The 62,972-nt window shown below is 29.8% G+C and overlaps 3 protein-coding genes across 5 annotated transcripts; 2 read left to right on the top strand and 1 right to left on the bottom strand.

The window, feature by feature from the left end:
* Window positions 1–10,989: 10,989 nt before the first annotated feature.
* On the bottom strand, window positions 10,990–15,077 carry LOC105139354 (protein transport protein Sec61 subunit alpha-like). Of its 2 annotated transcripts, none has more exons than XM_011045755.1 (7): window positions 14,973–15,077; window positions 14,161–14,536; window positions 13,416–13,643; window positions 12,916–13,270; window positions 12,711–12,838; window positions 12,421–12,556; window positions 10,990–11,572 (listed from the first exon to the last, which is right to left on the bottom strand). In XM_011045755.1, the coding sequence occupies exons 2-7, from the start codon at window positions 14,502–14,504 to the stop codon at window positions 11,333–11,335; spliced, it is 1,431 nt and encodes a 476-aa protein (XP_011044057.1). In that variant the 5' UTR covers window positions 14,505–14,536; window positions 14,973–15,077; the 3' UTR covers window positions 10,990–11,332. The 2 variants fall into 2 exon arrangements, with proteins under 2 accessions (XP_011044057.1, XP_011044058.1); XM_011045756.1 differs by having other exon boundaries at window positions 14,968–15,063.
* A 2,335-nt stretch (window positions 15,078–17,412) lies between these two features.
* LOC105139353 (uncharacterized) lies at window positions 17,413–21,689 on the top strand. Of its 2 annotated transcripts, none has more exons than XM_011045753.1 (7): window positions 17,413–17,782; window positions 17,909–17,983; window positions 18,076–18,243; window positions 18,704–18,874; window positions 19,387–19,596; window positions 20,588–20,676; window positions 20,852–21,689. In XM_011045753.1, exons 1-7 carry the CDS (start codon window positions 17,692–17,694, stop codon window positions 21,500–21,502), a joined length of 1,455 nt encoding a protein of 484 aa, XP_011044055.1. In that variant the 5' UTR covers window positions 17,413–17,691; the 3' UTR covers window positions 21,503–21,689. The 2 variants fall into 2 exon arrangements, with proteins under 2 accessions (XP_011044055.1, XP_011044054.1); XM_011045752.1 differs by having other exon boundaries at window positions 20,585–20,676.
* A 10,221-nt stretch (window positions 21,690–31,910) lies between these two features.
* Window positions 31,911–36,525, top strand: LOC105139352 (Ubiquitin domain-containing protein). The gene is made up of 4 exons (XM_011045751.1): window positions 31,911–32,192; window positions 33,855–33,977; window positions 35,859–35,978; window positions 36,248–36,525. The coding sequence occupies exons 1-4, from the start codon at window positions 32,156–32,158 to the stop codon at window positions 36,310–36,312; spliced, it is 345 nt and encodes a 114-aa protein (XP_011044053.1). The 5' UTR covers window positions 31,911–32,155; the 3' UTR covers window positions 36,313–36,525.
* The last annotated feature ends 26,447 nt before the right edge of the window (window positions 36,526–62,972 follow it).

The raw sequence follows: 62,972 nt of genomic DNA, 5'->3' as shown, positions 1-62,972 counted from the left end.
ATCTTATTTATGTTCTTATCTTATTTATTTATGTTTCTCTCTTTCATTATGTTTAGTTAAGTTTATTATATTAAGGTGAAAAAGTTACACTAATGGTGTAAGAATAAGTATAGTAGAAACTTAACATGGACTTTAATATTTGATACTAACATGTTTTATATTTGTTATCTTGTTCACTTTTAATATTTTGCTTGTTAAATGTTTAATCTAGATTTATGTTGTATAACACTTAGTACAACAAATACCTGACACTTTCATAGCCCAACCGTATGGTAGAACCTATATCTGTGATATGAAAGGAACTTGATTTGTTGGTAACATAAGTTATAATCATGAATGCCTGACAATATTTATAAGTATTAGCATTATTTAAATAAGATAACTAATGTAATCATGTTAACAATTTATAATCTGATCGGAATCTTCTTTGTATATGGTTTTCATTTGAGTAATAAGAATAAGAGTTTATATTATACTTGTTTGAAATACCCTTAGTGAATCCTCTAACCTTGAAATTTATTGTTATTATTATTTAATCTTTACATTGATCTTCCTTCTCAAAGTTCTTAGCAACTTCTTCTTCTTCTTCTTCTTCTTCTTCTTCTTCTTCTTCTTCTTCTTCTTCTTCTTCTTCTTCTTCTTCTTCTTCTTCTTCTTCTTCTTCTTCTTCTTCTTCTTCTTCTTCTTCTTCTTCTTCTTCTTCTTCTTCTTCTTCTTCTTCTTCTTCTTCTTCTTCTTCTTATTCTTATTATTGTTGTTGTTGTTGTTGCTGCTGCTGTTATTATTTTGTTGTTATTTATAATTTATATAATTAACCTCCTTGTGGTTCAACCCGGTCTTGCCGGGTTATTTATTACTTCAATACTCCTGCACTTGGAAGAAGACATCAATCTTTTGGTCGTGTAAAGTTTTTTATGTCGTTGTCGAGGATGTAAATTTTTGTATAAATTATATTATTTATTTTATTTTCTCTTTTCACTTTTCATGTATCTAACTTTGTTTCTTTTATTTTGTTTTTTTTTTATTTTGTTTTCTTCTTTCTTTTACTTCGACACTATTACACTTGGGAGAAGACATCAATATTTTGGTCATATCAATACTCGTATCCTAAAAGTGAGGATTATGTCCTATTACTGGTTCCAAATCCCAAATCATTTCCATAGATTTTAGTAGTTTCTTACAACAAACATATATATACTAGCTTAGGCTAGCACTTAGCATGTAAGTATAATAGGTACCTTTATCATAAAAAACAAACGCGAAATAGCTTACTTGAAGTAAAATGTATACATGATTGCTATCTTTCCTATTAGAAAATAAACTTTTTATTTAGAATTTTTGAAGACTAACTAGGGTTTTCTATTTACCATACAATTAGGTAGTGACCTTTTTTTTTTATAACCTTTTTACATATAGTTTTCCAAGATGTCCATAAAAATAATTAGCATGATTTAAATAAATTATGAATAATTAAAAAATTAATCTTAAAAAATGCTTAATTAATATTTTTTTTAATCCAAAACTTTTTATTTCATGTCGAGAAAATTAAAAAATTTTGTATAGTTTATTTTACATCAACTGACGCTTATTAGCGGGTTTAGATATGCTTTCGGCATGGAATCAGCTAACATAGCCACTTCGATATTTATAAAAAAAAGGCATAGAATGCCTAATAATTATTATTTTTCATGGTCAAGCATCTCATACACGTTTATAAAACTAAAATAGTTTTTTCTAAGGAAGTTAATATTTTTGCATTTTTTAAAAAAAATTCATCATTTTACCTGTATAGTTCTAACAAAAACAAAAAAAAAAGGTTAAAAAACAAAGCTCTTATATTTTGGATAAGAAAAAATTAGTTGGATCAGTTAAGTCATAACAACAAATGCTTTTGTTGATTTTTTATATCTCCAATATTTACTTGAGAGTGTTGTAAAAAATCAACTCACTTTAAAAATCTTTTGTTCCGTAACAAATCAATTATGCTAGTATTGGTTATCAAGAACACCAAAACAAAGAGCTAAAATTGATACCATCATGGGAAAAAATAATGTATCATTTAAGAAAGAAATTGAAATTGATATCCTTAAGGATAACACACAAAGATGTTTATGTTCATAAATATTCAAAATGCAATGGAGCACAAAGATCAAAGAAAATAAAAGGAGATAGTTAACAAAAAAAAAAAAAAAACTAAGAGGGGGGAGCCATTTCATTATAGTGATGTTTATTATGCCACTTTCATATTTAATTATGGATTAGAGTAGTGATATTTTTTTTTCATCTTGATTTTTTTCTCTTTTTTTTCCTTCAATTGTGACAGTGGTGGCTAATTGTTTTAAACTTTTATGGAATGATGAGATTTAAACAAAAGGGACTAAAGTGAAAAAAGTGAAGAAAATATGTGGCTTTTTGAAAATTGGTGTGAAAAGTTGATTTGAGTCCTTATAATTTTTAACAAAAACATTTTCACTCCTTTTAGTTTTTGAAAGTTAATTTTTTGCTAAAAAATTTATTTTTATTTTTATTTTTTTAATCCCTAAACTTAAGAGAAGAGAGGGTGTGTTGTTGGATTCTGATCAAGAAGAAATAAAATGTTGGTTGGCGTTGATTTCGACTACAAAAATAATCGATTTTGATCTCAACATGTTTCTTTCAATGACAGGAGTTTCAATGATCTGTCATTTAACCTTTATCTTGATTGAAATAGTAGATTTGGGCTTAATTGGATTCAGGTTATTCTTTGTTTATAAACTGATTTATTGTTAATTTGAACTCTTATTTGGGTTTATATAGGTTTCATGGAATTTTGTTATTTGTTTTTGGGTAGAAAAATGATTTAAATAGGTTTTTTAGGCAAGAATGTCGTTGGTTCAAGTTTTTAGCTGTTTGAGGTGGCTCACGATCGAACCAGAGATAATGTGTTGTATGCTAGTATAAATGACACGTCGCTTAACAATTTAAATAAAAGAAAAGTTGGATGGGTGGATGACCCATCCAAGCAAAAAAATGAAAAAAATTAGACAGACACGTGTCAGTTTAGCCATGCAGACATTTCCTTTTTATAACTTGATTTAAATAAAATCAAAGAATTTTTTAAGAGAAAATACACAAATAAAATTATTTTTTATATATTATGCTGAGAATTGTTTTTCTCTTTAACTTAAAAACAAGCTCTCTCTTTTTTTAGTTTTTTTTTCATGTAGTTATGTTAATCTCATAACTTATGTTGTGAGTTCGACGAGTTGACTTAATTTTTTTCTCTTTTTAAAAATATTGGTTTCATTTTTCAATTGCATCCTTTGAGATTAAGAACTAGCCTTATTATTATTATTTCTTTCTATTGAGTAATCTCATTCTCATGAGTTAGGTCGCTGATTTGATATGTTTACCTAGATTTACTCCGTTTGTTTTTTTAGATCTTTTTTTCTTAATTTTTTTCAGTATTTCTGTTTAACATTTGGTTAATTAGAATTGAACTTTCTAATTTGTTTTGATTTTTTTCTATGCATTTATCACAATCTAATGACTCAGGTCATATATTTTTAGGTTAACCAAGGTTAGCATAGGTTGATGTAATATATCATTCTCTCAATATATATAAAAACACACACTACCTCAATATTTTAAAAATATGTTATCCTATATATATTAGATTTTGAATTCATGATTTTTTTTGGTAAAAAAAACATGTTAGCAATATTTTTATATACTTTATGATTAAAAAAATAATTTGACAAATGGTGAATTGCAAGAAAAGGGACCTTTCACACCTAAATGGTAACTAGGTAGCAGACAATGCTATGTAAAAACCTTTTTTTTTTCTAGTTAAAATAGTGGAGCTATTGCCCCTTTTTTAAAACAAAATGGCAACACCTCATAACTGTCCTAAAATTCAATTTTGACCGTGAATTCGAATGGTCATGTAGAAGATAGCAAAATCAGAACTAACTTAAAACATTAAGAACAAATAGTATATTAAATCAACAAGAGACAATGTAGACAAAAAAATTTGTGATCAAATCAACGCTGGAAAACTCGAAGGAAAAAAACCTCGAAGAATATAGGCTTAAAATGATCCTGCAACATTTGCAAGGACCGTGTACATATATGAAAACTATTTTAGGTCATTTCTCAATGTTAGTTTCAAAACCTTTTACACAACTTCTTTCATCTCAAACCAAACTAGTTTTTGCAACATGTTGTTCGAACCTAAATATTTCAACACATTAATTCATATAAAGTGAACAACACAATACAAAGCATAACAAAAAATTCTAGAATTAGATGAACTCAATCAATTATGGAACTTTCATAGTAAAGGAAAGACAACATCTAGTTATTCAAGAGTATAAAAGCAATTAACTCTGTCACAGATGATGCTGACATTCCTTTTCTTTTTGTTCTTGGGGGCTCTCCACCATCCCTTGAAAGAGAAGTATGTTTCTAATCTTTAACTCTTTTTGATAATATGTTGATTGTGTCATCAATATAGACCTAACATGGTTACAAAGGTGTTGAAACCAACAAAAAAAAAAGTATTACTTACTATTGTAGAAAAAATAGCAAGGGAAAACTTATTCTGAAAATCCATACTATATAAAAACAAAAACATATAAAGCACACAACAAATTGGCATTAATTAAAAAGTTAATTTGTAGCCAACAAAAAAAGACCAATCATAGGTTTATAAATAAAAAAATATTAAAAAGAAAGGAATGAAAAATGAAAGGCATATAACTAAATGTTAGCAAATCTTAAACAACAATTGCAATAACACACAAAAGATTAATGAAAATCAACCGTAATAACAACAAAAATGTTCAACATAAATAGACAATGAACATAAACACTAAGCAACCATATAAAGAATGAAATAACAAGGTTGCAATCATCAGCGCGAAACGAGAAGGGGACTTATTTACATGAAAAGGATAATGCCACAATATTGGACATTGCTAGAAAGAACCAAATACAATAGAAATTAAGCCCTAAACAACAAACAACTAAAAAAAGCTACATGAATAATGGTGCAGAAGAAGTTAAAGATAACAACAAACAAAGAAAAGATACAAGAATTTTAATAAGTGAAAGGGACAACAAATATTAACTTTAAGTTCGCAGGTTTTATTTTTCGTCTAATAAATAATTCTTCAAGTGGTTCATAAAGTTTTATATAAACTAGAAACCTTACCTCAACTAGAAAACAAAATAAATACCTGAAATTACAAGGGAAAGAAGTTTGAAATCCAAAAATAACAAGGAAAAACATAAAAACTGCCAAAACCAAGGGCTCGGGGCAAGATTTTCAAAATCTAAAGACCTGATAGTCGACATAGTAATTTTATATAACTCTATATAGAATAGCTTTTAGAAACTCCTGTAATAATTTGAGTATAATCTAATGTTTTAATCAAAAGTTATGGTCCTTTCGAACCATTATTCTTGTTTGGCACGACTAGATCTTTTTTTGGACTCAAACATGTTCTATAAGTTTATAAATATATCTATTAAGCCATCCACGTAATTTATAGAGAAACAAAAGGAAAGACCATAAAGATTGTAAGGTCAGATAAAGGTAGTAAGTATTAAGGTAGGTACACAGAAACATTATAGATGCCAAGTCTATTTGTAAAGTTCCTTGAAGAAGAGGGTGTTATTTCACAATCTACAATGTTTGGCACACCAAAATAAAACGTTGTAGCTAAAAGAAGGAACCGTACACTTACAAACATGGTAAGGAGCATGATTAGTAATTTTGATATACCATTATCCTTATGCAGTGAAACACTAAGACAACTATGTATATTTTAAATAGGGTTCCATTCTAAGTTGTATATAAGACACCATTTGAATTATGAAATGGATGGAAGCCCAAATTAAATTATACATATATATGTGGTTGTCTTATTAAGGTAAGGATTTATAATCATCAACTAAAAAAATTAGATCCAAGAACAACCAGTGGTCATTTTATTGGTCATGTAGTAAACTTTAAAGGATATAGGTTTATTATCCTTATCATACTACAAAAATAGTAGAGGCAAGAAATGATAAATTTATTAAGGGTCTCAATTTCAGTGAGAGTGATTTTTCCAACATGATAGAATTTTAGGATAGGTTTTAATTGATTTGTATGAAAATAAAAGACAATTGGTTATTGTTCAAGAAAATCATTTAGATAATTTGGAATAATAACCAATTTAAAGGCAACTAGTTCAAGAGCAACTAGTTCTTGATGAAGTAAACTTATATAAGGGGATTGAATTAAAGAGAACTTTAAAAACAAGGAGACTAATAATTTCTAATGATTATATTGTATACCTTCAAAAGTCTAACTTTGATGTTAGACTTAAAGATGAACCAAATTCATTTTCACAAGTCATGAATTGAAAAAACTCTACCACGTGGTATAATGTCATGAAGGAAAAAATAAAGGCTATATCTAAAAATCAAGTTCGGTACCTCATCGAATTACCAAAAGCATCTAAATTTGTTAGCTGTAAATAGGTTTATAAAAATAAAAGAGATGCTTATGGTAATATCAAACAATATAAAGCTAAACTTGTAGCTAAGGGTTATACTCAAAAGAAAGGCATAGACTACCATGAAATCTTATCTCCAATTTCTAAGGACTTATTTAGAATAATAATGATATTAATAGTTTATTTTGATTTAGATCTATATTATATGGATGTAAAAACAACATTTCATAATGAAAATTTGGATGATGAGGCATATATGAATCATCATGAAGGTTTTTGTGATGACATAAATAGTCACTTGTTTTGTAAACTAAATAAATCTATATATGAATTAAAACAAGCCTCCTAAAAATGGTATATTAAATTTTACAATGTTATAGTATCATTTGGTTTTATTGATAACATTGTTAATCAATGTATATACTTTAAGGTTAGTAGGAGCAAATATATTTTTCTTATCGTATATATACAAGGCACTCTACTCACAAGCAATGACTTGGGTTTGCTACATGAAACAAAGAAATTTTTTTCTCAAAACTTTAATATGAAGCTTTTGGTGAAATTTTATATGTCATTGGCATAAAGATTCACAAAAATAGATCTTAAAGAACATTATAGCTATCTTAAAAAGCCTATATTGAAAAGGTTTTAGAAAGATTCAGGATGTCAAATTATACATCTTCAGTAGCACTCATTATCAAATGGGATCAATTCAATTAGAATCAACACCCATTAAATACATTGCAAAAATAAAATAAAAAAGCAAATGAGTAACATTTCATATGCATCTATAACTGGCAGTTTGATGATGTATAAGTATGTTCAAGACCTGACTTGACATTTACAATATAAATGTTGGGGAGGTTCTAAAATAATCTAGGAATAGACCATCGGAAAGTTATTAAGAAAGTTATTAAATATCAACAAAGAACTAAGAATTAGAAGCTAATTTTCAGACATTTCTATCACTTTAAGGATATTGGTTATTCAAACTTGGATTTTACTGGTTATGTAGACATAATTTTTTTTTAATTTAGGATACATTTTTCTTCTTCCTAAAAGAGTATCTTAAAGAAGTACTAAGCAAATAATTGTTGTTTTGTCTACTTTGAAAGAAAAATTCATTACATGCTATAAAGCAATGACACATGTGATCTGAATAAGAAATTTTATTTCTGGTTTTAAAGTTATCAATTTCATATCAAGACCAATAAAAATATATTATGATAATTTAGTTGTAGTTTTTTTCTCTAAGAATAATAAAAGTAAAAGTCAAAATAAGCATATCTCCATAAAACATCTAATTGTGATAGAGAAAGTAAAGAAATATAAAATGTTCATTAAACATATTAGTACTATGCTAATAATTGTATATCTCATGACTACTCAACTTATTTTCTCACCTTTTTATACAAATAATTTATTTAATGATTGCATTTCACATTTCACTAAACAAAAGTAATTAATATTTTTATAATGCTATATATCCTTTATTAGCATACAATCAAACACTCTTCCCTGAATTTATAATTATAAACTAGATATAAATAAAATAATATCTATGATTGTCACATCAATTGAGTATGTATTACTATGAGTTTATAATGAGTAATATCATTTATTTATTTTTAAAATTAAAGTAAAATAAAGTATCAAGAAATAGCATCGCATATCTTAAATTATTAGAACTTACAACCCACTAGTTTCTTGGATGAATTATTAACAACTAGTCTCCAACTTTTTTTCTTTGTTTTTAATAGAACTAGTCTCCAACTTAAATAGTGACCATTAGATTTACCCATATCTTTATCCTAACTAAAATAGCTGAAAGATTGAATTGAACACAGCTCATAGGCTATTTAAAAACTTTTACTATATAACTCTATATCCCAGGAAAAAAGAAGAAGAAGAAGGATGCTTCGTAGTTTATCCGACCAATAGAGCGTATTAAAACCCAGTTTATATATATGGTATTTAAGTTACTTAGCAATGCTTTGATTTTTTTTTTTTTAATTTTGATAAATATCAGTTATGAATAGCAGTTTTTTTTTTTTTTATAATTTCGATGAAGAACAGTTCCTTGATAATTCCTCTTTGAGATATTTTTGAAACATCATGCACAACGAAAGCTTCGTCATGGTGTAAAGACCAAGTGTTGGGCAATAGGTAGCCAGCAATAATGGTGGTGTTATTACCAGAGAAGATACTCGGGAGAACATGAAAAGTTTTGAAATTTAACTTACTTTTGCTGATTTACCTGCCCCATATATCTCGTTCTTTATGCGTGCTCTTTCTGAAAGGCCATGTTTAGTATTTTCAAAACCAAACTTCCGAGGCCAATTGCTCAATTGCTCCTCCTGCACTTCTTTAAAACAAAAAAAAAAATTGGCAAGATAATAATATATTTTTTAATATAGTTTAGAATAACATCATTTCATAAATGAAATAATATAGTTTACTCATATCATACTTTAAAAACAGGACATGGTCAAACTCTAATTTTTAACCTTAATCGATCAACTAGTTGAATTTAGTTGTATTAATTAATCAATTATTTTACACAAAATCATAATTTAATAAATTTTTTAAATATATTTTATAAGTCAAAATATTCATATTTATTTAATTTGGAGACTCAAGAATAAACTCCAATTAAAATTTCGAAAAGTTATTATTCACACAATAATTAATGATTCTAAGTAACATAATGTGAGCCTATCATAATTAAATAAGGATATATCATAAATATATTACATGAATGGTTTAACGAATGCATTTAAAGACTAGTGAAACATATTTAGATCCAAAAAGAGGGTTTGATCATATTAAACCAGAATAACAGTTTAAAATGACCATAAATTTTTATTTAACGCTCAAATTTTTACAAAAGTTTTTAGAAATTGTTTTACCTCCAACAATTATTGTATTTCTATATAAACTATTAGATTTTTAGATAATAAAATTTTTATTAAGACCCTAATTTTGATAGTTTTTAAATTTTCTTTTTATTTTTGGAATTGATAGGGTAGTTCCACTACGAATCAATCAACAAATTAAATTAAAAATAGCATGGTATAACCATGCCATACTTCAAAAACACGATAATTAGTAAATGTTATTTTGCTCAGGCACAGCAAATGTCTTGATGTACTTATAAATAGTAATATTTAATAAATATTCTGCTTCTGAAATGCAACACGGCAACAATCTGTGTTATTTCAAAACAAAAAAAAAATTGCGTACATATTAATTCCCTATTTTTTTAAAAAAAAATTATGTGCTAATTACCAAATTTGTGCCTTCTTTTCGCGGCATAATGCCCGTTTTCCGTCGCCGCATGCGCATAAAAGGAGTTTGATTGATACGACAAACTTTAGCCGAAGATACAGTAAATGAATTGCCAGCTTATGATTGCAGCTCTAGACGCACGAATGTCCCATCAAAAGCATGGAATCCTATGGATTTAGGACATTTGTTAGTACTGGGATACCAAGGATGCGTGCCTAAGATTCAATAATCGGACCAAATAGACAACTGTAAATGGCGCATGATCTCCTTGAAATGTTCTTAGATTCATATATCTGCAGCTAACTTTATCGCAGCAGTAGTATTTGCCTGCTTCATTACCCTCGAAGTCATTTGGGGAAGAGAAAAACAAAAGCATCCACCACTAACAGAGTTTAACTGGATGTTTATTAGTTCATATACCACCGGTGATAAGCCCGCCCTGCTGAGGATGCCGGTGCTTATTTCCATGCCTTCGGCAAAGCCCAGTTAGGTTAAAAGCAGAGGAGCAGACTGCAGACCCTATCGTCAAAAAGAATTTTCCTCCTTTTTGTTATTCAAACACAAGTCAATTATTAAGCCACCCCCTTTCTATCCATTTATCATTATCTCAACCGTTATCAATGTTTTTTTTTGTAATATTGGGTACTTTTTTTAAGTGTTTTTATTTTAAAAAAGAATTTAAATAATATTTTTTTAATAATTATTTTTATATTAATAAATCAAAACAATTTAAAAATATAAAATAATAATTTAAAACAAAAAAATTAAGAGAAATAGAATTTAAAAGCCGCTGGCAACAATAACATTTACAAGATATCAGTCCCAGCTGATATAGTTTTCAGACCTAATTTGGTAATCAAATTAGTTTAAAATCCAGATTTCAAGTTTTGATTGAGTTATTCAAGTTAATTATTTAAAAAAAAAATTAAAACATTATTTTATTAAAAAATACAATAAATTATAACCAGGTTTTTTATCGAATTTTACTGAAGTCATCAAGTCCCCACCATATTAACCAGATCATATCAAGTTTTTTATTTTTTTATTTTTTTTAAACTCAATTTTGAAATCTTTTTTAACTTCCAAGTTAATTTTTCACATATATATTATACCATCTCAAAATCTTGGGATTTTAAATTTTAATTTATTTCCAAACAAAAACATTTTTAAAAAATGCAACAGTAGGATTAAATCAGAGCCTTGCAGCGTCAGCATGAAATAACGTTGATGAAGCTTTCATCAAGTCCACAAATCCCAGATCATTACTTTCAATGGTCATTGGCAAGTTTTAACTGGTAAAAAGATTCCCCAGGTTCACAGGGCCTAGAACCAGCAGGTATCCACGGTTACATGAGAGACTCAGTAAAGGGGAAGGGGGAGTGGGATAAAAGAACAAGAATTCAGTTTCAAGGTGATGCATGTCAGTACTCTTTAACTTCGAACCAACTACCCTGATATCTTCTAACGTAAGCTTTTGGTGTCAAAAGGGCCTTATATACATTCTCCGCGCGCACCAAAATTGCAGGGGAGCTCGTTGCTTCCGCCATCCATCACTTAATTTAGAAACCGAAGAAGCCGAGTTCGCTAGCCTTTTCCTTCTCAAAGGTCTCAAAGTACTGATAAATGATCGTAACTGCAAGTAGTATTCCTGTCCCTGATCCGATAGCTCCCATGAAATCTGCCAACACTGTCAGTGCACCAATGCAAATGCCTCCAAAAGCTGCAGCAGTGGGTATGTAACGGTTCAACTCTTTCTGTAAGTTTGACTCGCGATGCCCGGGCATAACCATTTGTTGTTCCTGCATAACCAAGCCATGTTAATGAACATGTGGATCTGATAAAACCAGCAGATTATCTACACCAACTGAATACCCGTGACTCCCTGTAAATTGAACTTTCTTAATTTACGAGAAAACAAAAACATGATGAGATTCGGGTAGTGCTTGAGGGCAGGAGCTAATGGGCTGCTAGAGACAAAACACGACGTTAATCCTGTCAATATATTTGAATGATGCAATATCACTAATCACAGCTAGCAATAAAAGGCATCGTCCAAACAAACAAGGAATTTAATTAATATAGACAAATTTGTTTTATTTGAAAATATCTGCAGATAGCCATCACTATTACTAGCTCGCTTCAGATAAAGAAAAATGCAGAGAAACAGTCAAAAACTTTTATCCAGTGTAACCATGTTAAAGTAGACAAATCAAGCCAGGAAAAACATATACTGCTCAATTTCACGAGAGTTATTACTCATTTTTGTACTTTGCTGTTTTATTTTCTAATTATTTCTTTAATTAATATTTAATTTATTTCATTAAATTAATATTCTTTAATTGATATTTTAATTATAATTAAAAAATTAAAAAACTAAAAAAGGAAAAGAGTATTAGAATAATAAATAAGAGCAGAAATTCTCTTATATCCACTCCCTTGACTGCCCAAATTCACAAAGACTTCAAGAAACTTGTCTCAAAGAATGGACTAAAAACCTAATGATAAGAATGAAGCCTGAATAAAGGGTAAAATTGAAAGATTGGGCACCACAAAAGTCACCACAAAAGCCAAAAATATGTGCTGTGCTAGAAGCATAGTAAATGGTTATGTTCAACATAGAACATATGAAATAAAAATGCCCACATACCTTGAGCTGCTTGGCTACATCTCTAGCAGATGATCCAGATACTTCAATCCAAGTTTTTGAGAAGAGAGCACATGCTGACAACATAAACACAAAATAGAAAAGTGCATGGAAAGGATTTGCCGCCATATCAGCTAAGCTGCAAAAGATTAGTAGGACAAGTTAGCTGGCGATAGCATTGCCAACAGCAAAGGGTTGGGAAGCAATTACACGGCAGAAAAATTCCAATACAAGTGCAGATATACAAAATAATAAGACAAACAATTATGGAATAAAAAAACAATCTTAATCACCTTGAGGGTGCAGTGATATAATACGCAAGGCCACCAACAGGGACAAACTGACCACCTGAATATTCAGATTCCTTCCATTTGCCCAAAAGATTCACAAGGAAGTTTCCACTGTATCTCCTGTACAACAACTGTAAACAAGCAAGTTAACAGAAGAACTTGAAAGCCAAATTTCAAGCAGAACATAAAACCATATAACCCTCAGTACCTGGGAGATGAAGTACAGGTTCGATACAAGAGCAGACTGCAAAATAATGGGCATGTTTGAGGTGTAGAACAACTTGATTGGATATGAACCCTGCTGCCCACGAGCATTCTTTGACCTCACAGGCAAAACCACACGGAACCCTTGGAAGTAGATGACAATGAGAAAGATCAGCACAGTAGCAAGCAGATTTGTCACATTTGGAAGATTCTGCCGGTAAAATGCCTCTCGGAGAGCACGAACTTTGTCTGTTCGGGTTATCAGCAGATGGAATAAAGCAATGACAGCTCCTTCAAATTCAGCACCACGCCCACTATTGATGGTGGTTGGACTAAATGCTTTCCAGATAATGTTTTCACTGAAAATGAATGACTCTTTAAGTATCCAAATTTTGGTAGAGATGTTAAAGATAAACTCCCCAAAGCACTCCACCAATCTCAGAACAATCAACATAGAGAAGGAAATTTCAAATGTGGATCCATAAACTAAAGAATGGAACTCACCAGATATTGGTTGCTATGAAAAGGGAAATTCCAGAGCCTAAACCGTATCCTTTCTGAAGAAGCTCGTCCAAACATATCACGATGATCCCAGCAAAACAAAGCTGAATGATGATAAGAATGGCATTTCCTACCCCAAGTTGGCCAACACTGCCATATATCCCTGAGAGCACATATGCCACCGCTTCACCAACAGCTATCAGGATACCTAGCAACTTCTGCGCACCGTTTCTGGGAGAAGAAAGCACTCGTCATGACAATGTAAAGAGCCCAAGCAAGTTTCCACATAACATAAAAGATAACACCCCTTAGTGTATGTTAGCATTGGAGAGCCCGAAGTAGCACAAGTATTCATATAAATTGAACATGATCATCTTAGAAATTGAGTGAAAATGCAGTTCAATTAACTGCAAAACATCAGCCAACAAAAATTAATAAACTACCATAATTTATACATTTTAAAATATAATATCAAGTAGCTGATATCTCTAAGTGAATTTTAGACATCTTGCAGCTTTTTCCTAGTTCATTGTTCACAGAAAAACCATTAACATAATCTGGGATTGGGAGCCCACTGGTAATAAGCAACGAAACACCAGCAATGTCACGAGGGTGGAGATATGCATATTAAGATAATACATAGAAGAAGACACTCTACAAGGCCCCTATCACAGAATGTACATGGAAGGCAGAGCAGCTTCCACTGTAATAGCAATCCACATGAATTTAGCCACACAAAGATACTTACAATAGTGCACGATCTTCACGGACGTTGTTGTCCACTTCAATGATCTTTGAGCCAGCAAGCAGTTGCATTACTAGCCCAGATGTCACAATTGGAGTGATACCAAGCTCCATGACAGTACCACGGTTGGATGCAAGAATAACACGCATCCAATAGAAAGGGTCCGCACCGGTTGTCGAATGAATGCCATACAATGGGAGTTGACTGCACACCAAGAAAATAAAAAGAGCAATCACGGTGTATATGACCTTCTCACGAAACGGAATTTTTCTGTCGGCACTCTGAACTTCAGGAAGAAATGACAGAAATGGTCTGACAAGATGAAGCACCCTAAATCCACCTCCCATCTTTCTTTCTTTTTGCCCCCTAGCTATTCAGCCTATAACCACATAACAGCAACAGATAGATTTAATTAGCCAATTAATTAATTAAATCAGGATGATAAATATCACATAATCAACATTAAAAATGAAAACAATATTTACTAAAAGGACTAACGATTTCAAAAATCAAGCTTAATATAAAGATCCAATTCAATCTCAAACAGCCCAAACCACAGATCTGTATATCCAATTCAATCTCAAACAGCCCAAACCAACAGATCTGTATATGCATGCATGCATCCATCCATCAAGTAATTTGGTAGCTCTCTCTTTGGATGCCGGGAAAGCAAGATAAAATTTCATGTTCAGATCTCTTAAGAAATGATAATAACAAACGTGTTTCAGATCAAATTTTATCACACGGACTCAATAAGATCGGATCGGAAAAAAAATTATAAGAGTAGATCATGAGATCGGAGAGACTAACCGTACCGTAGAGAAACGGAAACTATGCGGGCAGAGAGAAGAAGGCGAGTTGCGAAAGGTGAAAGGTTGTTTTTTTGGTTTTAACGTTAGGGTTTTGATAGAGAGTGATCACGTGGCGTAGAGGCCACGAGGCCACACGAATAAATGAATGACACGTGTTAAGTTACGTGGATATAACTTATGGGGAGACGGCGTCTTTGACTGACCTGGTCTATCTGGTAAAAATATAGCATATGTGCTCATAAATTTTATTTGTTTAATTAGCGTGCTCGATTGTTTTAGAAATGCAGGAAAAAACATAGAGGTGAAGTTTTTTTTTCATAAAAGAAAATATCTTGTTTGAAAACCAAATAAAAATAGCGCAATACTTTATTAAATAATATATTAAAAAAAAAGCAATACTTTATTAAATAATATATTAAAAATGTTTTTAGTAAATTTTGTTAATGAATTTCAATTAAAATTAAATACTTATCAAATGCACATTCAAAACATATTTTTAATTAATCTATTTCAATTAATTTAAATTTAAATTGAAGAAAAAAATAAAAAATAAAAAATCAGATACACATGCTTAACTTTTCTAAAAAAACTTTTCTAGTCCAAAAAGATGAATGATTATTTTGAAAAAAATGAGATAACACATACAATTTAATTTTTTTATTTATTTCTTTTAAATCTTGAAATAATATCATTTGATTGAATCTAGATTTAATTAACAAAAAAGAAAAATTAAATCATGCACTTGCATTATAGCATACTGAATTATAATAGTATTTTTTAATTTTTTATTTGGGTTATTTAATTTTTTTAATTTAACATTTATATATTATTATAATTAGAGATTGTGTTTGATAATTTGTGTTGATATATTTTTTATAAAATTATTATTGTATAAAAAAATATTTTAATATTGAATTAATACGTAATTTTGTAAAAAGAAAAATAGTTTCTCCATCATCATCTTATGTATGCATCCTTGACGTTTATATGTACTAGCTATCTAATCACATTTACTTTTATGAGTAACCTCCCTTTCGACATGTATATTGAATTAATACGTAATTTTGTAAAAAAAAAAAATAGTTTCTCCATCATCATCTTTTGTATGCATCTCTGACGTTTATATGTACTAGCCATCTAATCACATGTACTTTTATGAGCAACTTCCCTTTCGACATGCTGACTGTTAATCTTTCTCCATGTATTTTTAATGATCACCCAATTAACATACTTATCCTTTTCTTATAATGTTTTTTTATTCATTTTCATTTTATAGTTCTCTGCTTACACAATTATTAACAAGTTTTAATATCATATAATTCATGATAAATTATTAAAAAAAAACTTTTAACCGATACCTACCTCATCGCGTAAGCACCAACTCTGAATATATAACAAGAGTTGTTTGTAGATAATTTTAAAGTAATTTATCATTGTATTATAGGTTATTTTTCATATATTTTTTTTTTTGTAGATATTGTCATGCAAATAAAAGAAAACATTATCACATCAGAAAGTTTAACCTAGGATGGTTTTACTATAAAAGAATATGAAAAAAAAGAATTAATCATGTGATTAAAATTGAATTAGTTTCATATTTATTAAATCTTTTAAAGAAATAAATAGGGTGGGATTTGAGTTCATTACATAAGGATATTTTCCATATTTCTGTTAGGTAACAAAAGGATATTTGAAGATTGATTTTATATTTATGGATAAATTATTATACTTGTAAGAACCGAATAGAGGTTTGGCAAAAATATAAAAACAAGTTCAATTATATATATATATATATATATATATATATATATTTCCATTCATTCATTTTTTCATTTTTTTCAAAATAAGTTCCTATTCTTTTAATTTTGGCATTATAGGTCATGTGGTCTAATAGTCCGTTACATTTATATATTTATTTGTGTAATTTTCAAAATGTTAATGCAACAATGGATTACGTAAAAAATCTATATAATAAATCATTAAATGATTAATCATGTTAAGGATCTAATTGTAAGAAAAAAATCACCATAAAGACTAAATTGCAATTTTTATAAACTTACAATGACAAAATTTAAAGTAAGGATCAATTTGGTTAATAACAATAAAACACAGAGACTAAAATAAATCTCTTGAAAACTACAAGGACTAAAATGAGACTTTACATTATATTAACACGGTGAATCATCTTATTATATTATATTAATTGTCTTTATTGCATTAATGGCATATTTTCTCGAAGAAGATGAACCCAAAAAAAATAATACCACAAAGGTAAATAGGATAACCAATGAATAGTATCCATGGCAGCCATCTACAATCAGACTACATTAATGGTGGAGCCCAGTGTAGAACATCTCAACCATCCCTTTACTGTGTCCTCCTCCTCCTTTCACTTTCTATTTATCTTTTCATGGCCTCTAAAAGAAAATAAAAAAAACAAAAACAAAGCACATGCGAAGAGAAATGGCAGAAAAAAGAAAAGAAAAGAAAAGAAAAGAAAAGCAAGTAAAGGTCCTTTACTACTTACTGTTCGGTGAGCTAGCTAAGTAACAGCTACAACGCAGAGTGTTGCCAAAAACAGTGTCAGTTCCGTTTTTCTTGATAATCTAACCAGTAAACTTTAGTACCAGTGAGAGTACTACTAACGGCAATACTAACCTCTCTCTCTCTCTCTCTCTATATGAGTGTATCTTGAGGTGGCTTTGTTTGGAGAGAGAGAGCTATGAGAAGATCCCATTCCTACTATACTTTAGTACTAGCAGTTCTTTCTTTAGCTTGTACATTTCAGTTCCAAGCTCATGCTGCTCCTCCAGGTTTTTTTTTTATCTTGTTCTTTTGGTTACTTTTGATCTGTTTCATTTAATGGGGTTTGCTTATTTTCTTTGATTCTTCACTCATTTGTTGGTTTTTAAATTTATTTCCGTTATTTGGGTGCTTAGCGCCTTTGGTTAAGCACTTGTCTTCTCTTCTCAAATGGACCACCACAGTGGCATCCTTGAAAACACCCCATTCAGGTTCACTTGAATTACTTGTTTTTCTTTTTTGTGTTTTTGTTATTTCATGATCAAGCTTTATGATAATTTTGCGGCTTGTTGTTTTGCTACAGATGAGAATGTTCTTCAATTTGAGGCTGGATACTTAGTTGAGACTGTTGTAAAAGGAAATGCAATGGGAGTGGTTCCTTACAAAATCCGCTTATCTGAAGATGGTGAACTATATGCTGTCGATGAAGTTAATAGCAACGTTGTTAAGATCACTCCACCTTTGTCCCAATGTATGTATGTTTGGTGCTTTACTTTCTTTTATTTTAGTTTATTGATTTTAAGCAGTGTTTGAATTCTGTGTAAATCTGTCAAGACAGCCAACATATTGCTGAAGTTATGGTTCTTTATAGTTTAATATTCTGGGACCAGAAAATAGCAGATAAGTCATTCAATTAAGCATTATTCTACTTTGCTGCAAACAGACACAGAACTAGATGTGTCAATGGGCCTGCTATTGTTGGCTTTCTCAAAAAGTAAAATGAGATTAAAGAATTCTTGTTTGTGCATTTGCTCCTTTAAGAGCAACTTAGTTTACGTTCTAACTCTGCGAGATCAATATGATACCCGCTTTCCACTGAGTGAGAAAACAGGAATTCTATATGCAATTAATAAATGAAGACTTCGATTTGAGCTATAGAGTTCGATGGATTTTCCTGTTTTGATCTGTAATTTTACTTCTTATTTTTGCAGATAGTAGAGCAAGATTGGTGGCCGGCTCATTTCAGGGTTATACAGGACATATTGACGGAAAACCAAACGAAGCTCGTTTTAATCATCCCAGAGGTCTAACCATGGATGATAAAGGAAACATATACGTTGCTGATACTTTGAATCATGCCATCAGAAAGATTGGAGAAGCAGGTATCAAGAGTTTGCACTAGATCCGAAGTTGTAAATATTAGTGTTCTTCCTTTTTTTGGTGCATGCAAAAATGATGCAATTCAACTACATATATGTTGTGTTTGGCATTGCCTGTGTGAACAAATTTTGAGAAGTAGCTTCTCCAAAACCATAGTTTTGGATGTCTTTGGTTTTCCTACCGATCATACTGCATTTATATGTTATAACCGAACATTTTTGGGTTTCTATCTGTTCCCTGCTTACCGTTATTGGTCACAGCTAAGAGTTCTTTACTTTAAGTCATGGTTTTGGGTTGAAAAGGCCTTTATCGTAGCTCAACTCAATGCCGTAATTACTCACAAGGGGTATACTTCCATACAGAGTTGCAGACATGTGATCAGTTTTGACAATCTGTGACTAGTTATATTGGTATAGTTGAGTGCGCAAAAATTTTAAAAATCTTGATTGTCAAAAGTTGAATATTTGAGTGTATATGGTGGAATAAAGATATCAACTTTGGAAATTATTTGCAGGTGTCACAACCATTGCTGGGGGGAAATCAAACGTTGCAGGTTTTAGAGATGGACCCAGTGAAGATGCCAAATTCTCAAATGATTTTGATGTGGTGTATCTTCACTCTATCTGTTCTTTGTTAGTTGTCGATAGAGGAAATGCTGCTCTTCGGCAAATCTCGCTTAACCAAGAGGATTGTGATTATCAGTCCAGTTCATTTACTATGACAGGTTTGATTCCATATCATTTGTTACCACCTTTTCTTTTTTAAAGATGGTGCAGTGATCAAGTCATATTTTTTGTTTATAGTATTAGCTTGCTTGAACTTTAACCGGAACAGTCCATTTGAATCAAGCCTGGAACTATTAATAGAACACAATTTAAGTTTTGACTTTCAACTTTACCAAACTAGTCTCTAGTTTGACCTTGGCATGGATTAATCAATGATAACAAATGTGTAATATGGTAGTTGATTGTAAGGTAGGTGTTTAGTTTATTGTAGTGAAGAGTGTTACACATCCAACCAATAGAGTGCACACGGGAGACAGCAATTGAAAGCAATAGACTAGCTAACAAAACAAGGTGTTGGAATGTTTTCTTTGATTGTCTATGCCATTGCTGCACTCTGAATTTTTCTTTGCATGATAGAATCTTTAGCTTAGTGTCAAGATATGCTCAATTTTCACATAATTTGCAACTCCCTAGTGCAACACCACCTCGGACACAGGAAGCTAGTAAAAGATAATGAGCTATGGAACCAAAATACCTACTCTGGTGTAGGATTTGGTTGCTTCATGCTGTTCAACCTTTTCAGTTATACAGTCAATGATCCCATTGTCATTAACTCCTGTAGAAAGATTGTGGAATGCATGATTATTTTTCAATTAATATCACTTGGACTTTTTTGGATACAAGTTATCTCCCAGGCATGTGCTAATGATCCTAGAAATGTGAAGAATGATTTGGTTCAGAAACCAAGAAAATGATTGCATTTGGTTTCAACGTTAAATTTCCAAGTCTCATGCTCATTGCCCAAGGCCCCAAGCATCTCTCCCTCTCCCAACCCAGCTTATTTTTATTTTTTTACAGCAGGCATTTTGTTTTGTTGTAATATGACTTTGTGAGATAAATGGAATTATACACCATTTTACATCACTTGGATTTTGAAGCCATTTGGGACTATCCCTTACTGACTGAAGTACTTCATGAATCTTTTGGAAGATGTGCTTATGGTCGTTGGTGCTGTCCTGATTGGATATGCTACGTGCATGCTTCAGCTGGGGTTTGGGTCTTCTTCCTCCTCAAGAATGGTATCATTCTTACTTTTGTTGGATTTCTCGTGATTTGTCTGATTTCCTCGAAATGGTTAAACTGGAAAATTTAAATGTGTACTTATTTCATCCTCACGTGTTTTCAGTTGCTTCATAGTGTTCTTCCTCTTCAATTCATCTTGCCCTGTTAGCTAAATCAAATGTTATAATGCAGCAACAATCTTCAGAGAGTGAATATAAAGAGAAATCAAGTAAGGAGAAACCGATTCCTATCGTGGACAACATGAAAGAGGAGCCCAAGTGGCCATCTTTTGGACAGCTTATCATTGATCTGTCTAAGCTCGCTCTTGAAGCATTGGTTGGTATACTCCTCTCTTTTATTCCTTCTTGGTACAGACCAGGTGGAGCAAGAAAAGGCCTCGCCCCATTGAAAGATTCTCTAATTATGCCTGATGATGAAGTTGAGCCTCCATCAGTTCAAAGGCAGAGTACTCCTGCTCCTGTATCTGAAAATCGCCAGGTCCATACTCCAACAACAAGTGATAAGTACTCGGAAATGAAGCCACTGAAGATCAAGTCTGCCAGTTTTAAGGATCCTTCTCCTTTGAGCAAGCACCGGTCTTCAAAACAACAAGAATACGCAGAATTCTATGGATCAGGTGAGGTTCCTTCTCATGGCAGGTCAAAGAGCCACAAAGAAAAATCAAGACATCGCCAACGAGATAAGAGTGGAGAGGTAGTTTTCGGAGCTGTGCGGGCTGAGCCAAAACCTGCTGAGATGAATCCTGTAGATTACAGTAGTCCAAAATTCAACCATTACACTAACAGAAGCAAGTACGGATCTGACAGTTTGTACCGATTTTGATAGTCTAGTGCTCTCTGTAGCCAACCCTTGCACTCCCTGCCTCAGCTCTGCTTGTTTTTTCGCTCCAACATTTTTGTACCCTTTATGTTATGGTTGTCATTGAGCTAAAATTCTAGTTCAAATGAAAACTTGTAAGCATGTATTTTTACGTTAGACTTGCATAAAATACCTCAGGATATTTCTCAAACTGGCTGCTGCAACATAATCGATCTGCTGCTGATAGGGAGCATTCGACAGGGGAGCTGCTGGTGGTCCGGAAGGAGGGAGCATGCATTCCTCCTTCTGGAAGCATATATCTGATAGGAAAGAAACCGTGCAAGGTTTGAGCATCTTTAGAGTCCATAACTGTAGTTGGATTGCGTAGCTTCTGCTTGGAATCCACCCAATTGTTTTTGTGTTTTCATTAACTGAAAGACAGATTAAAAAAACTTGAAATTAAAAAATAAAGAGTATGGTTTTTTGGTCTCAAATGCATGCACTTAAAGTTGGTAGATGGTGTGGGGTGATGATTGATTTTTAAAGTGTTTTTTATTTAAAAATATTTTAAAATGATATTTTTAAAAAATTTATTTTTGATATTTGTTTATTAAAATCATTTAAAAATATAATTTAAAGTAAAAAACTAAAAATAATAATTTTTTAAAAGCACCTTTAAAGTATGAAAACAACTATATTTTTAAAATTTAATTATTTTTATGTTTTTAAAAAATTTAAAGTTTTTAATTTTTTATTTAGTTTAAATTATTTTTTATATTTTTAAATCATTTTGATATGGTAATATTAAAATTAAATTTTAAAAATTAAAAAAATATAATATTTCAATGTTTTTTAAAAAAAAAACATTTTGAAAACCAAATAATTTAAATAAAAATACTTTATAAAGCCTAAAAGATGAACTCATCTTGCTGAACTGACAGGATTGATGTCTGGACGGTTGCATAAAACAACAAGATCGAAAGAGCTGGTGCAGATGTGAATCGAACCTTTGTCCCAGAGAGATTTCAGCGTAAGCACGTGATGAAGGCCAGGCAAGAACTCTTTTTGCAGGGTTGGTCATTTCTGGCTAGACGGGGCACAGAGGGCAGATACTCTTCACGTGTACCTTGATAGATAACTGTGATGCGCTGGTAGGTTTTCCCGTTGAAAAGACACGGCAACTCAAACTCTCCCGAGGTGAACTCCCCACCATCATTTTTTATTTTAATGATTTTATTTCTCTTTTTTTTTTTTGCATCAGTAAGAAATATTCTTTATTAACTGAAACTAAATTAAAATTAAAATTAAAATAAATTAGAGGGTGCAGTGATTTGTTTTTATTTTCATTTGATATTTTATGGATGCTTTTTCTATTGGATTTGTCATCGTAATTTGTTTTTACTGAATTCCAGCTTGAAAACAAATTGAGTCCCTTTATTTGCTAATATAAATAATTGATTTGCAGGATGATATATTTTTTTTTATTTCTCAATTTTTTTTAATTTGATTCATTTATATTAAATTTATTTGGAATTTGAAATGGTAATTTATTTTAATTATCTTGATACATGGATTTTGTAACATCGAGAAAAATTTTTAGTGCTCGGTTTTGTAAAATAAAATAAAATTTGACTAACTTAAAACTATTAAATTTTAAAAGATAAAAATCAAAACTAAAATAAATATTGGAATTGAATGTATAAACAAGACAAAATAGTTGTACATGCTAATATATAGAAAGTCTTCACTATCTTCAAATGGCAAATAAAGCCTTTTATGGTAGCTAAACATTATCTTTCATGATGATATTAAAAATATTTTGAAATGATCTTCCATAAAGTTAGTCACATATATATGGCAAAGCGATAACTTGTTCCAGTAGATTTTTTTTCTTTTCCTTTTACTTGTCTCTTTTCTCTTTGCATTTTGTGTTGGTCTATCAAAATTTAAAGGTATTTTGATATTTATTTATTATATTTTTATCAAACTTGATAATTATTTTTTTATTACTATTTATTTTTTAATCTTTTTTTATTTGTTTCTTTGTTATCTGGACTCATGTAATTTTTATGATAAATTTAGTTTTTATTTTTTTATTGTTATTTTTTTTATCATTTTCTTAATTGAATTTTATTTTTAGCTTCATCCATCAACATCTGATTTCAGTTTATTTTTATTTTAAATTTGATCATCATCCTTTTAATTGTTATTTATTTTGTTTTAAATCATTTTTGAATTTATTTTTTTTACTTAATTTCATATATCAGGATTTAATTAATTAGAAATTTTGCTACGTAATTTTGTAGGATTTGTCTTTTATAGGGTTAGTCTCAAGGTCGTGACTAGGGTCATGAGTTTTAAAGATTAGCTTGGGTTGATTTTGGTTATTTTTTAGGTTATTTTTATTTTGAATTTTATCCTTTAATATTTAATTGGTTGAAAATTGATCTTCATGCTATATTTTGTAACTTTTCTTTTTATGGGGTTATTTCGATCATATATTTCAAGTCACGAGTTTAATAGGTTAACTTGGATAATTGAGTTTTATATTTTTATTCAATTTTCTTTTGATAAGGTTAGTAGGGTATCATGATTATGTCATAAATTTGATACGCTAACTCAAGTGGACTTGAGTAGGGGTTTTTTGCCATGTTTTAAATTATATATATTAATTTTATTATTCAACTTTTAATTTGCTAGAAATTGAGCTATGAGTTTTTTTTTTCATTTTGTTTTCTATAGAATTATCACATTCTCATGTAATTTTTGCTTCATTATCAAATAAAATCATAGAGACCTTCAAAGAGTATTTGGAGAATATCTTTCTATGGTATTGGTAAACATTTAATTTATAAGTTGATCATTGTCATTTTTTTATTAGTTTATTTATTATTTTTGTATTTTTTTATTGTATTATTAAATTAATTAGCTAAACTTATTAAACTCTATCAAGTAAATGTCCCAAGTTTTATTATTTTTTTCTTTTTTAGGAATGCTTGGGCAGCTTAAGTCTCATATATATATATATTTTTTTAACTTTTTCTTAAGTTGAAACAAATTGACCCCAATCTTGGCATAGCGAAGCCACTTATCTAATTAATGTCTACATATGATCTCATGTACGTATACATCATGCTGGTTTCATATATTTTCATGAATGCTGGACTTATGAACTTAGAAAAGAGGAAAAACAGAAAACCTTTGATGACCAATCCCTTGAAAACAGAAGAAGTGAACAGAAATCCCGGAGTAGATAATGCTAATGCTAATTTCACCACCTAATGAATCTCATAAATTTATTATGTGCAGGGTATCGCTGTGTTTGAGATAGCCTAATTCTAACACAAAATGTTCTTGAGGTTCCGCAGGTTTTAATCATGGGCAAATGAGAAAACTGAGCTATGCTACCAAAAAGCACAGTCGCACAATCAGAGAGAAAAGAAGTCCCAAGGCATGAAATACATGATCTGATATAAGAAAATTCGGTCTCCAAATCCTTGTTGACATTGTATTACTGGATTAAGAGACCTGAGCAGCAGATTTTTTAACTAGCTTTCACTACTTTTTGCCCAGAAATGCTCTATACAAACATTTGAATTACAATTTGGCAGTCAGTTTTAAGATTAAAAAGAAAAAAAAATAGTAAAAAGTAGAAATCATGCCGGGAATATCATGATCAAGAGAAAACGATTCGCACTCCCCGTGCATGCATTCTTCCATTTTCCAACTGATGAAGTTCATCAATAAGAGTAAAATAATGATTACACAAGTTACGATAACTCCCTTTTTGAAGTTGCAGTATCCAATAAAGATGGGGGTTATGGCTAAAGGGATCGGCTAGCAAACTGTATAATGTGTGCAACGGCAGCATGAAGGATTCGCTAGGTCCTTAATTTGCTCCCTCGACCTTCTTAATTGGGTTTTCCAAGATGGTCAATCCGTGAAGTTGTCTCTCTTCAGCCTTTAACTTTCTTGGTCAGGTCAGTGCGGTCTGCTTAGCGAATCCTTTTTTATACTGTGGTAATATATCAGTGTTTTTTAAAAATTTATTAAAATAATATTTTTTTATTTTTTAAATTATTTTTTAAAATTATTATATACATCAAAACAACCTAAAAATAATATATATATATATAATTAAAAAAACATAATTATTTTTACAAAAACTCTTTCCAATCATAAAAACAAATAAGATCTTAAAGTGTATTTGTAAATGTGATATAAGTAAGTGATGAGGTTAGGTATAACTAACCATATACAAATCTCTTTCTTGAAAATTAATTTTTTATTTTTTTATTTACATTTCCAAGCATGCTCTATCTCAAAATACAAATTAATTATTTTTTTAAGGATAGGTATTTGTTGCCAAGTTCATTATTTTTCATTAAAGTTTAAATCCTTCTTAGTTGGGATAAAAATACATCTTATGTATCTATTGGTATATTCATGAAAAGTTCATTTTTTAGTATTTTATGGGATTCAAAAAATTAATAATATCATGGAGACTATATTTCTAATAATCTCTCTTATGATTCAAACCATTTACTAGTTAAATTAATCTTCAAGAGCAATTAGTTATTTCAAAGTATTAAGAAAATGAACAAATATATAACAAAATAATAAGTATATAATCTTATACGGTTTAACTGGATGGTCAGTATATATTTTTTATTAGACATTAAAGTTAAGCCAATGAAACTAAATATTAAGAACTACAATTTATCTTAAATCTATGTTTAAGATAGATAAGTTGCCTTAAGTATCTTTAAATAGATGATAAATAAACTTGATATTAGTGTGTGACTTTGAAGTAATTTTTTTCTAAATAATAATCAAGCTCAATTATGTTTGTACGAAAAAAATGATGCTTTTAGCTTATTTATTATTATGCTATAGACAGGGTGATATAATAGTGGCATGAGTAAGAAAAAAAATAAAATAAAAAGTAAACAAAGAAAAAGAATGATGGGAAAAGTTGTTGGTAAAAGTTTGTTAGCATATATTATCGCTAAACTAAACACAATAGAAAAAAGGTAATTTAACAATTGGAAGGATCATTTAGTTAGTTGGAATGATTATATAAATTAAAGCATACGATGTAAATGAAAATCAAGTTTATACAATATCTTTTTTATATTTTTACAGAGTTTTTTCTCTTCTCATTTAACCTACCTCCTAATCTCTTATTCTTACTACACTAACTCTTTGTTAAAATGAGTTCTTAAAAAATTAGTATTAGAGACTTGAATCCAACATAGTTATAGAAGAAAACATCACCTAAAAATAATGAAAAATAATAAAGTTAGAGTTTTAAAAAAGTATGGCGGCCAATTGGATGAAAGAATACAAGCTCTTCCTCAAGAATTGCAAGATTTCGTAATTGATAACAAGAGGTTATGACAAGAAGCTGAGAAGGATAAAATGAATCAAGCTAATACTAGAGAAATGAGTCGCCTAAAATAGAATCACATTCAATATTAAACTATGGATATTAATAAAATCCATAAGAGTATATATAAATTGGCTTAATCAAAAGTAGAGTTATGTACATTTTATGGAGATAATCCACAAGGATGGATAAAGAAATGTTGAAAGTTTTTTAAATTATATTTCACTCTAATTCATCAATGAGTAGAAATAGCTTCACTTTACTTAAGGGGTAAGACATAAGTGTGATTTGAAGGATTCTAAATACGAGATCATGACCATACTAATTGGAAGATATTTGTTTAATCTATTTGTATAAGATTTAGCAATAAAAAGGATGTGGTGAAGGAGTTTAACAATTTGATGCATGATAAAAGGGTATAAAAGTATGTTAAAAGGTTTAAGAAGCTGAAGTCTCTAATACATACCTTGAAACCTTTACTATCAAAATCATACTACATCTCCAACTTTATTAGTGGCTTCAAAGATGACATTCAATCAATATCAAAGATACTAAAGCTTACATCACTGATACAAGAATTTGATCAAGCAATATAACATAAAAAATCTACCTCAGTTATGACAACAAGGAACATAATGATACTTAGAATATCTTATTTTATCAATAATGAGAGACCATCAGCTAAACTTTCTTTTAACACTCTTTACAATATAAGAACTAATATGACAATAGAAGGTAAATGAAAGCATGACACTATATTTAAACCAAAAAGAAAGTTAGGTTTGTGTTACAAATGCAAGGATAAATTTGTTCCAAGTCACCAATGTAACAAGAAAAACTTGAATATAATAAATGGTGCAAATGAAGAAGGTGATGAGTTTTTAAAAGTAAAAGAAGAAAATGGTAATGAAATTATAAATAATGAACATCAAGAGGATGAGTATGATTTATCTCTAAATACATTTGTTGATAATTGTGCTCATAACACAATGAGAATAAAAAAATCATCAAAATAAAAACTTTATAATTCTTGTTGATAATAATAGCACCCACAACTTTAAAGATAAATATATGGTTAAGGAGATTATAAATACTATTGAAAAAACTATTATATTGGTAACAACTATAACCAATAAAAGCGTAATGAGGTATAATGTATTTCGTTCAAGATTTTAATAATTGATGCAAGTGCATGAATTTCAAGTAGATTTGAGAGTATTAAATTTAAGGATGTGTGACATGATAATTTAGTTTAAAAGAATCATTGAAGAGGCTAGCTTGTAGTTAATCAAAATATCTAAAGTTTAGAAAAGTTTAAAGAAGGTGATATATGGTTTTATACATAATTTTTCTTAATTGAAACTAAAATGGAATCTAGGCAAAAAGAAGTGAATCTTGTGATTAAGGCTTTGCTGATAGAATTTGAATCAATATTAGAAAAACTAAAATTTAGTTACTTCTAGTAAAGATCATAAAATTCCTTTGATTCCAAGTGTCAAGCCAATAAATATAAGACTTTATAAAAGTTCTTTCATATGTAAAGAGGAAATTAAAAGATTAGTGAAGAAGATTCTTTTTAATGGGATAATCTAACTCAGTAGTTTCCCATTTTATTATCTAGTATTGTTAATTAATGAAAATTACAACAATTTGAGGTTTTGTGTAGACTATATACAAATGAATAAGTTGAATATAAAAAACTAGTTTTTAATTCCATTGAAAAATGACTTAATTGATAAGCTGCATGGATCATGATATTTATTAAAATTAGACTCGAGATCATTAAGTAAGGATGTATGCTATTGATATTTAGAAGATTGTCTTAGAACACACCATATATATTATAAGTTCAAAGTGATGTTATTTGGACTAATAAATGCACATACAACATTTCAAGTGTTAATGAACAATATGTTAGAGCAATATGTTAGAGCCTTTTCTGAGAAAATTTATATTGGTATTTTTTTTATGATATTTTAATATATAACCTTACATCTAAATTGTATATCAATCACCTCAAGATAGTACTGAAATTATTAAAGGATCACCACTTGTTTGCCAGATAATTTAGATATATATTTTGTGAATCATAAATGAAATATTTATAGTATATTTTACTATTTAAAGATGAAGCAATGAGAAATTGACCTATTCCTAAAACAATCAAGCAGTTTAAGGGATTTATGGGGTTGACAAGCTATTATAGAAACTTCATAAAAGGATTTGAAATTATAAATAGGCCCTTGACTGAATTGCTAAAAAAAAGATAATAAAAAATCAATTAGAATAACAATTCATAAATAAATTTTCAAAGATTATATGATGTATTAGTATTGACATTGTTTGATTTTAAAAGGAATTTAAAACTAGAAACTGATGTTTGTGTTATAAAAATAGGAGTAATACTTAGTCAGGAAAGGAGACCATTGACTATCTTTAATAAAATTTTGTGTTCTAGGCATTTAAGAGTGTTTATAAATAAAAAGGAATATATTGTAATTTTAATGGTAGTTAACAAGTGTAAATATCATATGGAGTATAATTGGTTTGTTATCAAAATTGATAATGAGAGTTTAAAATCCTTATTGGTTTAGAAAAACTCATTATTTCAAGTTCTTTATTGAAATAGAAAAGAAAAAAATATGGTTGTTGATGCTTTGTTAAGAAGGATGATGACCAATAAAGGATTGAGAATTGCTGATGAAGAAGTTATAAAAGGCTAGGGTAGCTGTAATGCCAATTTAATATCGGTATTAACATGGTATAAGAAGATCATAGAAACCTATAAATATAATTTCCAACTGCACGAGATCATTATTATGAAATTAATTAGTGCTTAAAAATGACTTGAATATATTTTACAAACAGAATACTCAATATAAAAGAAGAATTGTGATCAATATAAAAGAAGAATTGTGATTGGAAGATAAGGTGATTTAAAAGAAAAAAGTAGTCAAAACAACTCATGATTCTTGTATTGGAGGCCATGTTGGAATTCAAGGTTTATAAGAGGTTTAAAGCTATGTTTTATTGGACTTTGATGAAAAAAAATGATGAAATAGCTACTCAAGGAGTGTGATATTTATAATCAATCAAAAATAAAAAAGGTGATATATCATAAACTCTTACAATCATTGTCAAACCTTCTAGAGTTGTGAAAAAATTTCTAAAATTTAAAGGAAAAGATACTATAATGGTGATTTTGGATATATTTATCAAATAAAGTCAATTCATTGGCTTATCACATCTTTTCACTACAAAGATGGTAGCTGAAATGTTTTGGAATAAGTTTTTTAAGTTCCATGGATTATCAATACCCTTATAACTAAAAAAGACATGATGTTTATTAATTTATTCTAGAAGAAATTATTCAAATTATTAGGAGTCAAATTACTTACAAGTTCAACTTATCATCGATAATCTAATGGGTAATCACAAAGGATGAATTAAAACTCTAAGGGATGTAAATCAATTGGTTATATTTTAGATTTGTTTTCAAGAAGTCATCATTTTGAGTATCACAAACCTTAAGGTTATTGAAGATTTAAATGTTTATTAACTTTAGGGTTCTGAGAGACTAGTTAAGTTGTATATAAGTTAGCTCAAATATTTATAATTATATATACACAAAAAAAACAAATGAAAGCATAGAAATATACTTAAGGTGAATGTCTATTAATAATTTTATACAATTGTACTTATGGTTGGCTTTCGCATATTGGTCTCTAATATAAAACCAAGTCATTTCTAGACTACTAGACCATGTATGTCCATCCACCTTTAACAATTAAAATAATATTGTTAGATATTTTTACTATAGCTGAAATTGGGAAATATTATAGAAAAAAGAAGAGATTTGTAGAAATAATTGTTATTCAAAAGATTGAATAATAATAATATTTATGGATCCAAGGAGGAATATGAAGCTGGAACTACGTTGTTCTGGTTCCTATAAAATCATTCAAAAGATTGCAACAATAGCATATAAACTGTTGCTGCCATCTCTTTTTTTTTTATTATTATTTTTTTATTTTTTAGAGAGTTCCTTCTTTTTTAATTCTTCTAACTCTCCATCTCCTTTCCTCACTTCACCGACTCCTTGTGAAGAATAAGTTCTAAACATATCTTACCTGAACTAATTGAAACACCATAAATTAATGTAAAGATAACTCGATTAGATGTGAGGAGACAATCAGTGGAATTGACATCTTTTTGTTCTTTGCCATATAGTCTGTAAGATATAAGGACAGGTTGACGTTAAAGTGTGGCTTCGACACTTCACGTATATTACAAAATTTTGGTTTCAAGTGTTGTCCGAGATTGGACATGCAGGGCTGGCTCTGCCATAGGATTTGTGAAATTTGCAATTTTCAACAAATAAAAAGCTGATTTATCTCATATATATATATATATATATCACAACATCATCCATCGTGATGAAATAGAAAATTGGGTAGGATAAATAATGGAGGGCAAACAATCTTCTTACACGTGTAATTGATTGGCTGAAAGAGCAAATTACTAAAAAAAAGAAAAATCAAATTGAAGAGAGTTGATGTACCTACCTTTTTTTAATAATCCAATGGGTTTTATGATTATTTTTTTATTTTTTTTATTTCAAGATAAATTAAAATATTATTTTTTATTTTTTTAAATTTATTTTTCATATCAACATATTAAAATGAAGTGAAAATATAAAAAAATAATTTTTGAAAAATGTTTTTAAATAAAAAGGTAAAAAGACTTTAAATGTCATTGGTTATTTTATAATTTTTTTTCAAACAATAGAAATAAACATAAAAGAGTGATTTTATTCCCATTGAAAAAATAATAAGAATATATCTATTTTTAGAAATAATTATTTAATTCTTTCCCTTTTTTTTCCTACTCTTATTTAAAAAGTGCACAAAACCCACCAAGTAATGAATCACAAAATTACGAAAAGCCCCCTCCGAGCTCACCAGCTTCTCGCTCTTGCTTCTCCACTAAACCCCCGTCTCTCTCTCTCTCTCTAAAATTATCTTATAATCAGGCAATGATAATCATCATCATCAATAATTATATACCATCATCAACGTCATCTGACGACTCTCTAAAATACCAAACCCCCTCCCCCTCTAAATTAATAAATATAAGCATAAACCACTAATTTCTCTCTCTAGGAATCAGCAGAGACCAAAGAGAACTTCGTTTTGACTTGCGTTTTAATGAAGCCTCTCTAAGAGCCCTCTCTCTCTATCTCTCTCTTTCTTTTGAGGTGATTGTTTAGTGTTTACAGCAAATTCAGAATGGGATGTGCTGGATCCTCACAAGCTAAATCAGACGGTAACCGCTCTCTCTCTCTAGTGATCTTTCTTCCTTTTCTATATGTTCGCTTGGTTGCCGAGAACCTTAAGAAAATAATTGTAATTACCCAATGTTTGTTTCGGATTTTTTTTTATTATTGTTGTTGTTGCCGTGAATAAGAAAAGAAAAGGGCAGAATCTAATTTTAAATGATTTTGGACGTTATGTTTTGCAAATAATAAGATTGTTAGCTTTCTGTTTTCTGTATTGTTATTACAATGCATGCCGTGATTTATCAATCTGTTGAAAATCGTTTTGATAGTGTGATTTTATTTTTTGGTGCTGAGATTTTAATTTATAGTGAGTGATTAAATGATAGATTTCTCAGTATTAGGATTTCAATTAGGTTAAAATGGTTCTGTATGGGATATCGGTAAGCACATTAAACGAGAATTATTCAATTTCCTGATAAATCTATTAATCATAAAACAGAATAAAAAGCTGAAGATTTCATTCATTTCGAAACATATTCAAGAACTACTACATGTTTGACTGAATGCTATGGTTTCGTTCTTTTTCTTTGTATAGATTTGTGATTGATAAAATCAAATGAATAGAAGAAATGAGTGTCATTTGTTATCGGTTTGAGAGCTTGGTGCAATTTCAAAGGGCTGTAGATGAGTGGTTGGGTATTTTTAAAGTCTGTTATCAGCGAGAGATTTGAGCCTAATCATTGTTTTAAGCGGCATTCTAACTGGCTTCAAATTACAGTTATAGGTGTGTGTTTTCTTTTCCGTGCAGGGATTTAGATTTAAGATGATGGTATTACTATATAGACATTGTAGTTGTATATCTACAAAAAGTGATCGCTGATTCAATTCCAGCTTAGCTTCCATTTATGCTAGCACGGAACTACTTAATTACCTTTTTTGGTTAAAAATGTGCTAATTTTTTTAGATCTAATTAGAATGTTTGGTAAGTATGTTCTGTTGGCACATTTTATTGCTGGAATAGTGAAATCTTCAATTACCGATGGACTTCTGTAAATTTCTGCATCAGTTTCAAACTTCCTTTGGTTACCATATTTACGTAACCCATATGTAAAAGCATCTTCTATGCTGGCTTTTAAAGTTTGTAATCCATAAAGCTTTTGCACTTGACATCTCTTCACAGGTGCACATGTCTGTGAGACAGAGATCTTATGTGTCCATGCATGTGGCTGTGCCTGTGTACTCTTCAGTTTGCTTATATTTTCTATGTTTTATTGTGTTTCTTCTGGACTATTCTCTTCTCTGTGTGCGTGTGCGAGTGTTTTTTTTTTTTGGAGGGGGTGAGGTGTCTAGAAAACTCAGTTACTGAGGCTAGATAGACAATTAAGGAGAGGAGCAGTGAATTTTATTTCTAGTGCATTTCGTTGCTGTCTGCTTTGTTACATCGCCACTTCATGTAAAATAATAAAACTGGAGCACTCAAATTTACCTGCTGTTCTAAGGAAAGCCCCCTTTCTTTTCTTTACACACATGCACGCTTCGTGGTATGTCTTATGCATAAAGTCATAACACGCCCTTTTCTGTCGCTTCCTTGATTCCATTACTAAGGTTTCAGTGTTAGGCAACAGTTGCTGGTGAAGGAGAATGGTGATCATTCTTTATATAATTATGCTGATTAATAGAGACTAATGTTATACTTGTGATTATGACAGGGAACGTGAAGAAAATCAGGAAGCCAAAACCTTGGAAGCATCCTCAGCCTATTACAAAGTCTCAGCTTATGCAGATGCGTGATGAATTTTGGGATACTGCACCTCACTATGGTGGAAGGAAAGGTAGTGTTTCCATGGAATTTTATATCACCTATAGCCCTTCATTAGAAATTTTCATAAACATAAACATTTGGATACTACACCTCTCTTGGGTTGAGTAATAATTACTTGATGAATGAGAAGAAATTAATAAATGATCTTTTGTTGAATATGGATATCTCTGTTAATAATATATATATATATAAAATCCTAGAGTGGCATTGAAATACAGAATAACAGTAAGCAAGAATTCTCAAGAGCAATTACATGGAGAGGTGCAGGTCCAAAATATTGGAAACCTTAGAGTGACATTGAAATACAGAATAACAAGTAAGAATTCTCGAGAGCAATTACATGGAGAGGTGCAGGTCCAAAATATTGGAAACCTTATAGAGGGGGGGGTTGCAAAGAACCTGAGAAATTGCCGCCATATTACATTGATAGGACTGTGATTCATATGTGTTCATGCATAACTGTCGCTGAAAGCTTAGGGATGAACATAAAGAAAACAATCACAAACTTTCTGAATTGCTGTGCTATGAAAAATATTCAAAATGAAGAGGGGTCTGATTTGGATGCCCCCCATCAGTTGTTACCTACAATTGTCTGTCATGATTCTAATCAGTGTGCGTAATTCAAGCACATAATTATAATAAAACATTACTCTGCTGAGATGAACTTTCATGTTTTGATCTGTAATGAGAAAGGCTGTCATTATGCTGAAGCATCCATGAAGATTTTCAAAAGACTATTCCTGGCTGTTCATTTAGAGATTTACAACTAGCTGCCTCCTTTTCGTGGATATACAAGGAATTGTGGGAAATTTTAGAATTTATAAATGCTCAGACTGGAGATGCACCTTGTGTTTTTAAGGTTCCACTCTCCTTGATGACAGTTTGGCCATTGGCATTGCTGGAGATGTGCATTGTAAATTAGGTTTCCACTCTCTTTATGATAGTTTGCCATTGCAACTGTGAGAGATCTATTTCTACTCATAATATTTTTACTTTAACCTGAGAATCTTACTGTTGTTTGCAAGGCCTACCACATATGCTTCTGTTATTCAGTCTATATTTAGGGCACCTTCAATTGCCAAAGACAAAAGGAGTAGAAATTATATCTGGCAATGGCAAAAAAAGGAAGCAAGGAATAGAATTGTTTTGGAATCATGAATATGACATATAGTGCTAGTGAAGAATATGATATAATAATTCCTAGGATTTTTATCTAGTGCCAGCCTGCCCCATTTCTGCTATTGTAGATCTTATATTGTCATCATAGATGCTTCAAGGATGCCCTGAGGATCAAGTAAAAGTTGTAACTGGACCTGAATATCTGCATAGTTTACCCGATATATGTTACTGCAGGCAACAATGACAGGAACTACTGCCGACTTGTGTCTTTATATCATGCACAAGTCATACCATTACTGTACATGTGACAATACCAGACACATGTCAACCTAGCCTGTAGCATTCCAAGGCTTCATCATAGCATCATTAACTGCCCAACTGAATCAGCATTTTTACCATTTCAGTGGTTAGTAATTTTTTTTTTCCCGTTCGAAAAAGATGGGGGTGTGCAGGAGAGGTCACCACATGTGAAGTTTAATTTATCACTTCAGTGGTTAGTAGATATATTTTTTCTTTTTTTTGTAGCTGATAAAAGAAGGGACAGAGAGGATAAATTATCACATCTGAAGATCAAATATTTATAATACTGTCTCGCCATCTGTCTAGTCTTGCTAAAAGTTATTATGTGTAACGGTGAAAAGGTTTTGGATCTTCTAGGACAAAAGAATAATATCCGATTGCCTTGCATTTATAAAAAGAAGTCTAAAATATGCTTTCAAGTAATTTATTACATCTAATTCTGTGATATTTATTCCAATTTTTTGGATGCCAGAGATTTGGGATGCACTTCGAGCTGCTGCCGATGCTGAACTATCCCTTGCACAAGCAATTGTGGACAGTGCTGGTGTTATCGTTCAAAATGCTGATTTGACAATATGCTATGATGAAAGAGGTATTTGATCCTTCGATTACTTATTGCATAAACTTTTGTGCTCAACATCGAATCTCTAAGAAAGCAGTGATTTTTCTTTTTGCAAAACCAGGATGTACGGATTCGTTACATTTCTGCAATGGTTTTGTAATAGTTCTGGCACCTCTTGCTAAGAGTATGCTAAAGGCTTCTTATGCCGATAGAGTTTATCATGTGTTGGTTTTTCTATGTATGTGATAGATATTTGATATATATCTTATTTTCATGTTGTCTTCAAAATGTTCCCACAGGTGCAAAATATGAACTACCCAAGTACGTTTTGAGTGAGCCAACAAATTTGATCAGAGAAACTTAAAAACAGAGAACAGAGATCAGTTAGCACCGTGTGCACAGGATTGAATGTAAATCATGTATATTATCTCCTATAATGCTTTTCAAAAAGTTGGGTCATTTTATTGCATTTATATTTTCAATTGGACTTTCCTGCTCTGCTGTAGTCCTGGTTTACTTACAACAGCATAACAATTGTTTGAATTTAGTGACAAGATGTTTTTTTTTTGTCAAATAACCTTCATAGCCAGAGATTGGTTGCTTGCCAGTGGGCGGTGTTGTGGGTGTTCGACCACATTATTGAGTTGAAATTTGTTCTTTGATCAGTCCTCTCAGACATGGGGATTTGAAGAGTTTTCATAGGTTTCTGGATTTTAGAGGTGTACAAACTACAAAACTTTGGAACTTTGTAAAGGTTTGCACTTTGTACAGTAAAAAAAAATCTAAACTATAAAGCAGCTGTGGAGAAACTGCAACGACAAAGGTTTCTCCATAACCAGAATAGTTAGCTCGGGCTTATATTTCTTTCTTATTTCCCCCCACAAAATAGATCATCGGTGTAATTTTGGCATTGCTAAGGTAAAGCTTCAGGTTTGGAAAATCTGTGTGAAAGTGAAGACATCACTGTCGAGTGTTTATAATACTGGACGGTTGTTATGTGCAAACTCTTTCCTTGATGAAGACAGGTAACTCTGGTCACTCTTTCTTTGCACAGGGTCACTGGCTTATATGCCAAGTCTTGTTAACATCTCCTTCTGCGTACAGGTCTAATTGCCCCTCGAGCTTCCATTATATAGTAATGATTATAACCGAAGGTTTGAAATATTTTGCAGAAGCGATTTTACGTGAGCAATTAGTAATGATAAAAACAAATCGATTCCCTGCAACACAACAGGTTTAGCACCAAGATCGCCTCGAGTCCCTAATCCTCCACTCCCAATGGGTTTTGTGGTCCTTATTCCCTGCTCTGCTTTGCTTCCTGGATTAGATGGAGCAGCGTTTCCTTCCGCTGGAGGCTTTTCCTAGTCACAGGTGCCCTGAATGTTTGGCAAGTACTCGTAAAACTTGACCGAGAAGTTCTTTGAAAATGGCAATCACATACACCGACTTGGATGACTTGACGTGCATTCAAAATAAGAGATATTAGCAAACAAAAGACTACTATGTGTGAAAAGTAGTGCTGTACCTTGACAATAGCGGGGTAAGGAATTTTTTCTATTCCGATTTATTAAATAAATATATAAATATTTTTTAAGATTAATTATTAATTTATGCACATGAATTTTTAAAGTTAATAGTAAAATTTTAATTTAAATATACTATTTAAAATATTAAAAAAATAAATTTAAAAATACATAAAATTAAAATGAAAATAAAAATAAATTTACTATTCAAGTTACATTCTTTAATATTTTGTGAAATATTATTCATCCATAATTAAATCTATAATTGAATCTAAATCAATATTGTAACAACCCTTCATCCAAGATAAAATAATAATTTTATGTTAACTAAAAAATAAAATAATTAATTTTTTTTCCTTTCAATTTCTCCTTCTTTCACTTGATTCTTTCTTAAATTAATATTTTATAAATTGGACTTTATAAGTTTACTAGGTTATTCTCTCACTTTTTTTTTCTTGGATTTTTTTTTTATGTTTTTCTCTTATTTCTCTCTCGCCTTTTCTTTTCTTTCTTTTTCTATTTTGCTTCTATCCAGTTGGCAACATATAAAAGGAAGGAAGAACTGATTTATTTTATTTTTTAATGGAAAATAATTACTTTACCCTTAATGAGTCGTTTTGTTTTTATTTGACAGACCTTTATTTTTTATTAGCACTACCAAGTTTTGTTCATCCTAAAATTTTAACCACATTTTATTCAATATAGTTTAACATCCCTCGTAAAATTTCAACTCATTCTAATGATCGGATTGAAAATTACACCCAATAACATAAAATTGATCAAATTGTGATTTTTCATCAAATTTTTAAATTCCTCTAAAAGTTCTAAAATTTTAACTCAAGCTAAAGTATCATATTAGAAGGTTCAATGCAAATTTTCAGAATTGTTTGATTACTTAATTGAGAATTATAAATTTTTTTATATAAAACTAGTTAAAAAAAATTAATAAAATCTTAATATGAACTATAGCTCATTCAAGGTTTTATAGCGTATTTGGAGTGTAGTTATAGTTGCTTTTCAAAGTGTTTTTCACTCAGAAAAGTATGCCTATAATTGTTTTTTTTTAAAGAAACTATTATTGAGATCAGCACATTAAAATGATTTGAAAATATTAAAAATATATTAAATCAAAAAAATTTAATTTTTTTTAGAAATGTTTTTTGAACGCATTACCAAATGCCTTTTAACATGCCTCCGCACTTGGACCTCCAATCAATGGTAACAATCACTGATGGATGCGAATATCTTCACCATGGGGAATAATTTAAGTTGCATGTTTTAGCAATGCTTAAATATTATTTTAAATTAAAAAACTAGTTATAACCAGCCCACAATGTGTGACCCGTGGTATATTATATATCAATAATCTAGTTTTTAAGGTATTTAGAAATGTTATGCTTCAACATGATGTCCTTCCTTACATATAGTTCAAGTGTCCACCAACAATTTCAATGCATTGAAGGCTAAAAGCTCATTTGTTGTTGATGCTCCCAAGACTCCATCACAGCGGCTCCTTGACAATGATGCTTCTTACCATGTTACCCCCACCTGAGCAATCTCTTATTTGCATATACTATATACTGAATCTGATGATATTATTATTGGAGATGCCTTCATCTTTCACACTATTCAACCTCTCTCAAAACTACCTTTATATTTGAAAATGTTTTCTGTGTCCCTAGCATGTAAAAGAATGATTTCAATTTCTCAATATTATATGTCCAATAATGTTTCAGTATAATTCTTACTATCTACTTTTTTTTGTTAAGAAATTTATGACGAGGACAACACTTTGAAGATGCTAAATTAAAAATGGAGTACATGAGTAATTTTTGTTAGGATTGTTGCTATTAATGTGCAACAATAATAAAACATGTGCAGCCTACCCTAAGAAGTAGGGTTGTCATTGTCAAAAGGCTATAATAGTAATTGCATCAACCATTTACAAAGATGATGCAACTCATGTGCTGCCACCATTTATGCCATAATTGATAGTCTCTTGTCTACCATTCATGGCTATAAATAGAAGCATTATTTAAGAGCAAAATGAGAGAGAGAGTGTATAGCCAACGATGTGAGAAATATAAGAGAAAGTGAGTTGTTAAGGACGACCAACAGTAACTGCCATTACAGCATTGGAAAAAGAGAAATAGAGTAAGGTTGAGAGTTGATAAAGAGTGGATGATACTTTAGAGTAAGGTTGAGAGTTGATAAAGAGTGGATGATACTTTAGAGTAAGGTTGAGAGTTGATAAAGAGTGGATGATTCTTTCTTCTTTATTATTGTAAATCTTGTTTTCTCCCTATATAATAATATTGGCTTCTCATGTGGATGTAGGTAATTTGTCGAACCACGTTAAATATTGTATCAGTATGCCTAGCCTTCAATAAGCAATTATCAATACATGACCAATCTGGATTCCCCAACAATCCTTATCTTCATAATTGCTTGTTTTTTCTAGTTCAAAGATCTCATTTATTATAATCAATTAGATTTATCTTCATGTTTTTTTTTTTTGCAATAAAACCCCTTTTTTCTTCTTCTTATTTTTTTTTTTCAATTTAGAACTTGTATCCTCTTAACCACTTGAAATAATAATCTATGATGTATTAATAATAATTTCACATGATGAATTTTTATACTATGTCAATTTCATTAATAATTTTATTGTCTAGTTTTATCATCTCAAGGTTAAAGATGTTTTCATTAGATTTAAATCTATAGTTGAAAAATAGTTTGATAAAAACATCAAAATTCCTTACTCTAGTAATAATAGCAATGAATAAATATCTCTTACTAATTTTCTTGCCACCAATGTATATCTTATCTCATTATTTCATCCCATATACCTTAATATATATATATATATATATATATATATATATATATATATATATATATTAAAAGACATCATATTTATATTGTTAAAATAGTTCTAGGATTATTTGTTTTTCAATTTAGTTCCTGATTATTTTCTTTCATTTTGTTTTTATACTGTATTTGGTTTGTATTGTTTGAATTTTAAATTATTTTATGATTAGATATTTTATTTCGTTATATTTTCATGGATGCCTTCTTATAGGACAATTCTTTATTGAAGATTTTTTTTCAAATTCATAATTTGACTTTTGATTATTAAGTCCTTAACTTCATTATTTGTTCCTTTTTCTTGGTTGTGTTATTCCGATCTCCTTTTCCGGGTAATAAGTTAGTCAAATTATTCATGGTTGATTCAAGTTTTTTTTTTAATAAATTGATTTTTTTTACAATTTCATCTTTTGATGTTAAATTATTAGTCCTTGTGTCATATGATTTTTTCATTTTTTTTTGTTGGGTTATCTTAAGTATGAGTTAGTCAAGTTAACTTGCACTTTTTATTTATTTATTTTTAAACTTTTTTTCTAGTTTCTTCTTTTGGAAGTCTTTGTTTTTTATGGGTTAGTCTAGTTAACCTGATGGACTTAAATTTTTTTCTAGTTTCATCATTTTAAATTAAATTATTTTCTCTAGAGCTTTGTCATTTTTTTGTTTCATTTATTATTTTGTTATTTTGAGAGCGGGTTGGTTAAGCTAATCCAAGTCAGTTTGTATTTTTTTCAATGTTTTTATTTAATTTCAGTTTTTTTTGTGATTTATTTTTAAGTTTTTTTTATCTTTATTTCATTCCATAAGTGGCGGGTTAGCTGAGTCAACTCAAGTTGACATAGATTTTTTTCCTTGATTTTTTATAAGTTTTTTTTTTAATTTTCAGTTTCATCATTTTGCATTAAATTATTTGCTCTTAAACTTTACCATTTGTTTTTTGCTTTTTTAATGTTTGGTTATTCCAAAAATAAGTTAGTAAAGTTAACCCAAGTTTTTTTTTTTTAAGTTTTTATTATTTAAGTTTAGTTTTTTTTATCAATTCTTTCTTTTGAAATTTTTTCATTTCGATCTCATATTACGGGTTGTGGGTTCACCAAGTTAGTTCTAGTTGACTTAATTTTTTTATATTTTTTTTCTTGTTTGACATTAAATTATTAGATTAGATTATTGTTGCTTAAATATCCTTTATTAGTGCTTTATTAGTGTTGGAAAAAAATTTGGGCTGACCTCTAGGGAGAGCTACCTATCTAATTAATATCTAAAATAATTAAAAATACATGAATCTAAAGAATAACTACATCCAAATCATATCAAGTCATGTAAAGGATTATTTCCCATAATAAACAAGTCCCATTATTTTTAATTAACTTCCATAATAGTTCAGCGCACAGCTCTTAAGCTTACATCTCTGATAATAATGCAATTTTAAAGATTTGAACTTGAATATTTGAAACTTCACAAGCACAGCCCACCTCGTAAACTTCGGTGACTTTTATTATGCGAAGATGTAAACTTCATCATATCCCTTCCTATAGAAGAATAGAAGATGAGACGCAAATCAGTAAATGCAAGTGCCAAACTAACTTGGTAGCTATCTAATCTCGAGAGTCAATTCACTCACCCAGCTTTCCCGCTATATGTGGGGCTATAATTGTAGATTAAATTGGCGAGAACCTTCCGAGAAGATGGTCTGTTCAAGGACTTCCTAGCTTCACTGCAGCACAAAGCAATCGTTGAAGTCAGTTTTTGTGAGAATCTTTGATCATTCTGGTACCTTCTGTGATTTGAAATGAAAGCTTGAAGATAAACTTTGCCTTCATATTTTCTGCTTCAGAATTTCATGAATACCAAAGCACGCAGCCTTCGTAAACTTGTTGTAGCATGCATGTGAACTACATTATGGCTCATTTTAAATTATGCATAACTTCAATTCAAGAAGGCAAACATCCGAACTCAGCACGCATCTCATAAAAGTTTGCAGCATAAGCTAACAACTTCACAGCACAATAAAATCCCACCTGACAAAGAAGTTTGCAACGTGTTGGGTAACTAGAATGGCGTCCTCTGAGTGCGGAATCCTTGATGAACCCCATTCAAAAGCATTTTTCTGGAAAGAATTTGGATAAAATGTCACATTTCACTCACTAGTGATGCCATCACTACAACTCTACAAGGAATTTTAAATCTGTAATAACAGTTGCAGATGGACGCATCTGCACTATATTATGAGGGACCAATTCTTCAACAAATTTAGAAAATAAATAGAGCTATAAAAATTTTGTCTTGTCATTGCATCATGTCAAAGCTAGTAAGAAACTGCCCATCTTTCAACCTCACAGAAGAACTCAGACCTTAACGCCAGTTTAATATTTTTAAAACTAAATACATGAATGACAGATCTATGCAAAAGTTCTGGACAATTCATAAAATGTTTTTTTAAAGAAAGGGTAAAAGTACCAGACTCAGCTTAAACGCATGTACACAAAACATGCTTATATGATGACAACGTACGTAGCTATGAGAATGTACGTAGTTTTGCATGCATTTTACATGTAGACGAGTAGGAATGCAATACAAAAACTGACAAATTGACTTAAAACTTCTCCTGCAACTACAAAACACAAACAACAGCCTCCCTTTATCCCAAAATAACTGTTTTAGGACTCGCCGTCCTTCCCAAATTTCCTGAGTATCTGACTCCATATTTCGTACTTCAACCAAAACATACTAGTAGATCACGATAGCTCTAATGCAAAGTACATGATGCAATACCTCAGGATTCCATTGGAAGGCAGTCACAGGATAGCTCCTAGCTTGAACAGTGGAGACATAGGCCTAAATTAGATGTTGGAGAGAGAATCAGAGATCTTCCCGTGTATAGAAAACTACATCACAAAATTAATGAATCCATTACCTTATTCTCTTTATTTGCATGCAATACCTCAGGAACTTTTTTTTCTCGATTTCATTTTTCAACATTTAATTTACTTGGGTTTGAGTTTTATAATTTTTCCATATATACTTCTTCTGATCTAATAACTCATGTCACGAATCTAAAAAGTTAACCTAGATTGACATCCTATTTTTTAGCCTATTTTCTTTTCTAATTTCATCTTTCAACATTATTTTTTTTAAAAAAATTAACTTTGTGATTTTCTTCAATTTATTTTCTATTGGGTTATCCTAATTTCATTACCTAAGCCACGAGTTTATGGATTAACTTGGTTTGGGTAGTTCCTTATTACCCAGGTTACATGTCTATGACACTACCTCAAGTTGATTCGGGTTGGTTTTTTTTATTTTTTTTAATTTAATTTTTCACTTTCAAAGGTTTTTTTTCTAGGTTATTGTGATTTTTTTCAAATTATTGGTCTTTTTGTTGTTGATATTTCAACTTTGATTCATATTCTTTTAATTTTTAATTTTTGTTCTTAATCCTTTTGTTAAAGTTTTATTACCTTTTTTCAATTTTATCCTTATTCTTTTTAATTTCTAATGTTTTTCATTAGCCATTTTATAAAAGTTTTATTGGTTTTTAATTTCATTATTCAATCTAAATTTATGGTATGTTTGTTTTTGAATTTGTTTCCTCATTCTTTTGCTCTTTTTTTTTTTGTTAAAGTTATTTTTCTTTTCAATTTAACCATCCATTCAAAAAATTATAGTTGCCTTCTAATTATTTTTATTTTCATTGTCAATCTTATTCTTTTAATTGCTATTTGTTTTTTATTTTAGATCATTTTGTGTAATTTATTTTTTTTCTCAATTTCATTCTTCAACATTTGATTTACTTGAGATTGAGTTTTATAATTTTTCCATGTATACTTCTTCTAATCTAATAATTCATGTCACAAATCTAAAAAGTTAATCTAAATTGACATCCTATTTTTTGCCCTATTTTCTTTTCTAATTTTATCTTTTAATATTATTTTTTTAAAAAAATTAGCTTTGTAATTTTTTTCAATTTATTTTCTATTGAGTTATCATAATCTCATTACCTAAGCCACGAGTTTATGGATTAACTTGGTTTGGGTACCCCTTATTACCCAGGTTACATGTCTATGACACTACCTCGAGTTGATTCGGGTTAATTTTTTTTATTTTTTTAATCTAATTTTTCACTTTCAAAGGTCTTTTTTTCGAGGTTATTGTGAATTTTTTTACTAAAAATGTTGTCCGTTTACTATCTTTGAAAAAAATATTGTCAGTTTATTATCGTTGTTTATTTTTTTATCATCTAATTAAAATAAAAGCAATTTATTAAAGTTATTTAAGGTTATAACTCGAGTCGTTGGTTTTTTTATTTTTTTGAAACATGCTTGCGAAACCTATATATCTTTTTTTACAAAAAATAAAAATACAGACTAACAGTATAGCCCTAACCTACATCAAGTATGCTTCTACAAAATATAAATAGACATGATTAATTTATAATACTTATTGGAAAAAATATAAAGTTGATGTAGATTAAAACAAGAATCAATTCTTTAGCTTAAAACAAATTATTAATTTTTTTTAGTTTTAGTAGTGTGATTGTAATATTATTTCTTAAGCTTAATTAATCTTTTTTTTTTCAATAGAACAAATGAGAATAAAAAAAGAATCAAATGTTGTTAAAAGTTTTTGAAAATAAAAGAGTTTTTGTTGACATATCTATCTTCATAAAATTTTTGTCATATATTAAGTCGGCATAAAATCACTTACAAAATAAAATTTAAACATCTCCATTCTAGCTGTCATCTGAGATGTCAGATTCCACAGCTTTCAAAACTCAATTCTAAGTTTCATTGAGTGATGATTAAAACACATCCTTTTAAAAAGATATATGCAACGCCCCGAACTTCTTGATGCAATTTTTACCTTTTCAATAGTTCATGTAAAATAATAAAAAAAAACTTATACTATTAAGAGTCCTGCTTATATGTAATCACTCCATTCATCACACATATTACCAATTATACATTTAAAGAATAATTCACCATTTGTGGCAATTCTTTTTATTTAGGTAAGAAATCAATTCGATTAAACAAAATCTTCAAAATAATTTTCCTTACTCAAAACTCTATCCAAAATTTCATTATATTTTAGTAATAACTACAAATATCACCAACAATCCAAACATAATAATTTATGAAATCCTTACACATAAATAGTCTCATGTACACAATCATCAACTATTTCATCATAATATAATTTTATAAAATATACTTATATACATATATATATATATATATATATATATTTTTATCTTTAATATCATCATACTCATTTATACAAAAATCAATATTCAAGAAGGGATGTTGCTCTCTTCCCGCTTGCAACTTGTAAGCTTTTCATAATGTATTAATTTACAACACAAGAGATAAGTCTATATACAATACATTGATTTGTTCCACGATTTTTTATCTTTACATTAATTACAAGAAAGATTTGAAAAATTGTCACAAGGTTAAAACAAATAGGTTGGATGTATCTATAACACACAAGAAAACAGATTATAAATTAATGACATACATATCTATTACCACTAATATTTTTTTCAAACATTAGGAATAACCATAACATTATGATCTAATTGACCGTATATAAAACTAATACCAACTTTATAATCTATTTCTAACCTTTTTTTAATAGTAGATCTATTTTTTTATCTCACATGACATGTCACCATAGTTGACATCGTTCATAGTTTAATATCTTGCCTACTAGTCTCTAAAATACAATCTAAATATACTAGTTTTATTGATATCTTTACGAATAAAAACATGTTAGTAACTAAATATAAAGTATAACCATTATATATAATTGTAGTAATTAACATTTCTATCATATTCCCTTCACAATTCAACAAATTAATCACCCCACTTTGCATCATTGAAATAGTAATCAAAGTACATTCTTAGTCCTTCAACAAAAAGGTCCACTTTACTAATATATATAGCTTATCTTCTTTTGTACATCATAACTTCAATCTATGTTATCACTAAGGATTTATATAAGGTTCCTTATAATCAATATCTCTAGGTATACAAAACAATGTAACGATAACTATCACCAATCATAATCTGAACAATTTATTTCATACTTATCTAGATGTTTCGATACTTGATCTAAAACTCGTCCATATAATATTTACATATTCACATGTCTACTTAGGATATTATCATGTTCCTTATGACAATCCATTCCTTTATTCTTGACTAATATTAGTTGATCTTAGTTCAATCTCATAGACATCAGTGTTTTTTCTAGTTGATTGAAAGATTCACAGATCCAAAGGAGGGTATTTGTTTTTCGTAATTACAAGATGTAACTATTTGTAGCCAATACAAAGTCGCCAATTCTAATGTTATTTTACCATAAATAGATTTTCACATATTTATATCCATAAGGATTAACACAATCATTGTCTTCATCAACCATTTACATAATTCAATTAAATACTGACATGACCATAAGATTGATGTCTTCTTCTAATTGTAGGAGTGTCAAAGTAATAAATAACCTGACAAGACTGTAGTCGAACCACAAGGAGGTGAACTATATAAAATTATAAACAATAAATGAAAAGGAGTTCAAGAGGATTCTTGAGATGTAAGATTAATATAAGGATTAAACAAGGTTAAAGAAAAATAAATAAACAAAATAAGAACATGAATAAGATTAAAGTTAACTAAGTAAATGCAAGGAAATGAAAGGCATAAACTTGATATTAATGAAAGCAAAGTATAAACATTACAAAAAATACAAAGAGAGAAAGGAAGAGCATGATCTTGATCTGGAAACCAAGATGCCTAAATGCATGGCAAATGCCTTCTTTTATAGGCCAAACTTAGAGACTATTGATTTGATGACTAATTGATAAGTGGGTGGCCAACTTTTGACTTGGTGACAATCCTTATCTTCTCTTGTCTGCCCAAAACGTCATTGATAACGTCAACCTTGGAGCCACTTGAAAACATGAAAGTTGTAGGAAATTATCTCAACTTTCTTGTGTAGAACATTCAGGTCATTTCAACTTCTAAAACTCTAGATATAGCCAAAATATTGAACAGTGCTCGGGCTAGAGGATAGATTCGGGCTTCTTTGTTGTTGCTATAATTTGGACTTGAAAATAACCTTTTTAGATCTTGGGTTCCATATGAAAGTTGTAGGCCTATGTCTTACCTTTCCATCCACATAAAGTAGACCTAAATCTGAGATCTATAGCTCCAGATATGACCCAATTACCGAATAGTGTCTCAATTTGGATTGCACCGATATCTCTTTTCTAAGTTTGGTCATCTCTTTGCCCTTGCAATTTAAGTTCTTAAAGTCATCAATCAATCATTTCATTTATGTAATAGGCCTGCATTTAAAATGAACATTTACCACAAATTAAAGGTATCTTATATTATTAGATATATTATTATAAAACATGCTTTAGTTAAGGAGTTATTGATACTTCAAGTGCAAAATGATGATATAAAACCATGATAAAAATGCATTTTTAAGTATTAATCAGAAACTACACATAAAGGAGGTTTCAATCGGATTATAAATTGTTAACATGATTACATTAGTTATCTTATTAGAATAATGATAATACTTATAAATATTAGTAGGTATTCATGATTATAACTTATGTTAACAACAAATCAAGTTCCTTTCATAGCACATGTGTCAGTTATACCATACAGTTAGGTTATGAAAGTGTCAAGTATTTGTTGTACTGAAAGTTATACAATATAAATCTAGATTAACCATTTAACAAGCAAAGTATTAAAAGTGATTAAGATAACAAATACAAAACATGTTAGTATAAAACATTAAAGTCCATGTTGAGTTTATACTATACTTATTCTCACACCATTAGTATAACCTTTTCACCTTAACATAATAAACTTAACTAAACATAATGAAAGAGAAAAACATAAATAAAATATAAGTTAACTAAGTAAATGAAAGGCATAAACAAGAGATTAATGGAAGCACAACTTAAGCATTACAAAAATATAAAGAAAGAGAGCAAGAATATGATCTTGATCTAAAAATCAAGATGCTTAAATGCATGGCAAATGCATCATTTTATAGGCCAAAATTTAAAACTATTAATTTGATAACTAATTGTTGAGTGGGTGATCATATCTTAACTTTGGTAACAATCTTTTTTTTCTTGTCTGGAGAAAACATCATTGCTAACATAAGAATTTAAGCATATTGTCTTCATGAAAGTTTTAGAAATTTTTCTTAGCTTTCCAACAAAAAACATCAGTGTATTTGGACTTCTATAACTCGAGATAGAGGCTGAATACTAAACAGTGTCTGGGCTACAAAATAGATTCAAACTTCTCTTTTGATGCTAAGATTTGAACTTCCAAGTGGCAGAATTGAGTCTTGGACTATACATCAAAGTTTTAGGTTCATGTCTTAGCTTTTCATCTATATAGAGTAAACCTAAATCCAAGTTCTATAACTCCAGTTATGATCCAATAACCAAATGGTGTTCCAATTTGGACTGAACCAACATCTCTTTTTTAAGCTTAGCTATTTTTAGTAGTTAAACTCATCAATTAATCATTTTCTTTATGTGATAGGCTTGCATTTAAAATGAATATTTACTATAAATTAAAGGTATCTTATATTTTTTTTAGATATATTATTATAAAACGTGCTCTAGTTAAAGAGTTATTGATACTTCAAGTGCAAAATCATGATATAAAACATTGATAAAAATACACTTTTAAGTAATAATCAAATATCCAGTTTTTTTGCTAACTAGAATCAATGTCTAAATGTATTAGTCTTTCATCTATGAATTTAAATGTCTAAGAATCTCAACATTTCATCTATAAAAATCCATTTATAATGGTTTATCAAACATATGATGGGTTTTGCGAGGCATGCGATGTCAAGAACAATGGGTCTACCTCCTGAGTGATGGTGAAAAAAGATTTTGAATTTAATTATAAAATTATGATTATAAGGTTTATGAGTCACCATCTAGTATTATGATTAAACCTTTGATTCACGAGAGTTCAGGTAAAAGATTGGTTATGCAAGAGGAAGACGCTTCACCCCTAATACACCCTATATAAGATAAGTTTCATTGTTGTTTGAATGCTTTTTAGGTCATGTTTTTGTCTATTGATCTTGTATAAGGTTCAAGGTACATCCCCCTTCGTGAGGAGGTCTTTATTTTATTGGGTTAAATTTTAACTGTTCTAAGGTCTTAGCATTGTATTTATTTTGTACTTTATATCTTTAATATATGAAATTATACTTTATAATGTAATCTTATACCTCCACATATTAAAGTCTATAGTTAAATCCTGCTACTCCAAATATTAATTAAAAAAATAATTGTTAAAGGATTTTTAATATTTTGACCAAACCCTAACGAATAATCATAAACTGATTATGATATCCATTTTGATTTTTAAAATATGATAAAATGATTTTATCTCTTTTAAGAAAATATGCAAGAAAAACTTTTAGAATTTGGCCATACACACGAAAACAATATTTTTTTTGTTTTTTGAAATGAAAATTTATTTTTTAAAAAAATTATTTTTTTTATTTTTTCAAATTTTTGTAAGAAACTGAGTATTTTTAATACCAAGTCCATATCTTATAGTGTAAATCTACAACCTGATATTATGAAAAATAATTGAAAAAACATATGAAGGGCTTACAAATATTTATTAAAATGCCCATTAGAATATTTTGATTTTTCTTTCTTAAAAAAATATATCTTTTTTTTATAATTGTTTTATTATTAAATACGTTGGGCTGGACTTGTCCTAACCATTTGAGCTAGGTTGGAACGGGTTCAACTCGACTCTATTAAGGTGGGCCGACCATCAACCCAACATCCTTTACTCTTATTTTAGGCTGGGCTTGACCAAACTATATGGGCTAGGCTGGGTTGGGCTGAAACAGCCCAACAACCTTCTTTTTTAAGCTAGACTTAGCACAATCATTTGAGCTGGGCTGCATCATGTCCAGCCTGTTGTCGTTAATGGTATTTTTTCATTTACATGCATAATATATTTTGCATCCAAATGGCTTAAGGGGTGTTTATAGAAGAAAAATAAGAGGAAGGCTTGTCTGGTCTGACATATGGTTGGTGGTAGTGAAGGAAGCGTAGGCGACAATGTGTGATAGTTATGGATGTGCAAAGAAAGGGAGGACACTAGCTGATAAAGTTGGCGAGAAAGATTGTTTTTCCCCCCAACTTTGACCTTAGATTTCTTTATTCTTAATGCATGGAATCCACCTTTATTTATAAGAGATGAAAGAGGGATATTTTGATTTTACTAATGTCAAATCTTAGTCCTTGATTTGAATAAAAAGAATCTCAATTGTTAGTTCAAAGTGGTCATCATAAACTATAAAAGTTGCTAATTAAAGGTTATTTGAGTTGATAATTTTAGGTCAGAGTTGCGGCCACTATGGTGTTAATCAACCGGAAAGGACCATACCAAAGTATGGTCAAAAGTCAAGTCATCATAGTAGTGTGTATTTTGTCAAATTTGATGAAAAGACAAAGCATTAAATGCTCTGAAAAAGTGGTCACCCGTGTAACTTTAGGATGAAAAAAATGATGAACAGTAATCACACGATGCCTCGTATGGTCATTTCTTTTTTTTTTGTTCAAAACGACGTTATTTTGGACTTCTTAGGGTTTTAATTTAAAGGTTTGGACAAAGTTTAATTTGGTCCTCCAACTTTTAATTTCTTTTAATTTCACCCCTAATTGACCCTAAACTTGTAATTTTATATAATTTTGCTCCAACCAAACTTCAATATGTTCCTTGGTTTTGGATTTATACAAATTGATCATGAAACTTTCAATTCTCTTTAATTTCACCCCTAATTTCAATTAATTGAGCCCCTATAGTTTGACATCTTTTTCAAAATGATTCTTGGCTGCAAGTTTCTTCAAGTTAACTCTTAATTGACCCTAAACTTCATATTGGTTTTACAATGTCACTTTTGATTTGAACCATTTGACTTGATAAAAATTAAATTTGATCTTAAAAATTCTAATATTTTTCAATTTAGCTTAAATTAGGCTTCCAAACTTAATTTCTGACCAATTACATTCCTAATAAAATTAATTTAATCCATTTCAAGTATAATTAAATCCTTACACTTAATTAAATCCTTTAATTTGACTCAAATTAATTCTTAAACACAATTAAAATTTTAATTTGACTCATGATTAAATTAAATTGACATATTAAAAATATAATTATATGTTTAAACTTAATTTTTATGCATATTCGTCAAATAATAATTTAATTTGACCTTGATTTTACATGGCCTTTCTAGTTTTATGTACAATGGGATGGAATTAGGCTCTTGATTCCATCTAAACTTGTAACGTGATTCTCCACATATCTAAAATCCTTCCTTAATTAGTTTTTATTGCATTACTAGTCTCCTTGCTATTATTACTTATTATTATTTTTGTATTTTTTTAAAGAATAAAAAGGTAACCTTAAGAGGAATAACCCAGAAATGGTTTAAAGTAGTGAGTATTGGATTCAAACTATTTTATACTTACCATTTGGACATCTCGAGCCCACATTTTCACATCTAAAAGCTACTATAAAACTACATATACAACCCAAACATGTAAATTATCATTACATCATATACAAAACAATTCCAACACACCATCAATACTAAAATATATTTAAGATTAGAACTTCTTACGTAACCATTTATGGTCGCCCTAATGGTTTACAAATCCATGGTTGGCATTAAATTCTTTTATTTATATTCTAATTATATCATTCCAATACATAAAATGTCTAAGATTTAATCAAATTTGTACCTCCCTAACAAAATCCTAATTTTATATAACCCTCACAATTAAAAAAAAAACTTGTTTGGAAGTGTGGTTGCAGTTGCTTTTCAAATAGCTTTTCGTGCCAAAATATATGCCAATAATTTTTATTATTATTTAAAAATTATTTTTAACATCAACACATCAAAATGATTTAAAAATACTAAAAATATATTAATTTGAAATTAATAAAAAAATAAAAAAATAAATAATTTTTTTCAAAAGATCTTTTGAAATGCAAAAACAAATATAAACATTTCATTTTGGATTAGTTATAATCAGGACTAATCTTAATTCAATCATCTTAAATGTTAATTCAAGCATGCTATATCATTAAAATATTAAATCATATTATTTATTAAATTTTCACATTTCCATCTTTCTAACATAAAAAAGATTTATGTAAAGTGTAAACTTTTAGTAATTGACTTTATGACATTTGAAATCAATCTCACATATTCTCAACATTATTTAAAACATCAAACTCAACTCAATCTAATCAAATTTCTAAGCCTCTTTAACACCTAATATTATTTAAAACATCATACCCAACTCAATCCAATCAAATTTCTAAACTCTTTTAACACCCTAACCATAGTCGGCCACTAATGTCTCTGTTTTTCCGTAAATTTTAAATTCTTCTATTTCAACTCTTAATCAAATCACACACAATGTTTTTAACAAGAAATTAATACAATTTAGCATTTTCCTTCAAAATTTGCATAAATCCTCAAATTCAAGAATTGATAGTTTTTCAGTCCTTCATGCAATTAAACCAATTCAAAATATTATTATGTATTATCATCACCCAACATCAATAATCAATAACTCAATTAACATTCCGACACATAAATGTCATAAATTATTATTTGAAAACTAGAGCAAAAGTTGAAATTAATGGTAAAAGGATCATCTTACCCTTAGTAATTAACCTATAATTTATTATACTTTCCAACCAATTTCAAACAATCCTCTTCCCTCCATATTTATCACTTTCTCCTTCCCGATAACAACTTCCATCTCCCCTCTCTCTCTCTCTCTAATTTTCTATGATTTGATTTGTTAAAAAGGGTAACAAACACTTAATAATCTCCCACCCCCCATAATCTAAAAAAATCTGAATAAGAAATGAAGAGAAAAAGGAGATTTCCAAGTCTTTCTTCCTTGTGCGGTCAATGAGGTTTAAATAGGAAAGAAAGGAAATGTTTTTAAAAAATTATGACAATGCCACTTCTTTAAATGCCTATTTGTTCTTCGAACAAATAGATTACGCCTCTTTAAATGGAGTACAATCACTTCTTATTTATTAGTTTCCCCATGCAACAATTTTTCATGTGATTGCATCATCCAGGAGAATCTTTGTATTGTTGAGTATCAAAGTTACAATACATGGAAAGCATCCCATCTCCAAACTTTAGTCTGCCTCATCAATTATATATTTTTTATTAAATGGGGTAATTTCATTACTCGAAATCGAGTTCTTAATTATGAAGTCCATCTCAAGAGACACAATTTATAAAGAAAATGAGAAGTAGAACAATTAGAGTCAGCCAAATGAAACAAATACAAGTTTAAGGTAGTATGGGCGAACTCGCCATATCAACTAAGTTTAATCCGATCATGCCTTTTATATATTCAAATTAACTGAAAACTATATATGTTTACTAAGCCCGACGTGGCCTATACTTGTTGATGACATTACTAGTAACATAACACCACATCAGCTTGAGAAATTATAATGAAGATATATAGCTAGATAAATTATTATGAAGTGTGGGCATACCTTGATAGATGAAGGGCAAAAACTATATAAGAACCACACATGAGAAGATCATCTGGTAGATATTAAAACATGCTTTTCCTGTTGTATTAATTTCTATCATTTTCCCATTAGTCCATTTCTCACAACAACAGGTCAAAGATAAGCTTTGTACCTTGCACTCTCATATTATTCATTGAGTGATTCATCAAAACTAAATAGTTTTTTTATAAGAAAATAGTGATTTTACCGTAATAGTTCTAAATTTGGTTATGAAAAATGCAGGATAGTGATGGCGCGCGCGTGTATATATATATATATATATCATCAATAATTCTAATTTTTTTGACGTGGGCAGGCCATCATCAAGTATGAATGCAGTGAGGACTTTGGGACCAGCAGGAACTTACAGAGATATTTGGATTCATCTCGTGGCGCCTAAACTCGGAGCCCTGGTTGCTTCTGCCACCTCCACGTCTATGAAGCTCCGGGAGGAAAAGGCTTGTCCACCTCGTGAACCGCAATTCCAAATACATCCAAAGTCAGGAGCATTCGTACATTCGTACTTGCAGAGATCAGCTTGTGGGGTTCTGATGCTATTAATTATTGCACGCGTCTCTGATAATGGGGGACAATATGACACATGCATGATTAATATCTTCGAAAATTTGTGAAGAATAAAAAGGTGAAAGAGTCCACGGCCGACAGGGTGATTACCATCTCTTTCAGTCATATATATAAGAGCATCTCCAATAGCATCTCCAATAAATAAGCTAAATGAATAATTAAAAATAAAAAATTAATATTTTAGTTTTTTTTAGTATAGGAGATGTTAAACAAAATGTTAAAATATCTTCTCTTTCTCATAAATATTATTTTTATATATCTCTTTAAAGAGCCAAAACCAATAAAATGAGATCATTAAAAAAATAGACCAATTAAATATAGACATGTGAGAAAAAAATAATATTAAATAATATTAAAAAATAATAAAACACTTATTTTTTTCACTCTAATATAAATGGCTCTTCAAATGGCTTTTTTCCATTGGAATAGATATGATAAGATAAGCTATATTTATACTATTCAAAATGCTATTTTATTAATTTAGCTTTTTAAAATAACATTTTAGATTGGAGATGCTCTAATCCGCAAGATTTGGGTAAGATTTCAAGTTAAATAGTAAGAAAGGGCCAGCATTATGCATATACTTTCAATAGTTTGATTTTTTTAATTAAAAAATACAAAGACGTTTATGTATAATAAGGTAAACTAAATATATACAAATTGATCAATAGTATTGTTAGTACTAATAAAATACTAAAACGATACCCTCAATGAATGATATGATAGGAAGAGCTTAAAACTGTCCAATTTGATGTCATTACCAATTACATGACACGAAATAATGAGGTGGAGGCATCCCCACAATGTATATAATAATAATTTAACTATTACTCGTTGTCGCTATCATATATCCAGTCCATCCCAACGCCCCTGGTCCCATCACAATCAATTCTATCAATCCAGACACACCTGTTTCCAATATCACTATCAATTAAGGGTAGAAAATGTTCCTTCAAAAAAAATTATTTATAAATATATTAAATAATATTTTTATTTTTAAAATTTTATTTTTAATATCAATCTCTCTCTATATATATATATATAATTGTTAAATAATCTAAATTAAATTAAATTAAATTAAAAATAATGAAAAGCTAGTTCAATACCATCTCCCCACCTCATTAATTAAACCAACCAATAATGCAGAATGTTGTAAAGAGTTGGTCAACACCAATCACAAGTGGGGTTACCTGTGAACACAACGAATATAGCATCTATGCTCAATTAGCCAAAAAAACATGTGTTAATCTAGATAAGTAATTTTTTCTATTAAAATGATGTTGATTTATTTTTTAAATTTTTTAAGATTTCAACTGTGTTTACTTTGATCAACTAAATTATGGATCAAAGTTGAGAATAATAGTAGACTTAATTATTAGTTAATTAACCTTTTTATAGAGCAATTTATTAGTTAATATAGAGATCACAATATATAAATAATAAACTTTTTCTAAATATATTCAAACCTATTCCATATAATATACTATAATAGACCTCCTCAAATTGAGGGTGGGGATTCTACCTGAAGTTTAAACCGAAGAGCAGTAAAAGGAGGAGCAGAGAGGATTTGTAAGAACATTTGTAAGCTAATCCTTGAAAGAAATAAAGTGAATTTGGATGGCTTTTGTAACAATTCTTTTAAAGACAAAATGATAATCAACTTTAACATGCGTAATACGAGTATGAAAGATAGATTTTGCAAAAAAATAAATAGCATTGAAGATGGAGTAATATGTAGATTTGATAATAAATATCGCAGTCATATGACATTAGAAGTGTCATCAGCTAAGGCTTTATACTCAGCCTCGGTAGAAAATCGAGCAACGGTGTGTTGTTTTCCTAACTTCTAAGAAATCAATGTATGTAAAAAAAAAGAAAAACCAGATAGTCACTCTTAGATTTACGATCATCAATACCATAGTTTTGAAACTCAACCCGGTCTAATGACAAGGTCACGGGTCAGATGGTTTGACTCGGGTTGATCCAAAAAAAATGCTACGCTTTAAAGTTTAAAGAATGTAGAAATATGCAAAGCCTCAACAGCGCTGACCTTGGTGTTGATACTTCAAATTCCTTTCAAATTTTGATAGTAGTGTATATGTTGAAACTGTTCATTTTGGTTTGGTTTTCTCTCTGTGATTCTGCTATTCATTTTTGAAAGCTAGAAAAATAGAACTCATTCAAGAGGGCTCGTGACTCATACTTAAAAAAAAGAAAAAAAAAAGAAAGGATCCCACATTGAAACACTTTTTTCTATTCTCTCATTCCTCAGCACACTCACATATAGAACAAAGAAAAAGAAAAAAAATAGAAAACCCGGAGAGCAAGAGAGAAATTAATTAACTTTTCTCTCCTAGCCGTTGGTGACTTCTTCTTCTCCAGCAACAACACCTTGGTCACATACCAGCTCATCCATTGTGATCTCAAACGTGAACAACTTCCTTCTTCAGCAACAAGCAGCCTCTATCAACCGTGAGCTTTAATCACGCCAATAATAGCATGAGTTCATCCCCAAGCATCAACAATTTTGCTTTCAACTAAGAATCTCATTCCCAACATTGGTTTTGATCGAGATTAGCAGCAGCTCAACCTCAACCATATCTATCAACTGTGAGCCTCAATCACATGACCTTAGCGCGTCTCTTTTTGTTCTCTTTTATATTCGTGAAGGTGGATCAAAGAAAGGTAGCTTGCTTCTCTTCTGGAGATCCGCTTTTCCGACTAAAGACAGAGCCCCCCGGTTGGGAGGCATTTATTTGTCTTCATCGTTTTGGCTTTTTAAAAGGCCAAAATGATGTAGTTTAATGTCTATATATATATATATATAAAGAGAGACCGGGTCTCAGCCGGGTTTACCCGGATCACCCAGGTTTTGGGTTTTGTCGGGCCAACTTTCATACGGGTTTTTACTTAGACTCGAACCGATCCCAGGTCGACTCGCCGAGCTGGTCCGGGTTTCAAAACTATGATCAATATTGCTAGCCTAATTAGCATGTATAAAACCATGCAAGGAAAAAGAAAAGTTATGGGTGATATGAAAACCAAAGAAAGTCATACCCTTAAGATAACGTAGAATGCATTTAACAGTAACTCAATATGAATTTGTAGGAGCAAGCATATACTAATAGACTTTATTAACAATGAAACAAATGTATACTAAAGGGCACTAATAATTTGTTGAAAACATGTAAGATCAAAGAACAAGCAATCAGACACTACAATAACCTTAGATGTAGAAATATGAGTATCAATAGGCCTGCAAGAAGACATACTTGCCTAGTGAAGAATATTAAGGACATACTATCTTATCATAGCATGAGATCCATAGTAGTAGGATGAACCTCAATACCCAAAATAATGAACAACTCCTAAATCCTGAAGTTTAAACTTTGAGCTTAGTAATTTAATCAATCTGTTAAGTAAGGCTAAGTTCCTTCCAATTAATAAAATGTCATCAATATAAAAGAATATCATCACCCACAGATAGAATAAATAAAAAGGTGTCAACATTCAAAACATGAAAGCCAATAGAGACAAAATAATCATTAACTTGAGTGTATCATGGTTAAGAAGTTTGTTTCAAACCATATAAGGATTTATGCAATCGATACACATAAGAAGAGATAGTAAAGTTAACAAAACATGGAGGTTGTTGTATTTAGACTTCCTCGTCAAATGTCCTATTGAAAAAGACATTATGAATATCAAATTGATTAATTTTTCAACCACATGACACTGCAACTATGAAAGTTTACCAAATAGTGGCTTACTTAACAACAAGATTGAAAGTCTCAAAGTAATTAGTACCTTCTTATTGACTAAAGACTCTAGTAATCAATTGAGTTGTATAACATTCAATGTTGCCATCAGCACGATGCTTGATCTTTTATACCCAACAACAACCAACAAAATTCATCAAATGATGAAAAGAAACCAAGGACCAATTATCATTAGAATGTAGCACCTGAATTTCTGCTTTCATAACAGCTCGCCAAACCTCGTACCCATCAACATTAACAAGGTAAGTGGTTCATAGGCATAAAGGGAAACTAACTGAGAGATATAAATGTCAGTGATGGTGAAAAAAGCAATCAAATTGGCTATCTTTGGTAACCATAAATGAAGAACTATATGATGCATACTAACTGTAATTAGTGAGGCAAGAAAAGCTAAATTCTGATGATGATGATGATGCAATTGATAAAAAGAGAGGTCAATAACTAAATTTACCTCATTAGCAAAAAAAGATCGAGATGTAAAGCTCACAGTAGAGGCATCACTGGAAGATATTAAAGAAGTAGCAACAAGGCAACTAGGAGAACCAATAATAGCAGACCTGTTATGATACAAAACAGAAGGGGTTGAACTTGTACTTGTAGTATAATTGTTAAAGAAACATGCATATGATAATGGTAGAGAAGGATTGATGGGTTATTGTGGGTGAGCAGAAATGATAGTAGGATATTGAAGGGTATCTTGATGACCTCTAAGAGGTTACAAGCGTAGGAAAATGAAAAAAGTAAGGAGATGAGGATATTATACAGATGAATAGGATCGGATAAAGAGTGAGAAGTTGATACGCAACCTATTCATATTTGTCAAAAGGAAAGACTTCTTCATGAAAATGAACATGATGAAAGATATTAATGCTTTGAGATATGATGTCAACGTAATGATAACCAAGATGAGAAGATTTATAGCCTAAAACCACATATAGAACGGAATGAAAATTTAATTTATGATTATGATAAGAATAGAGAAAAAACAAAGACATTCAAATATATACAAAAAATTATAATTAGAAGATTATTGAAAGAGACAATCAAAAGGAAATCGATGGTCAGGGACAAAAGTTTGTATTCAATTGATAAGATAAATCAAGGTTTCAAAAGTGTAATTTCAAAATCTTAATGGTGTTTTACATTGTCCTAAAACAGTAAGGCTATTTTTCGTAACATGCCTATGATGATGTTCAATTATTCCATTTTATTCATAAGTATAAGAACAAATCAAACAATAATGAATATCAATAGTTTGAAAGAAAGTGGATAACTTACAGTATTTACCACCCCAATTAGCTTAAACAAATTTATTTTTTAGAGAAAATTATTGCTAAATAAAAATTTAAAATTGATGAAAAACAGGGAAAATATCAAACTTCACAACAAGAGGATAAAGCCATATATATTTTATATGCTTATCAATAAAAATCACAATAATGAAGAGCATCAGATGGAAAAAAAGAAGAGAGACCCTAAACATCACTAAAAATTAATTCAAGTAAAGTAGAAGTTTGTGACTCATTGGTCCTAACAATAATGATGAATTTCTTATAGTGTGTTTGTTTTTTAGATAGCTTTTGTGATTGTGGTTTGAAAAAATAAGTTTTAAAAAAGTATGGTTAGCTGTGGTTAGTTGAATTTAGATACGTATTTTGTAAAAATTATGGTTGAAGTTTATTTATAGTAAAAAAAAACATGTTTAAAATATTACATAGTTGTGTTTGAGAGTGTGGTTGTGGTTGTTTTTCAAAGTGCTTTTTATTTGAAAACTAATTAAAATAATATTTTTTTATTTTAAAAAAATTATTTTTGATATCAGAACATCAAAATGATTTCAAAACACCAAAAATAATTAATTTGAAGCAAAGAAAAAAAATTTAAAATTTTTTCAAAGGTGCTTTTAAAACTAAGAAACAAATAAGGTTCTAGGAATTTTTATCAAACCCAATTAAAATGGCATGTAAAAACTACTATATAAAAACTACATTTCAAACTCAATTTTTTAATGAACCTCACAGCATAAAATGCAGTTTGGTTTGTTATAAAACATCTTGCTGTGTTTGTTTCATCTCAAACATAAAAAATGACGGAAAATAAACACAATCTTAACGTACAAGCTTGAGACTAAAAATTAAAATGTTTAGAGATACAATAAATTTTATTTTTTAAGACTAAAAAATTGAAAACATAGGAAGTAGGATGACCCAGTCAACAATGCCATAGATCAACAAAAACAAATACAAAAGGAGACCAATAAGCTTAAGGAATTAACACAATAGAGAAATCAAACAAAACATAAACCATCTTTACTCTGATTGGAAAGAAGTAGTGCCTTGGTTTTGAGATCCTTAATATAAAACACAAATAGGTGAAATTCAAAATAAATATTATTATCAAAATAAAATTTTTGAACAGAAAGCAAATATTTTTGAATATGTAGTGCATGAACATTAGATAAAATGAACGTACATTATTATGTATGTAACTTGATATGATCAATATTAGATATGAAAAGTTTCTTACCATCACCAACAAACAAGTAATCAATACCAAAATATGGTTTTAACCCTGCTAGATTTGTAAGATTAGGTGTGATGTGTTGATTTGTACTAGTGTCAAGAAGTCAATCCATAAAGTTTGTAAAGGAAATATTACTTAGTGCAAGATTGGAACTAGGCTAAAGTTGAGCATCTTGAAGGGTTAAGTGATCAAAGGTTTGGTATAGTTGGCACCAGACATTAAACCATTATAAAAAGTCATGAGGCCTCTTATTTTGCTTATATTCTTTGCCATTGGGAACATTGTTATGCCAACCTCTACAAAAGCTTCCTCTACCATGATAAACATTAAAATTGTTGTAAAAAGAACTAAAAGATTGATATTGGAAAATAAAAGCTGAAGAGGGCTAGTTTGGCATGGATAATAAAAGAGTAGTGACAACAACAGAACCCATGAATTGAAGGGAGGTCTTGGGAAGAAACTCATGAATTAGAAAATGACTATAAAGATATGAATACGAAAGACATTCTACCTTAGTCATAAAACTTTGCATGCACCTTGAAGACCATAAAACTCGTATAAATTAAAGTTCTCTAGTGAAACTAGTTGGCCAACAACCAATTCATCAAATAATATATTTTTTTTTGTATAAATATAGTGAATGAATCATCACCTTGTCGAACATCCTAAAAAGAACCATGAACATGAAGTTTGATAATATTAGAATTAGATGGAGAAGTGAGAGCTTGCTAAAGAATACATCAAATAGAATATGAGGTTTGACAATCGACAACAAAATATAGTTTATCCATTAAAAAGAAGAAGAAAAAGAAGAAGAAGTGCACTTAGAATAAGTTGGTCTTGCTATTTCAAATTAAAAAAAAAGAATTATTAACTTTAAAGAGAAATACCATCAATAACAACCACATAAAAAAGGCATAATAAGAAGTCATTAATAATGTGGAAAATACCATGTTCAAAGAGATATAAAATTATCTATATTAATAAAGCTAATTTGTACTTGTAAGTTTCAAATAAATAACTCAATGAGTATCGAAGAAGTGACAATCGAAGTATACATGGTGGCAAAGTGGATGGCAGTAACAGTAGAGAAAGAGTACAAATTTGAAGTGTTCATGGTGGCAACATTCACGCCAACACCAGCAGAGAAAGATTCCAAAACAGAAAGAGAAGACAAGGTCTACATATGCATGGTTGTATTAACGACAGCAGTAGAGGAAGCCTACAAAACAGAGAGGGAGAAAAGGTCTGCAATGGTGGCTAAGAAAAAGAATCCATTGGAGAGAAGGAAAGAGAGCTTAAACTGTTGATGCTCTAACACCAAATTAAGAATGATAGAAAGATTAATCTATTAGTTCACCATATTTTTTTATTTATATAAGTAGGATAATGTATAATAATTAATATAAAGATTACAACTCATAGATAATAAATCTTTTGTAAATATATACAAGCCTATACTATAATAATCAACTTGCAAAATTAACAAAATTTAATCCTATCAAAAAGAATTATAGCAATTAAAATATAATCTTAGTCAAATTATAGAATATGAATTTCATTAATGATTCAAAAACGGTTTTGATTGTTTTTGTATTTAAAAAACACTTTAAAAAAATTTATTTTTTATTTTAAATTAATATTTTTATATTATTTTAATGTATTAACATTAAAAATAATTTTAAAAAATATAAAATAATTTTAATATATTTTTAAATAAAAAATATATTAAAAACTAATCACAGCAATATTTCTAAACAGACTTATGGGATGGCAAACGCTCATTTATATCGAACTCGTGTTAAATAAACTTCGTGTATTTTCAAAATTATTGCAATGGCAAGTTGTCATATGGGTGTCACCCTTCAATAATGTAATTGGAAGTCGAGCCTAAAACTGTCCTCTTTGATGGCATTGCTATTTACATGACAACACATTAGCTTGGGGGTTGAAGATAGAGAAATTATGATTACGGGCGTTTAGAAATGTGAATGCATTTATGTTTTTTTAAAAAGAAATTATTAAAAATTATTTTTATATATATTTTAGATTATTTTAATATACTCATTTTAAAAATAATTTTTAAAAATAAAAAAATATTATTTTAATATA

This window comes from Populus euphratica, unplaced genomic scaffold (assembly GCF_000495115.2).
Source record: "Populus euphratica unplaced genomic scaffold, PopEup_1.0 scaffold90.1, whole genome shotgun sequence".
Classification (NCBI taxonomy): domain Eukaryota; kingdom Viridiplantae; phylum Streptophyta; class Magnoliopsida; order Malpighiales; family Salicaceae; genus Populus; species Populus euphratica.
The sequence above is the reverse complement of the archived record's forward strand: the minus strand, read 5'-3'. Positions and strand labels throughout refer to the sequence as shown.

Bases quoted from the DNA above. Each gene is read 5' to 3' on its own strand.
- LOC105139354 (XM_011045755.1), bottom strand. From the start codon at position 14,504: ATGGGAGGTGGATTTAGGGTGCTTCATCTTGTCAGACCATTTCTGTCA. The intron at 13,271-13,415 runs GTGAGTTCCATT...ATTCATTTTCAG, and splicing joins TTCATAGCAACCAATATCTG to TGAAAACATTATCTGGAAAG. The intron at 12,557-12,710 runs GTGATTAAGATT...AATCTTTTGCAG, and splicing joins TATATCACTGCACCCTCAAG to CTTAGCTGATATGGCGGCAA.
- LOC105139353 (XM_011045752.1), top strand. From the start codon at position 17,692: ATGAGAAGATCCCATTCCTACTATACTTTAGTACTAGCAGTTCTTTCT. The intron at 18,244-18,703 runs GTATGTATGTTT...TTATTTTTGCAG, and splicing joins CACTCCACCTTTGTCCCAAT to ATAGTAGAGCAAGATTGGTG. The intron at 18,875-19,386 runs GTATCAAGAGTT...AATTATTTGCAG, and splicing joins CAGAAAGATTGGAGAAGCAG to GTGTCACAACCATTGCTGGG.
- LOC105139352 (XM_011045751.1), top strand. From the start codon at position 32,156: ATGGGATGTGCTGGATCCTCACAAGCTAAATCAGACG. The intron at 32,193-33,854 runs GTAACCGCTCTC...TGATTATGACAG, and splicing joins CTCACAAGCTAAATCAGACG to GGAACGTGAAGAAAATCAGG. The intron at 33,978-35,858 runs GTAGTGTTTCCA...TTTGGATGCCAG, and splicing joins TCACTATGGTGGAAGGAAAG to AGATTTGGGATGCACTTCGA.